The sequence below is a fragment of the Protopterus annectens genome, chromosome 1.part2 (assembly GCF_019279795.1).
Source record: "Protopterus annectens isolate FY-2018-M chromosome 1.part2, PAN1.0, whole genome shotgun sequence".
Taxonomy (NCBI): domain Eukaryota; kingdom Metazoa; phylum Chordata; order Ceratodontiformes; family Protopteridae; genus Protopterus; species Protopterus annectens.
In genome coordinates, this window is record NC_056727.1 from 977,387,680 (window position 1) to 977,459,768 (window position 72,089).

Consider the following 72,089-nt stretch of genomic DNA (forward strand, 5'->3'; position numbering starts at 1 on the left):
AAGGAATGATGTGAAACATGCAATGTATGCGCAGTTCACAAAGGCCTTTTGGAATGCAAACACTCTGAAGAGGGCTATAGTATCACAACTTGTATTGTATTGTCAATTTAAGTACATAATTACTAGTAGAACAAAACAGTAGGTAGCAGACATGGATTTGTTGAAGAAATTAAACTAAATATGTATGTGTGCCCTATCATAATCATATCTCTCAACTGTCCAAATTTTCAAAGAATATCCAGATTTTTGTTTTGTATTTTGATCTGTTGGGCATAAAATTTGTGGCTTTCTGTCAAATCAGTGAGAACTGAAGTCACTGAATAATGACATACATTTGAATTTCAGACTTCATATCCTTCAGTAAAATGAATGCCAACACACTTTATCTAGTTCTAGCAACTCTTTTAAGTTTATAAGAGCAATATTTAAAAGCTGTTCATATTTTTGGACCTTTGCCCCCCCCCCATTACTTTACATTTTGTCCAGATGTCTTGTGCTAAGAGGTTGAGAGGTATGATCACAATTATTTAGTTTAATACTTCGAAAGATAACTGCTGCAGACTTTTTTTTTGGACAGGTAAGAAAATTTGAAAAGAACATGATTCATTTCAGACTTAAGATGAAGTACAGACAAGGATAAAAAGTGTTGTAAAAGCCATGATAAACAGTTCATCAGGACAAAACAACTGTATCATGGAAGTCATCATGTAAAGAGATTATTATGCAAATTTTTAGGAGAAATGATGCAATTAAAATAATAACATCAGCAGACAACAGAGAAAAGAGCTTAGTCATCGGTTATATGATGCTTAGTTGGCCTAATTACACTTAAATTAATCTTTCCTGTAACATAAACCAGGTTATCAGAACTGTTACACTAAGATATTTCCATTTAGAGATAATCACTGTGGTAACAGGCACAATCATAATGCTGCCCAGTGTGTATCCTACATTCATCCAGCTGTCAGAATGTGGCCAGCTCACAACAGCAACCAGCAAGAGGATGGAAAAAAGCAAATATGCATTTTAAATGATTAAACTGCATGTAATCAAAACTATTGAGTTCAGATCTTAAAAGTTCAGATATATGTGCTCATACTGTGTGAACATCAGTACTAAGAAACATACCACAGCTGTTTATGCTTGTGAACAATGCTGGGAAGTACACATTTTCAGAAAAAAGTCACTATTGCAGGAGGAAAGCTGCCCTGAAACCCATATGTGTATGGCAAGGCCCTAACATCCCTCAAGCTTTATTATTCTCATTTTGAGGTAATTTGATAGGTTCATAGGTTCGTAGGTAGGTACTAGGCTTTCTGCCTGAGGGCATTTATAAGCCTAGCCAGAGTGTGTCAGCTTTCGCCGCCCCATTGATTAATTAACTGAGCCTCTGTCAAGCAGAGCCAATGAAGTGATCCCAGGGGTGTACTTTCTGTTACTCATCCACTCGTCAAGGCTTTTCTTGAAGAGTGTTAGTGAGGGACTCTGCCTAATGTAGTTAGGAATTTTGTTCCAAAGCATGGGAGGTCTCTATGACAGCAATCTATCCCTCCAGCATGTTCTATTTATTGTTGTGGCGAGGTTTAGCTCACTAGAGCACGTGGCTCGCAGTGACTTGGATTTCTTTAGGTGGAGCATGTCCATCAATTCTGAGTTGGACATGGCTTTGTAACTCAGGCAGAGATCACCTCTGAGTAAGCGATATGCCACTGAGTACAGCCGGAGTTTTTTCAGTCGGGCTGCATAGGACATATGTTTGAGGCCAGTAATCCTCTTGGTGAGGTGCTTTTGTGGTCTTTCAAGCTGTTGGAAGTGTCTTGTGAGGTATATCCCAAATGTGGCATTGTACTCTATGATGGGTCTGATGAGTGACGAGTAGAGGAGCACTATAACCTCTTTATTTCTAGATGCAAACCTCTTAGTAATTAGATGGGCCACATAGAAGGATTTCCTAACTACTTTGGCAATATGATTGTCAAAGGAGAGATTACTATCTGCCTGGGTCCCCAGATCTCTTATTACCTCTTCTGTATTAAGGGGGCTGCCGCCTATGTGGTAATTCATGGGTGGTTTGTTTTTCACAAACGGGATGACTATGCATTTTTTGGCATTTAGCTTGAAGTCATGACTTTGACACCAGGTGTCTGTCTCCGTAAGGCCTTTTTGGAGGATGTCCATGTCAGCTGCAGAGTCAATTATGGCTCCCAGTTTGCAGTCATCGGCGAACTTGGTTAGCCATAGTCCTCCTGTGTTTGCCTGTACCTCTGAGAAATATATGCCGAACAGTAGGGTCCCAGAACTGAGCCTTGCGGGACACCACTTGTGACTGGTTTAGAGTCAGACCTGGAGCCCACTATTCTTACCGTGTGAGTTCTGTCTGTAAGCCAGTTGGCAACCCATCTTGTGACGTAGGGGTTTATGTTCAGGCTGGTGAGTTTTTCTATAATACCCGAGTGAGGAATGGTGTTGAATGCCTTGGCGAGATCAAGGTAGGCTGTGTGAACCACCTTTCCCTCATCTATGGCCTTGGTAACTGTCTCGAAGAAGTCAACCAGGTTTAGTAGGCATGATGTGCGCTTAACAAAGCCGAACTGGGTCGGGTCAAGTGTTTGGAGGTTCCCAATGTCTTTGTTAATGAGTTCCATGGTGATGCGCTCCATAGCCTTACAGACCAGGCTAGTCAGGCTTATGGGGCGATAGTTACCAGGGTCAGTTGTGGCTCCTCCTTTGTGGAGCGGAATAACCATTGTGGAGAGGATGAGGTTGAACAGCGTGTTTAGGTGGGGGGTTAGTTCGTTCTGTAGTTCATGCAAGATGCAGCCTGGGACACCATCTGGCCCCACTGATGTTGTGTTTTTGGCTTTTGAAAGGGCTGTTTTCACCTGTGCTTCTGTGATTTCTGGGACACTACACTTTTCCGGTACTGTTGTGGGCCCTTTTGAAGGTGAGAGGGAGGTGAAGTTTGCACTGAATCTATCTGCCAGTATGTTGGCAATATCAGTAGGTTCAGTATATTTTGTGCTATTTTGCACTATCTCAGAGCATATCTGCGAGTTGCCACTTAGAATTTTGACATAGCTAAAGAAGGCTTTGTGGTTATCTTTCGAGTCCTTGGCTATTTTTCTTTCGAAGTTAGCCTTGGATGATTTTATGCGGGACTGTAGTTTCTTACTGATACTGATCAGGGATGTCTTTCCTTCTTGGGGTTTGCTTTTTTTTTCTGAACTAGTTTCCTCCTTTTGATGTATAACCTGTTTATGGCAGGGGTCCACCAGACTGGTTTCCTTCTCTTAGGGGAGTGAGTCTTGCTTTTGCTAGGGATGGCATGATCCATGCATCCTTGTAGGTGCTCATAGAGTGCAATTGTAAAGGATTCTGCATCTTGGGCAGTGTTATCCTTTAGCGTGAGGGCTGTGAAACTTACCACCTCTGACTTAAGTAAGGTGAAGTTTGCTTTAGAAAAGTTTTTCACTGTGGTTTCCTTGGTTGGGGGGGTGGTGGAGTGTGGACATCCGGGGTGATTAGTTTATGATCTGATCTAACCAGTGGTGGGTTGACCTCCGGTACGAAGCACCTGTCGCCCATGTTGGTGATGACCAGGTCTGATATGTTGTGGTCTCTGGTAGGGGAGTTTACCAGCTGATCCAGGGCATTTGAGATGATAAATTCCAGGAAGCGCTGAGCCTGGGAGTTTGTACTCAAGTAGTTTTCCCAGTTAATGGTAGGGTAATTGAAATCTCCCAAGATCAGGGTGTTCGGTAGGACCTTCATGTTTTCCATTGTCTCCAGAAAGGCGGAGAGGTGGTCCTGGGTCATGGAGGGTGATCTGTAGCAGGCCACAATTTGCGTTGCAGATTTGCCCATGTTAGTTGCACATGGATGATCTCAGAGGTATCATGCTGCGCCACTAACCTGGAGGTGTGGGTATCCTTGATGAATATGGATACACCCCCTCCTTTTGTGTTTCGGTCCGTGTTCTGTGGCAGAAATGTGTGGTATGAGTTGTAGCCCAGTAGTGCTGGAATGCTCTATGGAGCCTTGAACCAGGTTTCAGTTACTGCACAGATGTCGACGTTCTCCATACTTAGGAGTGCTTCGAGCACATGCATTGATCTTAGAGTAAAAATGATTGCATTGTAGGACAGTGAAACACCTGCATCATCCTTTCTATAGAAGGCTGTAAAATCAGGCAACCTATTGACAAGTTTGGTTTATGGGTCTGGATATGAAAATCTTATGATGGGTCTATGTTGTAAGTCAAAAAGTAGAAGTACATTTGGTAGAAAGATTTTTGTGGCTGTGAAAAAAGAGAGAATGCACAAATGAGTGAATACTTATTTGAGTGAATCATATATGGTTGAATTTACTTTCACATGGTGTAGGTAAACAGAAGTGTGCTGGAAAATTATTTGAATGAAAAAGTGGTGGTTGTGAAGATGTGCAAGGTTGTATTACATCAGTTGTGAATATACAAGTGTTCATGGGTTAGGGTTAAAGTGAGTTGATATTGTTGTGCGTGTTTTGTGTTACCTGTGTTATGTGCCCTTCAACAGACCTGCCTATAATGTCCCTAAACATCAGAAGCATATGCAATAAAATCCAAAAACTACACGCCAGCATAAGCATATATTCCCCAGATATTCTCTTCCTAACTGAAACCTGGCTCAAACCTCATATCAAAAGTGAGGAAATACTTCCACCTGAATACAACATCCTTTGCATAGACAGGTTGTCCAAAAAAGGAGGTGGTGTAGCATTGATATTTAAACACCATCTCAATATTCAACTCCTGAACTCATCTGCCCCTCACCACAACAATGAAGAAATCCTTTATGCCAATGTCAAACTAAACCCATACAAAACAATCAATATCATAGGATGCTATTTCCCACCAGGGCAAAATATTACACCCCTAGAAAATCTCCTGAGCTGGGCTACTCTATCTCTACCCCAGGAAACCATCATTCTCGGTGACTTTAACATCAACTGGCTATCCTGTAATAACAATCTCCCAACCATTCATCTTAATCTCCATGGGTTCACTCAACTCATTCAATCCCCTACCGGAATCAACAAAAACCCTAAGAATCATACTTTACTTGACTGGATCCTAGTCAACAAAGCCCCTCACTCTTACCTAGCAGGCTGCTTACCCGACAGTCTTAGTGACCACTCCCCCACTTTCCTAATTTGGCACCACACAAGCAGTCTGAAGCCCATTATCCACAGGCAAATACAGAACAAGTCCAACTTCAACCCCAACTCCTTCATCTCCTCCCTGCAAAAAATTAACTGGTCACCACTAAAATACCTCAACCTAGATGAGGCTGTCCACTTCTTCAACAGTACATTCCTCTCCATCCTAAACAGCCATGCTCCTGTAAGAAATGCCAAAGTCAGATCCAGGTGTGCCCCATGGTTACAAAAGATGACTAGAACCCTAAGGAAATCCAGAGATAAGGCCTGGGACCACTGATGACTAACAAAAAATAACTCAGATAGGCAATTATTCCTTGAACTGCGCAATAAAGCCAAAAAACATATAAAATTAGACAAATCCTTCTACTATAAATCCACCCTAAACTCTACCAACCACAACCCTAAGCAATTCTGGTCCAAAACTCCTTCATCTTCATCTCTTAAAACCTGGTTGCCTCATGGTTTTGGCATCTTTTCAGGCTTGTTGGCTGTTGGTGAAGCACCCACCAAGAGGAGAAAATGCTGAGAGAAGAAAGGAGCCACTTTTGAGACTTTAAGTATTTTTCCTCTGTTTATTTGCTAAGTTTTTCTGCATAGCCACCTATTTTGAACATTTTCTGGCTTGTTAAATTTGATTTCTGCATTAGTAACTGTATTTAGAGCACAACCTAGAGCTGTTTACTGAATTTCCTGTTTGCACTTATTTTTAAAATCGTTTTTTTCTCAAAACTTGCATTTTATCTGTCTTTGGCCTAGCACTCTTGTGTGGGGTCATTTACTGCACTGTTATAACTTGTTGATACTTGTGAACCTCTGCTATCTCTGAAAAAACAAAAAAAACCCCCAAAAAATCTTGCTTTTTTCCCACTTTTCCGAGATTTAAAAAAGTTCAGTTACAGGCTTGCTGTTCTTGAACTGCTTGTAAGCTTCTGTGAGGCCATTTTTTGCTTGGGCTAAAGGGAAGTCTCTCTGTTGATCAGTGGCAGTGAAAAACATTGAGCAGCCTGCCTGCCCCTGTGGGACTGACTTGAAACTGTAGTTTTATTGGCCATTTTGGGTCAGTTCCAAAACTCCTTCATCTTCCTCTCTTAAAACCCTCTTTTGCGTGGATTTGCGCGGTTTTGAGCATAGCGCAACAGCGGGCAGCGCCGCCTAATTGGGTTTAAACTATTCCTGGCTCCACAAAGTCTGCTCTTCACTTTTTCCCTTAGAACTGCTCTATCTCTCAATTTAAACACCATATTCTCATTCTAAGGCCCTTCACTGGTCCAATTAAGTAATCCTACAAGTTAGCACTATTAAACCATAAGCACTACTTACTCTTATACTCTCTCCGATTACCCTGTCCTCTATTGGTCCGTCTTAAATTCAGTTTCCCTGTTACTCTAGCATGTCCAAAGGTCAGTCAATGTTTTCCTCTCCAGGCCAGCTGGTGAATCTGGGAATTTTGAGGCAATGTTACAACTGTCTCATGTACACGGACAAACCTCTCCTCCAAACAGGTTCAAATATATGTGAGAGATGCAACTATTTAGCCAAACTGGAGGCTGAGCTCTCTCATCTCAAAACTGGTGTAACCAGTCAGGAGGAGAAGGTAACCTCACACAACACAATTCCAATATCACATAGTCCCACCACATCAGCGAACCAAACACACAAATACACAAAAACATACTCGGAGGCTCTAAATAAAAATCTACCTAAGCAACAGAGACCTCCAAAGCAGACATCCAAGCAAACGCTGCCTCAAAACAAAACACACACAACACATAACCCACAAAGTCAGTGTGCCAGGCAGCCACAGCCCTTAAGGCTGAATAACACACCTGATACTCTTGTTATAGGTGACTCTATTGTCAGACACACTGACGTCCTGCTCACCAGGCTGAATAAAGAGAAGGTCACGGTGAGCTGCCTATCGGGTGCTAGGATCCGACACATAACGCAAGCACTCAGGTCACTCCAAAGCAAATACAAATATGACTCAGTCATTGTACATGCTGGTGTGAATGACCTTAGATGTATCTCCCTGGACTACATGAAAAGAGACATAGAGGAGCTCTCTGATCATGTAGCCCAGGCTGGTATGGCCCTGACCTTGAGCAGCATCTTACCCTCACCTAGAATGATGCCACAGTACAAAGACAAAATGATCGATTTTAACAATTGGCTAAAATTTTGGTGTCATTCAAAGGGGATCCCGTGTCTGTCAGCCTGGGATGACATGCTTGACAAGCCACGTTGCTTCACTAGGGACGGCTTGCACCTGTCACCACTGGGCTTTCAGATATTGGCAAAGGCTCTTGCCACCCCCATAGTGCCTTTTTTAGGCAAGGCTCAAAAGTCAAACCCACCCCCATAGTCAGCACAAGGAACAAGAAACTAAGGGTACGCTGCTAAACGCCAGAAGTCTTAACCTCAAGATGCACGCACTCGAAGCTCTCCTCGGTATGGAGAACATCGATATCTGTGCAGTGACAGAAACCTGGTTCAAGGCTCCAGAGAGCACCCCAGCACTACCAGGCTATACCTCATATCATGCTTTTCGGCCCCACAACCCGGACTGAACCACAAAAGGAGGGGGAGTTTCCATATTTATCAAGGATATCCACACCTCCAGGTTAGTGGCATTGCATGAAGTATCGGAGACCATCCATGTGCAACTAACAGTGGGCAAGACTGCTTTTCAGTTTATAGCATCCTACAGACCACCCTCTCAAAGTCAGGAATCCCATTTGGCCTTCCTGAAAACATTGGAGAACATGAAGATCTCTCCGAACACCATTATATTGGCTGACTTCAACTACCCAAACATTGACTGGGAGCACTACTCAAGCCCCGGCACCTTAGCCCAAAGATTCCTGTAAATTATAAACTCAAATGCTATGGAACAACTAGTCACCACTCCCACAAGAGGGGACAACATACTAGACCTGATCATTACCAACATGGGGACTCTATGCTCCACACCAGAAGTATATCCCTCATTGGTAAGATCAGACCATAAATTAATTTCACTGGATGTCCACATCCCGACCCCACCCCCAGCCCAGAAAACCACAGTGAAAAACTTCTCAAAAGTGAACTTCTCACTTCTCAAAACTGTAGTGGAATCCTTCAAGGCCCCAGGGCTAGTGGAAACTACAGCCCAAACTGCAGAATCCTATATAAATGCATTCTACGGACATCTCCAGGAATGCATGGATCATGCTATCCCAAACAAAACCAAGACCCAATCATCCAAAGGCAGGCGTCCAGTCTGGTGGACCCCTGCCATAAATAAACTGTACAACAGAAGGAGGAAGCTACTACATGATAGAGCAAAATACCTAATAGGGAAGGCATCTCTGATCAGTACTAGCAAAAAATTACGATCCCTCATAAAATCCTCCAAGGCCAGCTTCGAGAGAAAAATTGCACAGGACACCAAAGACAATCATAAGGCTTTTTTCAGTTATGTTAGAAACCTGGGATGCAACTCCCAGACTTGTTCTGAGTTGATTCTAAATGACAAAAAATACACTGAACCCACAGACATCGCCAATATCCTGGCAGACAGGTTCAGTGCAAACTTCTCCACCCCCAAAAGAGCAAGTATCTATCCCGGCAGAGGGCTGCCTCCCAAACATCTCAGATGCTCAGGTGAAGGCTGCCCTCTCCAAAGCAAAAACACTGCTTCCATGGGACCAGATGGCATCCCAGGTTGCGTCCTACATGAACTACAAGAGGAACTAATCCCTCAAATAAAACAGCTATACAATCTCAGCCTCACTACAGGATATGTGCCCACAGAATGGCGACAGCAACAGTGGTCCCACTCCACAAAGGTGGAGCCTCTACGGACCCTGGAAACTATCGCCCCATAAGCCTGACTAGCTTAGTCAGCAAGGCTATGGAGAGGATCATCATGGAGCTCATAAACAAAGACATTGGGGACCTACAGACACTAGATCCTACCCAGTTCGGCTTTGTCAAGGGCAGATCCTGCCTTTTGATCCTGGTTGACTTCTTTGAAACAGTCACCAAAGCCATAGATGAAGGGAAGGTAGTCCACACAGCCTATCTGGACCTTGCAAAGGCATTTGATACAATACCCCACTTGGGCATCATAGATAAGCTATCCAGCTTAAATATAAACCTCTATGTCACAAGATGGGTCGCAAACTGGCTCAAAGACAGAACCCACAGAGTGAGAGTTGCTGGAGCCATGTCAGACTCGAAACCGGTCACAAGTGGCATCCCACAGGGTTCTGTCCTGGGACCACTCTTGTTCGGTATATACTTTTCCGAGGTACAGGCAAACATGGGAGGACTATGGCTCACCAAGTTCGCAGATGACTGCAAACTGGGCGCCATAATCAACTCTCCAGCTGACACAAACATCCTTCAAAAAGGTCTCACAGAGACAGATAACTGGTGCCAGCGCCATGGTTTAAAGCTAAATGCCAAAAAATGTATAGTCATACCCTATGGCAATAACAATGTGCCCACAAATTACCACATAGGTGGAAACCCATTAAGTGCAGAGAAAGTTATTAGGGACCTGGGGACCCCAATTGATAGCAATCTCTCCTTTGAAAACCACATTGCCAAAGTGGTTAGAAAGACCTTCTACATAGCCCACCTCATCACGAAGGGTTTCACATCTAGATCAAGAGAGGTAATCATGCCCCTTTATTCATCCCTCATCAGGCCCATCATAGAATACAATGCCCCTTTTGGGATGTACCTTACCCGACAGCTGCAGCAATTAGAAAGACCCCAAAAGTATCTCACCAAGAGGATCAAGGGTCTCAAACAGATACCATATGCTGCTCGGTTAAAAAGACTCCAGCTCTACTCAGTTGCATACCGCCTACTTCGAGGCGATCTATGCCTGACATACAAAGCTATGTCAAATCCAGAATTAATGGACATGCTCCACCTCAGTAAATCTAAATCCCTTAGAGCCACACGCTCGAGGGACTTGAACCTCAGCACAGAAATAAATAGAACTTGCTGGAGGGACAGGTTCATAACCCAGAGGCTTCCTTCGCTCTGGAATAGAATTCCAGTTCATGTGAGGCAGAGCACCTCACTGAATCTCTTCAAGAAGAATCTCGATAAGTGGATGGGGGATCGTAGGTTTGTCCCAGGGATTACTCCCGTGTCACTATTAGACAGAGGCACAGTAAACTAAACCTTAAAAAGGGCACAGTATACTCAAATCAAGGGGTGGCGTAAGCCATACAGAATCGAGCTAGGCTTATAATTGCCCCAGGGCAGATAGCCTAGTATGAACCTATGAACCTATGAACTATTAACACTATCCTCCACCCAGGGAAGGTTGATATCTCCCAGCCATCCAATCCCCCCTCCTTCAGCAGTATTGATGAATCCTTCAACAAACACTACACTGAAACTATAACATCTCTAAACAAACAACACTTCTCTACAACAGTCCCCCCAACTCCTAACCCTAAACCCCCCCACTCCTCTTTTCTTCTTCACCTCAGTACCTACCTCCTACATAAAAAGACTATTGTCAAAACTTAAACCCACCAAACTCGCAACTGACAACCTCCCCTCTGAATACCTGAAAATTGCAGCTGATACACTAGCCCTCCCAATTTCATTTCTAATCAACCATTCCATAACAGAAGACTATGTCCCCTCGATATGGAAAATATCCCACATCATTCCCCTCCACAAAGGCACCCCCTCCACCGACCTCTCCAATTACCGCCCATTGCTATCCTCTCCCCTCTCTGCAAGATACTTGAAAAATGTATCAACACCCAGGTCTCCAACTACCTCCTAGCTAATAATCTCCTCTCCAAAACCCAACATGGTTTCAGGGCATATCACAGCACTACCTCCGCTCTGCTCTCTTTCACCAACACTATACTTCATCACAAAAACAATGGCCTCTTCTCTACTGCCATATTTCTAGATCTCTCAAAGGCCTTTGACATGGTATCTCATGAGCTACTACTCTCTACTCTCCCCAACTTCTCCTTCTCACAAACAGCCTGCAACTGGTTCCACAGCTATCTACATGGATGCCAGCAATCTGTAATCTGGGATGATAACATATCACCTCACCTCCCAGTTACTTTCAGAGTTCCCCAAGAGTCTATCCTTGGCCATCTGCTATTCTCACTTTTCACTAACAGCCTACATACTGCCACCACACAAGCATCTGTTATACAGTACGCAGATGACTCTATGCTCATCTGCCCTGCCCCCACTCTACCAGAACTACAACAAATCACACAGGAATCATTCTCTTCTGTAGCAAGCTGGCTATCCAATGCTCAGCTCCTACTCAACCCAAGTAAGACAAAACTTCTACTGTTCCAACCTTCTAAAGCCACCCAAAACACCCCCCCCACTTCAACATTCTTGCCAAAGACAATACCATCATCTTTCCATCAGAACACACAAAATTACTGTGTGGAAATAGACAACAAACTTAGATTTGACACCCACATATCTCTCACAATAAAAAAAAGTTCACAAGAAACTTGGTGCATTATATCAAAGCCGCCAATTCCTAACCAAGGTGGCTAGAATCTCCATAGCCAATTCCCAGCTAATCTCTATCCTACTCTATGCATCCCCCATACTTAACAACCTTAGACAGACAGACCTACCCAAGTTGGATGCTTGTTACAACAAAATTGCTAAATTTGCCACTGGAACCTCCTACTGCAGCCATCATTGTATCTCCCTTAAAGAACTAAACTGGCTAGAAGTCCCACAACTCCTTCACTTTAATCAGCTCACCCTCACTCATAAACTTATTGACCACCCCCTTAACATCCCTTCTCTTCAAACCCTTCTCCAACTCTATCACCCCACTAGGGCCCTAAGATCAAGCAACAAAAATCAACTCACTGTTATCAAACCCAAAAACTCAGCAGGAGAAGCCATATTTTCATGTACCATATCTAAACTTTGGAACAATCTTCCACTCTCTATAACTACTCTACCTTCCAGCAGCCTTTTCAAGACTGTGCTCAAATTCCACTTAAATTTGCACTGGCTTTGTCCCTGTTCTAATCCAGACTAACACCACCACCCTTACCCCCCCTCCTAGACTCTTAACCCAACTATACTATTGCCACTACTTATCACAGTCAGAAATAGCTAGTTGTCTCTACATACTTTAACATCTTGTCTGACAACTTTGTTACTAATATTACAACTGACAAGAAACTATCTTAACTTGCAACATTTACTGTATATACTGTTGATAATCAATATCTTGTTATTGTATTAAAGCCAACAACCTGTAATGTTGTTTACTATTGCTGCAACTTTGTATCTCTATTTATCATGCACATGATGTGGAGCTTTTCTCCCCAGGCATCCGCTGAAAAAGGACCTGCGTCCAGTCTGACTTTCCTGGTAAACAAATGTAAATAAATAAATAAATAAATAAAATTTTGTCTTGTGTAGTGGCACTGTTAAGGGAAAGGGATTTTTAGTAACATTTATTTATTTTATTTATTTAACATTTGTTTACTGAGAAAGTCCGACTGGACACAGGTCCTTTTTCAGCGGAGGCCCAGGGAGAAAAGCTTCACTTATAGCTAGTAAGAATTACATAATAAAGAAACACATATTTGTTTATACAATTAGAGTAAAAATATAAAAAGAAAAGCACATTTTATACATAGTTGTCAATTGTACTACAGCAAATAGATAGTCAAGATATGTAGGTAATATATACATGATGAGATACATAGTAAAACGATTTTGTGGTTAGAGCAAGTAAACATGTTTTGAGACATTCACAATACATATGTAGAGAGTTAAATGCTGGGATCATACTGATGTGTACAGGTGGGTAATTCTGACTCAAGCCTGATTCCGTACAGTTCAGAGAGATGACTTGTGCGTAGATGGCACTGAGTTAGTAGAGTTTGGGCAGATAAGCTGAAAGGTAGTCAAAGTTTAGTAATGCTAACAGTGGAGTTAGCCAGGTTGGTTACAAGGGCAAAGCCATTGTGTCATATAAATGTTGTTTTAGTAGAGTTTTAAACTGTGTCAGAGAGTTACTATTAGTTATAGTAGATGGAAGGTTGTTTCATGTTTTGAAGTATAACAGGAGAAAAGAGATTCACCTGCTGAGTTGTTGGCTTTTGTAACATCTAGGAGGAGTTTGCTGTTTGAGCGAAGGAATCTAGTGGAGGTATATTGTCTAATAAGATTTTGGAGAGTTGGGGTGTGATCTGGTTTGTGTAGAAGCTTAGAGGCAAATGTTAGTTGGTTGAAATGGAGTAGATGAGGAAGTTCTAGCCAATTTAGTTTAAGTGATATACAGTGGTGAGTTTTGTAAGGGGCATCAGTTGCAAATTTGGCTATTTTATTGTAACATGAGTTTAATTTGGAGAGGTAGGCTTTGCAGAGGTTGGTTAGTATAGGGGAGGCATATAGGAGGGTTGAGAGGAGGTGAGTATGGGCAATAGTAGCTTTAGTGCTGGCAGTTAAAATATATGTCTAAACATAATGTCTAAGGTTAGGGTTAGGGGCAGGAATAGGGTTAAGGTTATGGTTAGGGTTAGTACGCTTGAGTGAGATACAGCAAGGCATAAAGTAAATGGAAATCCTGCAGTTTTAGCAACTTTCTGAGTTTAAATCTGCCCATCATTTTGGTTCTTTGTCCCCTCATTATTTCTGGGTGTATCCAGATTTCTTGTGCTAAAAGTTTGAGATGTGTGATGCCTCTGAGTAAACAAAAAGCATTGTTATCTGAAATAATTTGCATGAAATGTTTTAAGAAGGGGCACATAACAAAGTATTATACAGCTTAGTACAACACCATCTTAGCTGTAAACTCTACTAAGACTCGTCAGTCAGGTATTTTGCAACTTGTATCTAAATGTGAGCCAGTGGACTTTGTCCAGAGTGAGTGCTTAGTTCTAGAAGTTTACAGTAAGCCTTTTGCTGCTGTACTGTTATTAAACATGTCAAATGTACTATTTTTATAGAGGGACAGAATTACAAGGATTATTAGATTCAGGAAGCATGATTAGTTAGAACAAAATATGTGTGTAAGCATAATACTATTAGCAACTAGATAATTTAAGTAAAGAGTATCCTCTAACCCAAGCAAAATAAATAAATAAATAAATAAATAAATAAATAAATTATTCTAGGTGTCACAACCAGTGGCTTTTGAGCTTACTCTAACACATGATGTAGGTAATTTGACAAAACTTTCCCATTTTTAAAGAGTTCTGGGGAAAGTGGGGGTTGAACAAAACCAGGTATATTAGCAGAGATACACAGGCCTAATAAACAAAGCTGTGGAACTGAAATCTTCAATAGGAAGGAAGGTTTGGGTATGGGTGGGCTATAAATCTTACCTGTCTATTTCAGGGACCTAAATCTTCAACAGATAAATAAAACTGTGTGTGTGTGGGAGGGGGGGGGCTTATAACTCAGTCACTGCATCCCAAACCTCTGGAATAAACTTCCCTTGCATGTTAAGCAGTGCCAGTCACTATCTTCCTTTAAATATAAGCTAGATGACTGGATGGGTATCCACTAATGCACTCAGAGATAAACTGATATGGCCCTTCCAAACATAGGAGTTACTACCTGAGGGATAGTAGTGGCAAGGCAAAAATGGTCATGGGACTTAGTGTCCTTGGAATATCTATGAATCTACGAAACTGAGTCTGACCCCAAGACTCTGGTGGGTGATACTATGGAAGGAGTTAGAACATAGTTAGTCAAGGTAGGGCCGACTGTTAGGGATACCCTGCATAAATAGCAAAAGTTAAAGTACCGAGAGATACCAGTTCAAAGACTAATGAGGAAGGGTCCATATTTATGAGAGGGGAAAACAAATATAGAAACTCAGAACGAGGCATATGAGCCCTATGATGAGCAAACAAGAAGGTAGCCAGAAAGAGCCTTAAACAGAAAACCATATGATTATATGTATTTATTTATTTTACATTTGTTAACCGGGTTAGTATGGCTGAGCTTTTGGCTCATTTTCAGCAGAGACCCGGGGAGAAAAGCTCCTCAGGACTAGTAAACAATTTATTAAATTTTAGTAACATAGTAGTAATAATCAGCTATAGGATCTTCCAAGCAGAGACCTGGAGAGAAAAGAAACCTCCTCAGGCAATTCAATTATACAGAGTATTAACAATTGGCAGCAAGTATGTGAGTTGTTACAAACAAGGTTTTAAACAATTAGCAGAAGAAAATGTGACTAGTTACAATATTATTTAAGCTGCTTAGAGCAAAATGAGTTAATAGTTAGGCAGATGCTTATTTAAAGTGGGTAGGATCTAGTTGTATAGGAGTTTGGAAACAAGAAAGGAAAGTAAGACTGGCTAGTAGGAGATGTAGGGGAGGTAGAGTATAGGAGACAGACTAGACAGGTAGGTTGTTTTGAGACTGTAAGAATTAAGAGTGGTTGGAGATAGAGGAAGGGAAGAGGTAGAAGAGGCAGGGAAATACTGTTAGAGATACATTAAGAGTGAGGTGGTGAAATAGGTGAAAGGATGGTGGTTTCAGGGTGGTTGGCTACAGTGGCAAGACCACTTTGTTTTTGGGTATTTCCTTGTGGCTAATTTGAAACTTTTGCTATGTTGAAGAGATTTTATTTTCAAGGGGAGTTGGTTCCAAGACATAGCTGGGTTATAGTTATAGAGAAATCAGCCTATTTTGGTTTTGGGTTTGTAAATGTCTGATAATTCTTGATTTGAGCTGCATAGCGTCCTAGCAGGGGAATATTTGGATATGATAGTGGAGATGCTGGGGCAGAAGGAGGGTAGATAGAAGATAGAGTGGATGATTTGTAGTTGGTATAGTTGGAGCAGCTGAGGGAATTCTAGCCAGTCTAGTTGCTGTAGTGCTAAACAGTGGTGTGACTTGTAGGTTTGGTTAGCTGCAAATCTTGTGATCTTGTTATACGTAGTTTCAAGCTTGGAAATAAGTGTAGAATTTAGGTTTGTGAATATGTGGCAGCTGTACAAGAGTGTTGGGAGTAATAAAGCCTGGGAGAGAGTTATTCAGGCAGTGTTAGTTAAGTATTTCTTGCTACGGAAAAGGTGTCCAAGTTTCTGATGAGTTCTTTTTACCAAGTTAGTAATATGGAGATCAAACTTAAGCTGATCATCTATTGTAACACCTAGCAATTTAGTACTAGATTCAGCTGAGATGATAGTGTTGTTGCAGGATAATATAATCACATCTCTAGAGCAAGAATAAGTAGAAGTAGGAATAAGATGGAGACAGAAAAGCTACCAGCACCACAGACTGATGAGAATCACTCTCACGAGTTGCTTTTTCAAGAGGAGGAGTGGGGTGAAGAAGAGAAATCAGCACCTGTCTTTGTAGGGAGATGATGCGCCACTTTCCACCTCATGTGAGACTAGGGATGAAACCATTGTTGACCTGACTGCTCTCCACATAAAACATGTAAATTAAAAAAAAAGTTCAATGGGAAGACAACACTCTAAGTAGGGCTTGGGAAAGCATAAAAAGAACTTACTAATTTAATGATCATCTTTCTAATAAAACCTTTGTTACCTGCTTTGACAATGCTAAGTGTGATGATAACAATACAGGTAATATTTCTGGTCGCACACTGGGCACATATGAAATGTTGTTCATACAGTTAGGACTAAATGTGTTTCTACAATTCTGACATAACTACATGAAAAGAGAATTAAACTTGCTCATAGGAAACGTTCAGCTGTATTGCTTTGGAAATAAAAATGACACTTTTTACTTCTAATACTACAAATGAGGTTTCATTTGGCAGCAGTGCTGGTGCTGAATGTTTTGTTTTATGTAATTATGAATTTGATTTGGAAGCTGATGCATCTGCTCTGAAATATTGATTGTGTACATTGTCCGAATGATTTTATTCCCTGTTTGAAAATGAATGTATTAAATGTTTCTCTGGTTTACTACACTTTGTATTGGCTGATATTTATTTGGACGATATGAAAACTAAAACTCATATATCTTACAGCGTAGTAGGCATTAATGTGAAAAATGATAATAGTTTAAAAAACAAACAGGAAGGTAAAGTAAAAATCTTATCCTTATGAAAGACTTCAAATATATGGACGTGCTGTGCTCATTTACAAGATGTTTCTATGCACATCAAAATGAATGCTCAAACTTATTAAGATGGTCTTACTGATTTTAAAGATCTTAAAAAAGTGATACATCTGGTTTATTTCACATTAGAATGTGGAGAACAGAAATAGTCAAAATTCATACATACCAATATTTTACCATCTTCCAAATATTCATAAGCATTCAGTTTATCCTCCTGGAAAGTCCATTGTGTTGGGATGTACTATTTTTTGGAAAACATAGATGCATTGAATATACAACAGTTTATGCTGAAATTACATGACATATCAAAGGTTTTACTTATTTTATAAGGGATATGGTGGATATACATTGGTACATACATGCATACATACATACATACATACATACATACATACATACAAATATTTCAAGCACGGGCATTAATGCCCTTCTAGCTTGCCAATATAACAAAACACTTGTTCTTATAATAAATGTCCAGGCTGTTCTTAAAAATATCTAAACTAGTACTTGCTTTAATGTAATTTGGTAGTCTGTTCCATGTATCAACTCCTCTGTCAGAGAACCAATTAGTACACTTCTCATTCCTACAGAATCTCCTACACAGGTTGTCTGATGATTCTCTACTACTTTTTGTTAACCCCAAATATTCCTAGCGGTAGGTGTCACTAAATGCCTTATATACCTGAATATGATCTCCTCTTAAATATCTGTAAGAGACACTGTACAAGTTCAGATATTTTAGTCTTTCATAATAACTTAAATTTTCACATCCATGAATGGTAATGATGCTTATTAGTTTACAATAGCTATCTCTACCTCATATACCACCATCTTTCATGTCCATAGTGTTGAGGTTTTCAGCTTTTTGGCAAATTTTCCTATATCTAAATATAGGATCATAGGATCATAGGAAGTTACTAGGCTATTGGCCCTTACAAGCCTAGCCAAGAATTTAGCTCATGTTCCAACAAGTCAGCATGCTATGCCACTGTCCAGCAGGGACACAGGTGGAATCCCATGGGTGTATTTTCTGTTCCCCATCCAGTTATCCAGGTTGCACTTAAAAAGGTTTAATGAGGTACTCTGCCTTATGTGGAGAGGGAGTCTATTCCACAAAAGGGGGAGTCTCTAGGACAAAAATCTGTCCCGCCACCAAGTTCTATTGATGTCACAGGCCAGGTAGAGGTCGTGCGTGCGGGTTACTCGAATGGAGCTTGAGTTGTGGCTATACACTATGCAGCAGTCCCAAAAGGGTGGAGTCTGAGATTGCTTTGTATGCCAGACATAGGTCACCTCTGAGGAGTCTGTAGGAGACTGAATAGAGGGACAGGGCTTTTAGCCTATCTGTGTAGGGTAGATGCTTGAGGCCCTGGATTCTCTGTGTGAGGAACCTCTGTGGTCTCTCCAACTGCTGTATGTGCTTTATGAGGTACATGCCGAAAGGGGCATTGTACTCAATAATGGGTCATATAAGAGAAAAATACAGGGATGTTATGACTACCTTGTCCCTGGTGAGATACCCTTACTAATGAGGTGGGCCATGTAGAAAGCTTTCCATACAACAGAGGCAATATAGTGGTCAAAAGTCAGATTGCTATCAGCCTGGGTACCCAAGTTCCTCACGACTGATTGCTTTGCTTAGTATCTTATTACCAACATGATAATTTGTGGGGACATCACTCTCCCCAAAAGGGATAATGATACATTTTTTGGCATTCAGATTGAGGCCATGTTTCTGGCACCAGTCATTTGTTTGGGTGAGACCCTCTTGGAGGATGTCCACATCACTAGGGGAATTGATGACAGCACCCAGCTTGCAGTCATCTGCAAACTTGGTCAGCCATAGCGCACTAGATTTGGCCTGCATCTCCAAGAAGTATATCCCAAACAGCAGAGGCCCCAAGACTGATCCCTAGGATATACCGCTTGTTACGGGTCTACTACTTAAGTTGGCTTCCCCTGTTTTGACTAGGTGGTTTCTATCAGTTTGCCAGTTTGCTATCCATTTGGTAACATATGGATTGATGCTCAGTTGAGAGAGTTTACCTATGATACCTGAGTGGGGAATAGTTTTGATGGCTTTGGCCATGTCAAGGTTGGCAGTGTGCACCGTCTTCCCCTTGTCTATGGTCTTGGTGACTGTCTCAAAGAAGTCAACCAAATTTAACAGGCATGACCTCCCCTTGACAAAACCAAACTGTGTAGGATCAAGTGTCTGGAGGTTGCTAATGTCCATGTTAATGAGGTCCATGATAATCCACCCCATGGCCTTGCAGATCAGGCTAGTTAAGCTGATGGTTCTATAATTTCCTGGATCGGTGGACGATCCACCTTTGTGCAAAGGGATGACAGTAGCTGTCCTCCACTTGCCTGGGATGAAGTTGGTACTCAAGCTTTGGTTGAATAGGGTGCCTAATGGTGCTACAAATTCCTACCTAAGTTCATGTAGGATGCAGCCTGGAATGTTATCGGGTCCCATGGAGGTTGTATTTTTTGCCTTTGAGAAGGCAGTGATGACTTGCCCCCTATAGATAAGGGAGAGGGGCAGGTACTGGGGACAGAGGAGTGAAGTTTTCACTGAACCTGTCTGCCAACAGGCTGGCTATATCTGCAGTGTATGTGTATGTGGTGTCCTTGACCACCAGTTCTGAGCAGATCTGGGTGCTTCTCTTGAGACTGCGGACAGATGTGAAGAAGGCCTTACGATTGTCTTTAGTTGATGTGGCCAATTTGGCTTGAAGCTGGATTTGGAGAATTTCACTAGTTCTCTTATTTGCTTGTTCAGGGTAAGGAGACATTGTTTCCAATAAGGCACCTGCTCCTTCTTGGTCCTGCACAGCATTTTTTTTCTTTTATTATAGAGTTTATTTATTGTCAATGTCCACCAGACAGGTTTACTCTTCCTTGTGGAGGATGATTTCATCCTGTCTTGCACTGTATGTGCTATAAATGATTGTATTCTGTCTAAAATAATTTTTGTTTGTTCAAGTACAGCATAAAATCAAAAACAGCTGCATGTGTGCTATATTTGAACCATCTAATTCAAAACCTGGTAGTGTTTTTTTTTTCTCAGTTGCAATATAGATGTGCAAATTATTATTTTTATTTTAAATATGCAGTTTTATGCTACAGAAATACAGATGATTTGATAGTCATACGAAGTGGGTACACTCCTAGGGTTAAGCACCTCAGTCTTGACTTTGTTCTTCTTTTGTTTTCACATTCAAATAGCCCTTTCCTTTGTTTTAAAGTGAGCAACCTAGTCAAACCATCTTGTTCCATAAGGCCACTTTAGGTAATTATTTCTTAATATGGCAGTTACTCCCATCTTTCCCACCTTATTTCCTCCTTACCTTCTAAGGAATCACTTTGGGCCTGACATACCTAAAGTATGAGGGAGGATTCTCTGAAAGAAGCTTCTTGTACTATGAACATACTTCTTTACCAGTTATGACAAAGACACTATCTTGCATACATATTCTAAAGCAAATCATGCATCTAGAAAGGAATTTTTGATAGCAATTTTTGTATTTTTCATTTGGTGCATAAGAAATGTAACAATATTAATAGTAAACCTTCAGTATACATCTGTAAATATAATGATCTTTCTGACAAGAAGGTCATCATCATTAAAACAGATTTCTATCACAAGATGATTTTTTAAACATGCCACCTGTCCCATAGACCTTGTTTTTCAGTAAAGTAAAAAGCATTTGTATTATTTTATACCCAGATTTTGTGAGACAAATTTTAAAAGTTGGAAACAGTGTTCCCAAGAGGAATACTTAACCCTGTGGCGATTGCAATATTTACCAGTTTGATTGTCCAACGTTTGATAACATTAAAGGCAAAATGTATTTCAGGTAGCCATTATTTGCTTAGCAGTAAAAGCATTATTTATGGTCTGATGTGCCCCTGTGGACTCTTTTCTATTAAGAAAATCACTAGTAGATGTAAACTGAGATGACCAGAGCACATTAGGAATATTTTCAAGAAGAGGGTGGAAAGTCCTTAGCTGTACATTTTCTTGAAAATCATAGTGGAAACTCTGACTGGCTAAAAGCCAGTACATTAGAAGAAGTGAATGTTGCGGAAAAAGATGGGAATACATTAAAGATGCAGTACAATGGATATACAACATGAAATATAGGACACACTGAGACCTTTTGGTCTCCACACTGATTTTAACAGGAAGCTTTTGACATATGGTACCTAATTGGTTGCCGATTGTACTTAATTGGTTGCTGATTGTTCCTTTTGGGTACTTAATTGGCTGCTGATTGCTCCTTTTTCCTAACTGATGAGACTTTGTAGCGGTTTGTGTTTATTGTGCTGCTTTGCACTTCACTTCTTTTAATACTCCTGGGAGAAGCTGTGCAGAACTGCTTGAGCTTTCGGAATAATGATATATGAATTTTAATAAAGATCTTTCTACTAGTCATTGACTTTCAGTCATTCCTACAATATTCATTTATTATATTCTGCTATTGTTCAGCTCTTTCTTACTGAGAATCTTATCACTATATATGTTTCTGCTTGGATGCCACATTCTGATAAACTGTGTGGATACAGTCTGTTATTAGTACACGATTACATATCAAAATATAAATCTGTATAACTGTACAACAGCAGAAAGCATAAGTGGTGGGATTAAGCAGAGATATGTGAAGATGTCTGCAATTAATTTAACTGTTTAAAGAATTGCAAACTTGCTGGTAAGGGGGTGATTTATTCTGAATCAAGAAACTGAAAAAGAAAAAGGAGTCACCAAACAAGTCTGGAATATGCATTATTGCATGTTTTCTGCTGAGTAGTGTACACACAATTGCCATAACATTAAGGACTGAATCACCCAGGTCTGTTGCTGCTGAAAAAGATGTATGGGACAAGACTATTTCATAGTTACCTGTGATATAGGTTAATAGAAGGATGAATAAAACTCATAACTATGCTTCGACATGTGCATATTTTGAAAGGCACTATCTGCTTCCATCAGAATAAATTATTGTGTACTCTTTTTATCTGCGGATGCAGAAGAAAGCATAAACAGAACCATAGGCTGCGCCTACTGATGGCGAATTCTTGTTCATGATCTCACTCACCGAACACCATAACTATTAGCTGATATTTGAGAATTAGAGATGAGTGACTTGAGCTGCATCCTGTTTGCTTCACACAGATACAAAGTCTTGTGTAAAAGAATACTAAGAAAAGCACTGAAATTTAAGGAAACAATAACTGCAAAATGCAACATAGGTAGGCACTCTAGTTTAAATGTACTTATGTGTCAAAAATGATAATAAAACTATAATTAAACTATAAATAATGTATTATTGCTTTTTAATTATTTGGAATTTAATTTTTTTTTGCCAAAATAAAATATAGCGTGCATTTCTCCTGAAAAGGTACTGTATGGACTACAAGATCACAGATTACTAAATAGATGGTGGTTTATTGGGGGGATGTGTTTGATAGCTGTTATTATAAATTTAACATATTTGGGGTATTCGGAAAGAAGCATGATACAACCACAATGGAGTAAATAGTGAGGTGAAGATAGCATGATGCAGCTTACCCGGGATTAGATCTGTATAAGTGCCAACACAATAACAGTATGCCAGAGCTAGCGCTGCACAATAAACCCTCAATGTCCTGAAAACACCAGTCACCACACAGCTGAGTGAACTGCTTTATGGATGATCATTTGACCTGGGGACACTGGCATGCAGGTAGCATGGCTGTCGCTATGCAGGTGCACCCATATGCATCACAGCAGCTCAATTCTGCTACAAAGGCACAGCTGGATACACATAAAAGTCTACAGCACAAAGTGGCCACTGATTTTGCCATTTGAATCCAAAGGAAATGGGTTGATAGGTAGTCAGAAAGGGAGAAGAGCAAGCAAAGGCACTCACAGAGAGACACTTGTAAGAGATGAGTGTTATGGGGGTGAAGGAAGATGGGTGTACATCTTTTTTGTCAGAGTATGGACAGCCGATGATGGGGAGGACTGAACTGTAAAGAGGAGATAGGGAATGAAACACAAAGAAGAAGAAGAAGGAGAAGAAGAAGAGCACTATGATGGGGAAAAGGTGGGGGTGAGGATGACCTGTCAAGACAGCCCATAGAGAAACTTACCCAGAAGTCAGTCACCTCTATGGCTGATGTAATGGATGGGCTTGCTGTCTCGTGGCCTGATCTTGGAATCCAGTTGGGTGCGCAACTGTAGTATCCATATAAGGAGGTACCACATTTTTGCCAGTGTGGGAATCAAGCTACCTTTCTCCTCAAAAGGCACCAATTCTTACATTGGGTGACCCAAGAGGGCCCCTCCGCACCACTATTCAGGGAAGACCCTTAGCTATTCATCATAGAAGCAGCAATGGAGATCAACAGTGAGCCTTCAAGGTCTCCTTTCAGAGGATGACATTTGTAATTCTACAGACGGGGTAATCTTGGATGCCCAATGTTAGGCATGGTGGTTGGTGCAAAGTGTGGTTTCTCATGATTCACCTCTGCCTAGTCTACAACAGACCCAGCAGAAAGTGAACATAAAGAATAAAAAACAAAATAACATAGCAACATAATAATAAACAATGAAAAATGAAAAAAAAATATTGCAGAGATTATTAGAGTAAGACCTGAAAGGGGAAAAATTAGCAAAGCAGCATAAAACTATGGCAATAGAACACACTGAATACACAACAGAGGATAATACAGGTGCACCACTGCACATGCAAGTGGTACAGTCTAGTACAGTAGTACAATAACTGGAGGAAGAAACATGTAAAAAAACAATAAACAAATAAGCAATGGTAAGCCATAAATGAAAAACAAACAAGATACAACTGTCCATCACTGTGACATGCAGCTTTATTACAGTAGTAGAGTAATGCCAGTACTGACTTTCTCAATCACCCGATCCACAAGAAAACATAAAACAAACAGTAATGAGCACAGGATACCCTGTCAGCAGAAGGCATTTACAGCTATAGGTGCTAGGCCTACTGTATTGTAACATTGTAAAAACAGACTGCTTACTATAATACTGAGGTCTTCACAACCTCTTATTTCCATTGGAGAGAAGGTCTAGCTGACTCTGCCTCAGGTCACTATACTTATGCTGGCACAAGTCAAGTCCATGTAAGGCATCCACTTTACAGCCAGCAAGCTCTCCCTGTAGTGCGTGCACAGCAGGTATGAAATTATTTTGTACTCCTTACTGCACCACACAGGATCCCTGCCAGACTGAATCCTGCTGAAGCCATGTCCCTTCATCAGGCCAAGTCTTGGAGCTAAAGTGGTAGCCAGGATCCATGACCACGTGTCATAATCATCATGTGATGTGCACTGATGGGAAACATAGTACCACAATTCACATCAATAGCAGCATGCTGCATTTGCTCAGTAGCACAATGAAGGGTGACATCAGTGTGCCCAGCATCTCTGCATGGTTTATTCAGACAAACACATCTGTATTTATGTCAACCAGAGACATCAGGGCAGCAAAAGAGACAACCTACACCTCAAGGTAATATGTATCCAAAGGTTTTATATAGTATTGTCAGGAAGCAGTCTACTTGCTGCAGGACGTTGGGCAGGCATTAACCCAGGTATGTTATCTGTATGCATTTACAGGTTCCACTCGGCTAGAATTCAGTACTGCAGGTCAGCCCATACCTGGTGTCACTTTGGAGGCTGATAATGATAGCACCATCCACCTGCCACAGCCTAAGGTCACAGCAATCAGCAATGCTAATGGTGGATGGCACACTCCCATCAACCACAGCATAAAACATTGCCTACAGCAATTAATATGTAATTTGTCCTGAACTCTTCTTTAGCAGGATTAAAAATGCATCAGGAATTTTTGTCTGTAAGGAAGATACAAATAAATGGATATGGACCAAAGGTCATGTCAGTAACACAGATACAGGCCATTAATTTCATCCTGCTGTTATCAGATAATGCGATGAGATAAATGATTCATTTTGACTTGGAAGACACTGTGTTAGTCGAAATCCAGAATTAGTTAAGCAACAGACTGTTTACTAGTAAAGAGAACATATTAAAGTTAATGAAATATATGGATGAAGGCTAATTATAAACATTTAGTTAAGAATATGGCTTGATGGAGTTGCTTTTGGACAGAAGCAGTAATATACAAAAGCAATATGAGTGAAGAGCAAACTGGACTAGAATGAAACTGTGAAATTGTGCTGGTGATAGGAGCATAGATTATGTTGGTAAATTATTAGTGTGCATTTTGTTGTTTAAACAGTTAGTGACAATGGGTGCTGAAGTTAGTTCAAATGGTGCTACTAAAGGTTTGAAAAGAAGGTTAGAAGACTTTTAGAACTGTAAGGGGGTAAATGAGAATGGTATGTATAGAAATAAGTGTAAACAGAAGTCTGTAGCTTTGCTTATATGTCCATATGGTTTTTGGGATATGGTGAGGTGTGGACACAAAATTAACAAAAAAGACAAAGTAATTTTGACAGACAGTGGGAATTCGGGCCTGCCATTGATGCAAAATTTAAATTGAATATATGATGTAAGGATGAATGAAGGAAAAAAGTGAATAGAAGGTAAGAAATCTAATTTTTATGGAATGTTAATAGTTTACCATCTGAAGTACAGAAGAAGAAAAAGCAGACAGAAATTAAATTAGCTGATCTTGATTTTTTAACTACCTACAAAAGACCTGGATAGGCCAAACAGAGCTCAGATATTAGATAAAGTATGGCGATAGAGCAACACTTGCTTTGATGTCTAATAAAATGGGTGTATTCGTTTTGGGGAAAGGGTGAATCCTAAAGGTTATACAACAAGTGACTTTTGCAGTGGTGCTAGCATTAAGTACTGTGCTCTCTAGCTTGTGTATCTGGATAGATCGGGGATCTAATCTCACAGCAGTCAACTTGTGGGTGTGTGTGTAGTCAGATGAGTATGAGTCGAGGTCCTGCTGCCCTCATTCAAAAATACTTTCGTTAGGGGTTGGTAAAGGTTAAGGTTGTTGACTCATAGACACAAGGTACAGTGTTTGATTCTTACCTTTGGGATGGAAATAGGCTAGGCTTAGAATGGCCCATTAAGGCAGCTAGCCTAGTAATTAGCTATGAATTTTGAACTATGAGCGATGAGGAGGGCAGATGTGCACTAACAGGGGCAAGTACAGTAGGAGACTAATGGCATGTGTCAGTATAGGTTAATCTGGTGGCTAAGAGTGGGACTAGTAAATATGATCACTAGTAAATGGTTCAACCTAGGGTCTCTGTGATCATGGGTAAAAGACTTTAACTTGACATGGAATCCAAAGTTGGATATCTCAGGAATTTGTAATGCTAGGCAACCACTGTCTGGAATGAAACTGATAACATCGATATGGACATTCTGTGCATGTTTTTCAGCTCCCTGTACTACAATGTGACTTATAAAGTAGAGGTGGTATTAATGGTCACTTGCGAGCAATACTTTATCATTTACTGATTTAAAAGGGGACAACTTGGTCGGTGTTGAGATAGGGAAGGGGTGAGGGGATACCAGCAACAACAACAATGCAACAACAAAATACCAACAGAAAAGGAGGTGGTGATGGAAACAACACAATCTGATTCTACAGGTACTGTTAAAATAAAATGTTTCAAACAATTAAAAATGTATAATTTTACAGAATTGCCTATAGAACCTATCCATCATCAATTGTTCCTAAAAGGCTTCAATTCTGTGCCGTCCAATAGAGCAAGTATTGAACACACCCTGGTTGACCTCAAAATGTTTACCAGGCAGTTGAATTTAAATATATTATATGGTGGGAATGTAACAGGAGCCCACCCAGCTGAGTTTAAACGTAGAAGCACTGCTAATCCACCCCTGCACCCAATAGTTCAGACTTTTGAATGAGTGTGTGAATGGGACATTAGAGAGAAATTACAAAGTAAAAACAACAGGCAATTTTTTATATTTGTCCTTGCAGAAGAAATCCGTATTAACAGCTATTACCATGGACACAGACATTAGGTGCATGCATCCAGACAAAGGGGTGGATTCATTTTTATGTATAACTTGGACTATCATGGTAGGATGTTGAAATTACTTAATGACACTAATGTTTACAGCAGTGTATCCTTAAACGAAATAAACATTGTGTATAGAGGCATTCGGGTTGTGCTTGATGAACTTTTGTTGTTTGACCATATTTTGATGGATTTGCACAACTTTTTAATGGTGAAAAGAACCTACCATCCCAAGGACCTTTGGAATACCTAAATTACACTATTTTTAAATAAACTACGTAGTTTTAATAGCACTGACTGTATTTTAATAACATATGATATCAAGAATTTGTCTTCAGTTATACCTCATGAGCAAGGATTAACCTGGTTTGATGATATAATAAAGTGACACAGTGGTTTATCTGAGAATGACGCTATGCTGATTCATGAATTCATGGACATTGTTTTAACCAATAACTTTTTATGTTTTTGCAATGAATTTTACAAACAACGTTCTGGGATTGCGATGGGCGCAAACTGCGCACTGACTTTTGCAAATGGAGTGCTTCTTAAATGGGAGTTGGATGTTGTCTTTTTGTTACCACTGTTTAAGCTATGTAAGGCATATTTCAGATACTTGGACAATTTGTTTATTTTATGGCATGGTAATCTTGATGAATTCTATGTATTTCTTGGGCAGATGGAAGCTAGTACAGATTTCTTACAGTTCACTCACCGAATTGAGCAGACCAATATTGATTACTTGGATATTACAGTTACAAGACTCGATGAGGGGGGTTTTGAGACCAGGATTTATAGAAAACCTACACACTGTAACACCTATCTATTTTTTTCAAGCTGCCACCCCTATTATCAAAAGAGGGGAATAATAAAAAGCCAATATATCTTAGCATCAAGATTAACATCTGATGATGCAAAGTGTGCAGATGAATTTGCCCTGATTAAGGGCATGTTCTTAGAACGTGATTATCCTAGTGAGTTGCTGGACAATACAGCGAGATCTGTGTTAAGTGAGCAATCCACTATTTACAGACCCGTTATTAAATTTGGGTTCACTAAAGTATTAAACAATGCCCAAGACACGCAACCCATTTTTTCTATGGCTACAAATATGGTGGTACACTACACACTGGATGTTAAAAATATTGAACACATTATTTTCAAAAATTGGCACATATTAAATTGTGATGACAACACCACAAAACTAGGTAGTAGGACCCCACATTTACATATAAAAAGATAAGTAATCTTAAAACCATTCTAGAAAGAAACCCAGTGCAACATGATAGAGTGTTTCCTACAACTAGAAAGTGTGGTAGATGTAATCAATGTTGTTATATTAATTCTGATTACCAGGGGTATCTCAAAGACAGAATAGTTAGATATGTAAAAGATGGCACATACAACTGCACTTCAGAAAGAATTATCTATTTTGCAGTATGCTCATCTTGTCAGGCTTTTTATATTGGAAAAACCAACAATGCACTGAACAAGAGAGTTTATCAGCACTTATATAGTATATCAAAAGGAGACAACAAAAGTGCACTTGCAAGGCACTCAATGTCCTGCAGCAATTTTACTAAATTTACATTTTGTGTTGTTGATCAAATATCACTACAAGTGTTTCCAGGCGATTGGAAAAACAAACTGCTGCACCAAGAGATGTTGTGGCAGCTTAGATTTGATGCAACAACCTTGCCAGGACTAAATGAAAACATCTCCATAGTTAGCGAATTAAAATTAAGATCGAATAAAATATAAAAAAAATATAAAATGATTTAAATAGCATAAAGGTACACATTGGGCTGTGCTTTAAAGAATATATATTAATGTAAGGAAATTGTGTTTTTTAATATAAAAGTTTGGTGTAATGTGTCTTTAAGGTTCTAAGTTGTGGGGTCACATGACTGATCCTGAGAGATGTGTGAGTGAGGGTGTGTCTTTTTTACTTTGATTTGTAACAGTATTTGAACTCACACTGCTTTTTTAAAGTCAGGTTCTGAAGATGTCTTTTTTACAAGACAAAAGTGCTTAGCCTGTGGTTTATCAATAAACGTTTGTGGATTACTGGTTATTCTGGCTTTCTGTGGCTTCCAGTTTTTACTTCATACATACATACCTTGATATACCAGACATAACATTGTTTTGTGCAGTCTGGCATTTAGTTAATGTTGACAATATTGATACATATATAGTACACAATGTACTATCCAGCCAGTTTTGCTGCGTAATGCTATCTAGCATGGCATGTATACGTCACATTGCTTGTGGCAGCCACTTTGCTGTAACATTTTTTTACCCTGAATTTTGTTTCTCTGTCTTTCCCTGATCTTGCTTTGTAAGGGGTGACCTGTCTTGGGGTGATTGTTTCACTGCATATATCATGTTGTATCACTCACTTTGTGCAAGAGGTTGAAGTAACTTCTTAAACTTTTTTCGTACTTGTTTTGGCATAGTGCTACTGCACACCTGTCTACTGCCTGGCCTTCACTTGCTGACTACTGCCCCCTTTGATTACTTTGTACTATAGAAGCATCCTTACTGTACTGTTTATTGGCTTTAAGTTATTTTTTTGCATGATGTTTTCATTGTACAAGATGGCTCAATGCCACTAATTGTATCATACATCTTTGTACATCTTCATGGCCTCCCTGCTCTGTTCTTAAACTTTGGGGAAGTTTTGTGCACGTAAGATATATTTTATAAATAACTAACTGCACTAAATGAGATTTATAACAAGTAGCAAATAATGAGTTACTAAATAAGTATTTAGCAACATAATGTTTAAAAAGTGCCCTTCCTTAAAATATCTACATATACTTGAGTTCACACACTTTGTAATTTTGCTTCTGTTCTGTTTCCCTTGTATTCATTTCTAATTACATTGTCAATCAGAATGTCTCTAAGGTTACTCCCTCTCTTGTTTTCAAACCTTGTTTTGACAAAAGTGTAGAGTGTCAGTCTATTCTCTGCATGCATCCACAGGTTGTTAGAAAGGTTAAAGATGGCAAGTAGTACATTTTCTCACCAGACAAAAGAATGACTCCCTGCATTTCTGACAACTGAAGATTTTAAAAGAGTGAATGATTCTAGAAGCATGTTGGTTGATGCAATTAGTGCTAATACAAGAAAAATGGAATAAAAGCAAAACTTTTAAATATGATACTTGTGCTATGTGCAGATATTTTTGGAATGACACTTTTAACATCCAAGTACTGAGTAATTAATGCTTTAATATATATATATATATATATATATATATATATATATATATATATATATATATATATATCTCACTTCTATTCTCAGTTGCATTCAACTATTAATACAACTGTTGAGTGCTTTTATTTGCATAACACTTCTAAGAGGCTTCAGACAGAGAATGGGGTGGATTCTAAAATGGCCACTGAAGATTAAACCACTGCAGAGTTCCCCACCCAGTATTACTTTACTAACTTTTCTGTCAAGAAGCAAAAACAAAATAATCCAGCTGATTTCTTCAGGAATTGCAATAACTACCTCCCTTCTACTTCACAGCTTAAAACACGTCAGAATTCTTCACAAAATCTGGAAGGTTTCTTACAAAAAAAATAAACATAGATCTAAAGTCTCAAAAGAAAAAAAAACTGTAAGAGGTTTCAGCAGGGTATAATATAACATAATATAACACGTCATCAGCGACAACAATCCTTCTTCAAAAATTATGGAAATAAATAGAAAAAGACTTCTATGATACAAGCAGATATGGAGCTGACTAAACAGATACAGAAGTACAAAATATTTGCAGCTTCAACATATCAAGATATCAAATGTCTGGTTATCTCACCATCCAAACAAACTCTTCGATACTGAAACACCTCAAACAGATTTAGACTTTGTGTATATATTGTGTGTGTGTGTATATATACTTATATATATATATATATATATATATATATATATATATATATATATGTATAATTTTCTCGGAACGAGATTGTTGTCTGTTTTCTTTAGATAGGTATTTGTATTGTTTATTTGTGTTTTTGAGTTACCGTATTGTTGTTATTTGAAAAAAGAAAATTGAAATAAAGAGATTTTGGAAAAAAAAAAAAAAAAAAAAAAAAAGAGTACAGATAGCTGAAATTTGGTATAATTTCCTCATAAAGCAAAACCAGTACCTGTGACAGAAAACTGTTGGCCAGGAAAATAAATCTCAGTGGAGCATTTGAGTACACAGAGGGGGGGAATTTAATAAAGCTTACATGGCATTATTTTCCATGTAGGCATTGTAGCATGCTGCTTACACGAAAGTAAGCAGGTTTGCGATCCAGTAAACAGAGCTGGCAGCACACATGCATGCACCAACACAGAAGTATCCGTGGCATGCAGATCACCTCATAAGTAGGTGAATTTCATGCAAATGAGGGAGATGCAGTGATCCAGCAAGCAGAGAAGCAGTACTGCAGACCCTGTGTTGGTGTCTGTAGTGTACATGGAAAGATTCTGTGTACAGGATTTTAAAGAGACAACAGGGGCTGTAGAAGTGTAGTTAGAGGGACAGAACTAGCATAGCAGACACATGTAAAACTATCCACTAGGTGTCCAAATATGTAAGGGAAATAAGTTAAAATAATTGTATTTTATTTTTTTTAATGATTTGGTTATGTTTGCACAGTGCAACATAATGTGCAAACATACAGTTATGAAAAAATAAAAAAAAAATAGTGGAAAAAACAGATTTCATAGTATGTGCCAGAAATGAAATTTCGGACCCTGCATGGAGTATCCACAATGGTGGAATCATGCTGTTGCTAACGAGGTAGGGCCTGGAACTCTGTAGTTTCCAGGTTGTGTGCACGGAACCCTATGCAAATGAGTTGGGGTTACTGAATAGAAGCCAAAAAGAACAGACCAACCACCTTGTAAACCACGATTTGTTCCAATATGTTGAGCGCTTTCTTCCCCACTAAAGGGACTTCCTCAGAACAATGTAAAACAAACACCCAGCTCTTTTTATACTCCACCCTAATTAAACAATTAAGTCAGTAATTGTTAAAACCATCGAAAAATGCATGAAGTAATACATTTAAAAGTACATTTAAAACAGACAAAACACATTCACAAATTGTGATTAAAAACTTTGACATGAAAACTTCATTGTTTTTATATATAACTAATATATAAAAATATATATAATTTTGGGTTACTATTTCTACTATTGGGTTACTAGTTATAGTATTTTAAAGTTGCGTAATATTTTGGGGTAAATGAGGGATATATAAATTATGTTGGTAACCCAACATTGTATATTGTGTGTGGTGTTACATTATGTATTCCAGTCACATATTAAGTACAGCAGACAGCTGGGGAATGCTGTGGACAGTTTCAAAGAAGTGCTGTATTGCAGAAACAGGTGCAGATGCCAATGTCTGTATCACACAAAATCCCAGACTGCATTACAGGTAGCTCTGGCCTGGAGTCACCTTGTAAGTACTGACAGTCCCACTGGGCATACTCCTACACTTAGCTAACTTGAGCACAATTCTTTTGCCTTTCCATCACAAAGAACTGCTATGTGGCTATACGTATATTCATACAGACAGCTACATATACATTCTGTCTGTCCCTATCCCCCAGTCACATGAGTAGTGTATCTAGAAGTATGCACCCCAAATACATATAGTACTGATATATATATATATATATATATATATATATATATATATATATATATATATATATATATACATTACAGTGATACATAGGCTCTCTACATATATCTATATAAGACATATACATAACGTACACACACAGTGACATTTATAGAGACATCCCTGTTATACACATTTAAATATATATTTATATATATATATATATATATATATATATATATATATATATATATGTGTGTGTGTGTGTGTGTGTGTGTGTGTGTGTGTGTGTGTGTACGTGAGTGTGTGTGTATGTGGGGTGTGGGGATGTATGAACTCTCCACATACCCTACAAAAGCTGTGGTTATCTGCACTCCCACATCAATGAAGTTGCCCAGAGGAACCAAACCAAGGCTGCAACAGTACATATTCCACTCACCCTCAGACCCCTGTGCCTGCAGAATGTCACCATGTAGACAGACACAGGTGAGCAGGTGGAGTAATGTATAATGGTTCCAACACATGCCTCCAACAGGGAAATGTGTCCCTGGCCACATGTTTTCTTATATAACTGTGACCAGCCACATATGGCCATACTGGTGACTGCACACACATAACAGGGTTATTAACAGGTACCCTACTCCTAGGATAATAGATACAATAACAGTACCAAGCAATATCACTCTGCTGGCCAAACATGCTGTCCAACACAAGCCTACTTTGCACACTCCACAAGTACAGTGCCTGCAATCACATATTCAACATGTGTAATCTGTGGCACATGTGATAAGCACTGTGAGCTATAGTGTGTAACAATAGATTGGTAGGGGTTCTCATATGACAGCAGCCAACTCATTGTGTGCATGTGTGCATGTGTGTGTGTGTGTGTGTGTGTGTGTGTGTGTGTGTGTGTGTGTGTGTGTGTGTGTGTGTAACTATAACCCCTGCAGCACAATGGACATGACCTCATGGGCTATCCCTGTGCAATGGTTATGCACTTTTTGGCCCTTTATCTAGCTGCTGCCCTCTAAATTGCCCTCCTCTACATGGCCTGCTGATGTCACCCACCTTAAGGGAGCTGGCTAATAGTCTAATATTAGATAAACTCTGTGGCACATGCGATATGTACTGTGAGCTATAGTGTGTAACAGTTTATAGGTAGGGGTTCTAATCTCACAGCAGCCAACTCAGTGTGTGTGTGTGTGTGTGTGTGTGTGTGTGTGTGTGTGTGTCAATATATCCCCTTGCAGCACAATGGACATGCCCTCATAGGCTATCTCTGTGCAATGGTTATGCAGTTTTTGGCCCTGTAACTAGCTGCTGCCCTCTAAATTGCCCTCCTCTACCCGACCTGCTGATGTCATCCAACTTAAGAGCACTGGCTGATAGTTTAACATCATATAAACTCCTTAGTACATGTGATAAGTACTACGAGCTATAGTGTGTAACAGTAGGTAGGTAGGGGTTCTAATCTCACAGCAGCCAACTCAGTAAGTGTGTATATCCATACTGCATACATGTGATAACCTTTGTAAGGTACACATTGGTAGGGTTTTGCATTATTTTACTGGCTGTGGGTGATGTGTGCTCCCAAATGAATGACCACAATATGGCCTGCTTATATCAACAAGCATTATATGTCCTACATGGATAGTAATATCAGACATGAAGTGTGGTGTTTGCTTCCACAACATAGGTAAGTTTTCCACTGTACATGCAGCCAACATGCACTATGTGTGTGCCATGGCATGTCCTGTATACAGTGAGTGGAAGTGCTGCTAGCCTGAATGTGGCCATGTATGTGTGTCAAGCTGTAACAGCATTGTACATCATGTTACACAGCAATAGGAGATGTACGCATCACTAGCATGATGGCCATACAGCCATCACAATTGGAGACATCGCTACCGATTGGCACAGGATCAGCACATATTGCCCAAGTTCATGGGAGATGCAACCCCACCCCCAGTGTTGAGATGACATCTGCCCAGCCAATAATACAGATGGCATGTGTGGAAGTGCACTGATGTGCTCTCTGTACTGCATCAGTATGCAGGGTCTATGTTAAGGGTGCGTTACATCTGCTACACAAATGTTACCACCAAACATGTAATACTAATGACACATAGTGGCTTAATGTCCTTAGGGTGACTAATCCATTTACTATGCTTCCCAGAGATAGGCAACATATACAATCAAGTGGAGTCACACCTTGTCTTGTATGCATGGCATGGATCACCTATGAGTATGTTGAATGGCCCGGGCGGCAGTGATATGTATTGCAGATAAACAGTAAAGAAAACATACTGATGATGTGCTAGGACCCTGTGAGGGGCCATGCTGTCATTTGCATGTGTCAAAACAGTTTGGAAAGTACATCAACACATGGCTGTTGCAGTCAGATAGTGACATGCTGAGAGAGGAGAATATGGAGGGTATTGGCATATCACTTACTGGTGACTGTGACCACAACTATGCCATATAAATTCTACCACATCACCATACAGACATGTTGATGTGTGGCACATGAGCTGTACACTGGTGTAGCTGGGTCTGTGTGGCTTCCTGTCACCCCTGTGTATGTATATCACATGCAGGGACTACCATGCTACTAACCGGGGACATAGGTATCCCCAATGAAAAGGATAGTACATATATATTTGATTGGGGTTTATGGCCATTACTATGTCACCAGGCATGTTCATAGGTTCATAGGTTCATAGGTAGGTACTAGGCTATCAGTCCAAGGACCTACATAAGCCTAGCCAACAAGGTTCCCTGGCTTACACCACCCAGAAAGGTTATTTTCCTGTGCCACTGTCGAGCAGAGACACAGAAGTGATCCCCGGGGTGTATTTCCTATTTCACATCCACTCATCAAACTTTTTCTTAAAGAGTGCTAATGAAGAACTTTGCTTGACATAGATGGGTAGCCTGTTCCAGAGTATGGGAAGTCTCTGGGACAGGAATCTATCCCTCCAGCATGTCCTGTTTATTGTGGTGACAAGGTTTAGGTCCCTAGACCATGTAGCGCAGAGGTATTTGGATTTCTTTAGGTGTAGCATGTCCAAAAACTCTGGTTTTGACATAGCTTTATATGTTAGGCAGAGATCACCTTGGAGTAGGTGATATGCTACGGAGTAAAGCTGGAGTTTTTTGAAGTGGTAGGGCATTTGCTTGAGGCTAGTAATCTTCTTTGTGAGGTTCTTCTGTGGCCTTTCCAGCTGCTGCAGATGTCTTGTGAGGTACATTCTAAAAGGGGCGTTATACTCTATAATGGGTCTAATGAGTGTCGATTAGAGGGGAACAATGATCTCTTTTTTCCTAGATGAGAACCCTTTTATGATGCGGTGTGCCACGTAGAAGGACTTCCTGACTACTGTGGCGATGTGACTATCAAAGGAGAGACTACTGTCCACCTGGGTCACAAGGTCTCTTATCACACATTCGGTGTTAAGTAGATTGCTGCCTATGTGGTAGTTCATGGGTACAGAGTTTTTACCAAAGGGGATGACACTGCACTTTTTGGCATTGAGCTTGAGGCCATGGATCTGACACCAGGCATCTGTCTCAGCGAGGCCCTTCTGTAGGATGTCCACATAATTTGGGGACTTGACTATGGCTCCTAGTTTGCAGTCATCTGTGAACTTCATTAGCCAGAGGCCTTCTCTGTTAGCCTGTACTTCAGAGAAGTAGATACCAAACAGGAGAGGTCCCAGGATGGAACCCTGTGGTACTCCACTTGTCACTGCTTTAAGGTCAGATTTGGAGCCTGCAACTTTTACAGTGTGGTTTCTGTCAGTGAGCCAGTTGGCAACCCATCTTGTGACGTAGGGGTTTAGCTATAATTCCAGAATGGGGGATGGTGTCGAAAGCCTTAGCGAGGTCAAGATAGGCTGTGTGAACCACCTTACCCTCATCTACGGCTTTGGTGACTGCCTCAAAGAAGTCAATCAGGTTCAGGAGGCATGATCTGCCTTTCACAAACCCAAACTGGATGGGATCCAGAGTTTGGAGGTTACCAATGTCTTTGTTTATGAGTTCCATGATGATACTTTCCATGGCCTTGCAGACCAGGCTCGTCATGCTAATAGGTCCATAGTTCCCGGGATCAGTGGTGGCTCCCCCTTTGTGGAGTGGGATAACTGTTGCTGTGTGCCATTCAGTGGGCACAAAGCCTGATGCGAGGCTATTATTGAACACGGTGCTTAAGTGGGGAGCCAGTTCGTTCTAAAGTTTGTGTAAAATGCAGCCTGGGATGTTGTCTGGTCCCATGGATGCTGTGTTTTTGGCTTGAGAGAGTGCTGCTTTTACCTGCATAGTTGTGATTACAGGGACTCATGTATTTGTAATACTGTCATGCAAGACACTAACATAATATAGTGACTGTATGAGTGCTAACAAGTAGCAGGCAGCAACCAACATTGTTAGCCACAGTCAGTCAGTACCCATGTGTACTGTGGAGACATGCAGTCCAAGCAGTAGAGGAGCCATGACTGTGCCCTGTTGAGAACTGCTGCTTACAGAACAGCTATTGGAGTCGGATGTCTCTATGTTTCATATGTCTGCCATCAGTGGGCCATGTAGTGACCCCTACATTGACAGTATCATGGATGCCTAAGTGGGTGCTTTGTACATGCTGACTGAATGGGCAGTACAGTGAGATGGCGTGCCTCAGTCTGGGTGTTGTATGTCCTGATGAACCCCCACCTATGTCTCTGCTGACTTGCATGACAAGTTTTATGGCAATAGTAGGGCAGCAAAGCATGCTGCCAAATGTGTATGCCATGTACAGACTGGTATGTCAGCTGGTGTATACACAAGTGTCTGAATGTTAAACCCTGGGAACATAACATCCAGACATAGGATATTTGTAGATGTGTCAACTCCATCACCACACCTTGTAGACATAAGTTCAGAGAGCCCAGGTGACACGTATCAAGGGTAGCAGACCTTATCACAAAAGATGAATGCATTATTACGTGGACTGACTCCATTGTACCTGTTAGACTGTTATTGACATATGCACCTAGGGAGCCATGGATGTATACTGCCATACCTTGCTGACATCATATTTCTGCTCTGCTGTGATGCCATCCTGTGCCGCTGTATTCCTGCCATGTGTCCATAGTTTATTCCCTAGGACTCCTGGAGTAGAAACATACACAGGTCCATGAGACACATGTCATACTGTAACACTACAACCAGTACAACATCATACAACATAAGGTATGCAAAGTTTGGTATGTAGTCATGACACATGCCAGCATACAGTATCTGTTGTGTACCACAAGTGGCATGACAAAACAATACTGCATTACACACGTACATGTCAAGCAATATAGTCACCCTGTGCATCAGACACATAGCTTCATTTCCCTGTATCAATGGCAAGGATGACAAGGATGTGCCACAGGTATCATCACAGGCACAGGGTGTGGTGTGGCAGTGCTGGAGGGCTAGGCTGTGCCAAACAGTTGACTGCATATGTGTGAGTCAGAAAGGGGTGGGAGTTAGATGGGCCATGGAGAGGTGCTGTGTGTGTGTCTGTAGGTGACATGCATGTGACAGTAGTGTGTGCATGTACACAGTCAAGCCCAGTGCTAGCCCTAAACATATGTATGTCATACAGCTGTTAACCGTACATGGTAGAATGGACAGTTCACCATCTCCAGCCATGAACACGAGAACTGGCTCTGCCAGGAGTAACAGTGGCATCGCCATACCCAAGGTCAGATGTGGTGCCAGTACCTGATGGTGACTGCTATCTTCTGGGTCTGCATCCCCAGCAGGACCACCCAGGACCATGTGCCTATAGCCTGCATGGTCATGGTGTGGACAGCACACTTCCCTCTGTAGTTCTGGAAGTATTGTCACTACGGGAGCATAACTGTGCACAGCCACATGGACATTCAGCAGTTGGTTTTGCTGGCCTATGTCCACGGGTCCACTGCCCAACTCCAGCCAGATGTTCCAGCACAGACGATGTGTGGCCCAAGGCAGACACTGTCTCAGCCCACTGTCTGTACAATGCATCAGCGAACAAATCCGGGGTGGCCCTAATGCGGTGGAGGCAGTCATGGATGTCAGACTGTTCTGCATCTATAACTCTAAGCATATGTCTCATGTTCCATTCAGAACATGCCTGTGACTCCATGATGGTCCAAAACATTCGCTGAGTGACTCAAGATGTGACACCAGCAAAAGGTGGTGGATGGACAGCAGGACTCCTACAAGCACCCCTGTCAATCTGCCTGTGTGGGACATCACTAGCTCTCTGGCTATGGCCAGTGTCTACACTCACTGAACCCATAGTTGCCACACTTCTCTGTTCAATGTGTCCACCCTCTGACTGTCCAATATCTGTGGCCTCTGGGGACTTGGTATGTGTGGGCATACTGACTGTGTGCAGAGACAATAGGAGCAGAAGAAGGATGTCAACCTCTGGGAGAGATTCAGCCACTGACAACCTCACCTGTGACTCACTGTGGCCACCATCATCATCATCAGAGTCCGATGAGACACTGACATCAGGTTGTGAGGGGGCAGACTCCACCCCCCCCCCCCCGGTCACCTATGAAAACCAAGACAAAAGCAGTACATCACTACCCGAACTTTTATGTATGGTAATCCACACAGACTCATATAAATGAGGATCCACAACTGATTTACCAGTCTCACATCTTCTCATCTCTACTCCCATGCACAACAGACAACCTCACAACAACATACATATACAAGTCAAAGCTGTTATAACAGGATAAAGGATGTCAACCTCTGGGAGAGATTCAGCCACTGACAACCTCACCTGTGACTCACTGTGGCCACCATCATCATCATCAGAGTCCGATGAGACACTGACATCAGGTTGTGAGGGGGGCAGACTCCACCTGTGTCACCTATGAAAACCAAGACAAAAGCAGTACATCACTACCCGAACTTTTATGTATGGTAATCCACACAGACTCATATAAATGAGGATCCACAACTGATTTACCAGTCTCACATCTTCTCATCTCTACTCCCATGCACAACAGACAACCTCACAACAACATACATATACAAGTCAAAGCTGTTATAACGTGCACATCAGCTACATTCAGTTAATGTTGCCAGTACAATTTACCTGTAAGGTATGCAATATGACACTATACGTGATAGAACTGCACATTAAACCCAGTGCACCTGTCTTGAGAATGATATGCCAGTACTAGTGTCACTGCCTCAGATATGTAACATCTACCTTTCGTGTTTGAACAAGCATCTTGGATTACTTGCCTCATGTATACCAGGCTGCGTAGTCACTCATAACTATAAGTGCAAATGTGTTAATGTTCGTTCAAATACATGTCTGTGATTACCCAGTCTATGAACTGTAGTCAACTGTTCCAGAATGGTACATATAAATATTGTAATCTGGCTAAACAAAACATTTATACATAGTGCAATATGGCAGCCCTTAACTTTCATGGGGTATATATGATCCATAAAACAACAGTATCATGTTTTCCAGGTAAAGGCACATGGGCTCGGGCAACTCCTGATGGACCTATGAAAGGGTGAGGGAGAGGTATTGTCAGCACCACCATATGTTCCAGCACTACAGGGAAATATGTGCATATACCCACTTGTACAGTAGCCACTGTTACTGGCTGTATTGCTGAGATTCAGAATATGTGTGTGCACAACTGAGCTTAAATCCCAACCCCCCCCCCATGCAGATAGACCTGACACCCATGTACAGGGTAGGTACAGCCTGCCATAATGACTGATAAAGTATTAAAATGGTGGAAACAGTAAGCTTACCTGGATGCTCCTCTGCTGGGGACACTGTGGCACCCACCTCCACGATGTATGGTGTGATGGATGCCTGGAAGCTGTCGTGTGTTGCTAGGTTTTCCAGGAATTCCTCTGTGGCCGAGAGTGGCTGTACCTCTGCAAGCCCTCCACCAATGGTGGCATGATCCCTGGCAACATCAGCTGCCCTTCATCGTGCAGCATTCACCATATCTGTGGCTCAATGTCAGACCTGCTCATAGGGCCTGTCCTACTGGCCAATTCGATTGATATCCTGCACAAGGTCTGACCACAATGCTGCCCATTGTTCACGATTATGCCTCCCCCTGGACAACACCATCTGATGATGCTGCCTTAGTACTTCCACTATTACCTCATTCTCTGCATCGGAGAAGGGGGCATGTCATCTGCGATACATGGTTCCTGAAAGACAACAAAAGGGGAACACATTACAGGACCAGAAACATGGACTTCCACTAGGTACAGATTCAGCATGCCCATAATGGCCTGCACTACCCACCGCTCCCTCACACATCATACCCCACCGTCTGGCAGATTCTGCTGTATGTTCCTATACCCAGCACTGCAGTGTACTGTGGTGTGTCCCCTACGGGAAACCTCACACTACTGTCATATGGCTACTGCCAGACAAATAGCAGTGTGTTATTACAACCACTATATGGGGACAGTTCAGCAACACCAGTGTGTTACAATGACAGAAAACAATGCAAGCCTGCTGTAGAATATGATCCCTGTAGGCATCATATCTCTCAACTATACAGATGTTTGCAGAATGTCAAAATGTTTGCATCATACTTTTGGTCATTTTCACACAACATTGTGGAGTTCTGACAAAAGGTTGGCCAATCATTGATGGTTGATGCCAGAAAAGAAAGCCAGACATCTGAGTTTAAGATGTCATACCCTTCAGAACACAGTTATGCTTCTGCAAAATCTGTTATTCTATTCACTTTCTTACTTTGTACGAGCAATAGTTACAGTATCACTAATTTTGGGCCTTTGTCCCTCCATAAATTATGGATTTGCTCAGATTTCTTGTTGTAACAGGTTGTCAGCTATGTTAAGCATAGGTCTCAACTAGAAAGGGACAAATTTCAGCAGAATCATGGACTTAGCCAGAGTACATCAGGGACTATCAGGGACACTTTTAAAATGTTAGAACTATTTATGTGAGACATTGACAGAATAAGAGGAGATGAATTAGTGTACATCATCTGATGTTACAGGAGTATACACCCTTACTTATTGTCACTATGTATTACATGTAATTCACTAGCTTTCCTACAACAGTCAACCATTGTAGGAGGGATTGAGGGACATTTGTGAGTGGAAATCGGGGACATTTGACAGGCATGCCTGTAGGTGTAGGACAGCTGAGTATCAATGAGATGTCATTACCATAGATCTAAGACAAGCTTACTGCTGTAATCCCTATTCCCCATACCTCCATCCTCCCATCTGTATCCTGTTATTGGAGAAATCAATTACATACCTGCTTTTTTTAATGTTGCTGCTGGTAATCTTTGAAAATATGCTCTATCTGTGAGGTAAGTCTCATACAAAGTTGTTCCCCATAACCAGCTGCTTGCCTTTCTAAGGTACTGCTCATTAGCAGGTACTTGCCTCTGCACCAGTCTGTGGCTCTAATATGGTAATTGCAGCCAAAATACCTGAATTGCACTATCATTAGCCAATGACGTGCCAACACAGTGCAATATATAAGGCCTTCATGTAGACATGGGCCCCTTTCTTAGCTGTTAAGATGGACATTACTGAAGTGTGGAGACTACAGCATCACAGAGAGTAGGCACCATAACTGTCAACTGTAGAGATTTTAAGCACTATGTCTACAGTTTTGCCTCATATGTGTGGTCAGTGTGACGTGGCAAACCTTTTGGGTTGAGGTCAGTAATGGAAGACACATATTTCAGTGTCAGACTTCATACCCCCTCAGAATATGCATGCTAATGCAATAGCTGTTATTCTATCAACTTGCTATCTATGTAAAATGTTTCCATCTCTGAGCCTTTGTCCCCACCATTAAATATGGTTGTGTCCAGATTCCTTGCGATAGGGGGTTGGGAGGTATGGTAAGTCTGTAGTAGCTACCTTTACATATGAGTGTGTGTGCTAGAACAAATGTGGAGGAGTGTGAACACTTTGGAGGACAACAAGCTGTACATGTAACTGTGGCAGCTGTGTCAGCTCTGTTGTTACAGCAGAGCCAAGGTAAGGTTACCCTTTACAGTCCAATTGAGGCATATGACTAGTAGGTGACATATAGTTATGCTATACAGATATGTGCAGTGTGTCCCTACCTGCAGGCCTTTGTCTTGCAAAACCGGATAGTAGTTTATTAATTAGCAGTAACCTGTGTGGATAACAATTGCATGACTCAGTCATTAATTGCTGCCTTCACAATAATGTAATTAAACTGCAATACAAGACTAGATTTGAACCCAGGACTGGGTGTGGCAAAATGTACTGCATACAGGCATTTAACAGACTGAGCTACTGAGTCACCCCTAAAGAAGGTGTATTTGCAAGGTATATATGCAGACATACAGGCTGTGACACACATTGTTTGCATCCATCAGTATGTGCATGGCTTTCTATGGCTGTATTTCTGCAACAGGGTCCATGTTGAACATGTCCTTTGCCATTGATCCCTTAGCAGGTATCTTTCTACATGGTACTGATACAAGGGCACATTTATCTGCTATCACAGGCCTCACTTACATCCATTTTTAGGTATTTGGATGTTTAGTGGTGTATTATTCCACCAGAGTCCAAGGTACACTGCCATTTTTCCCGTTAATTTTTAATACCAGTTTCCGCGGTGTGGTGCGGTGCGCAGTTCCACTGAGACATGCCTAATGATTGTAAGTGGCAATCACTATGTTTTGATGAAAACACCTGTTTTAATTAAGATCTGCATATTGTGGTGGGTTAATGCAGTGTGCTGTGGGTGTGATGGTCTCGGGTTTGAAACATGGCAGAGGTGCCTATTTTTTACATGTGTCTAACAATGTTAGAAATAGATTTATTCATTAAAGCTTTATTTAGCAGAGGTTAGTGAAGCTGCTCGGCGAGGTGTGCCATGCAGCTCCTCTCTAAAAAAATATAAAGAAAAGAAAAAAGAGGAGATAGGAAAGTGGTGAAATGGGGGCAAGCAGGGGAAAAATATAGTGAAAGGCAGGTAGGGATGTGCAGGAATGGTGTAGGAAGAACTATAGCTATCCATTTCTTGTACAGCAACAGCTGTGCTTTTTGATAGATTTTGTAAATGAATTTGGGCTCTCAAACCCCAGAGAGAGAGGGGTGTGGACAACATAACTGCATTGTCAAGCCAATGGGACCAAATTACTTGTGTCCAGAGGACACATGTACGAAATGGAGAGATATGTATGGGGAGATTTTTTTGGGGGGGCAGGTGCTCATTTCTTTTTTATTAAGGTGAGACTGAAATGTTGGGGAAGGGACATAGGTATGTGTGGGGAGGTAAGTTGGGTATGAGAGGATGCATTTGCAGACAGATAAGACAGACAAGACAGCAGAGAGGGGTGATGTGTGACACATGAGGTGGGTGAACACCTTGGATGGGAGGGTATTGTGGAATCCAAGTCACACTTGCCTCCAGATGGCAGCAGTGTGACTCACATCCCACCAATGGGACTGTCAACACTACTCCTTCACTGCCCTGAGGGTGGCTGTGCTGGTGGCTGGGCACCAGGGCAAGGCTACCCCACCAGGTCAGTCAGAGTGCTCTCAATCTGGTGCAGGCAGCATTCATATTTGTGATGAACAGTCCTGTGCACCATGACCCGCAGTTGATCCTGGGTGACAATGGCCCCTCTGCCACCACTCCCAGGGGAATGCCAGGCCCCTGTCCCCTGAGGCAGTCCTACCCGATTCTGCAGGTGGTGCAGGGGCAGTGGAGGGGGCACCAATGGTCTGGGTACCAGATGTGCCAGGACCCGGTGCCATGGCCAGTTGAAACAAGGTACTTGGATCAACCGAAACCAGCCTATCCTGACGTGCTGTGGTAATGGAGTTATAGCAATAAGTATAGGTTAGTTGTGAACAAATCATTGTTAGTAATAACAGCATGGCAGAACACTGGAAATAACCCAATTACATATCAATGCATATTATGTGAAACACAACAATAAATAACAGAACGGTCAATATGTTAACAGTGTGCCAATAACCGTTACAGTATAATGCCAACAAAATAGGTAATTTAACAAGATATGTTAATATGCAACCATTGTACTACATTACAATAATAAAGCACATGTCCCAAAATATAGTTAATGTAACAACATATATTAATAGTAAATCATAACCGATGAATAACAATAAGAAAGAAATGAAGATAAGGGGTGATAAACAGTTCATTAGTAAGACTGCAGGTTATTTCCTTGACAACAGTACTGCTATCTACTCTACAGATCTGTATTTTCTTTATGTGTACAGTGACTACAAGTCTCCTATAGCTGATGTAGCACATACATACTGCTCAAGCTGTTTGCATGGGACACTATGGGCCAAACAGTAACAACTGTGGGTACACAACTACACAGAACACTTGCATATCAGATGGACCTATATAACTACCAAAATGTTCTTTGGGTTGATTTGGTGATACTTTGCAATCTAGGTAATCATTTCCATGGTAATCCAGACAGATTATGCACTATTAATTATATAACTTGAAATCATGACACTTGAGAGACATGTATGTGTACAGTACAGACCCTAAACAGCTGTCATCCCTTGGTTGGCAGGCATGGGAATGGAACCCAATAGCAGTGACTGCAGGGGTCATCTATACAGAATGCATTAACTGACTGCAGCAACTTTTAACAGACACTCCAGTCATACAGCCATACTGGGATTACACATTTTATTTCTGACTGATCATTGCTGATGAACACATTCTTGCTAACGATCTTAACAGTCTGTGTCATCTAAACACACAATTATCTACTCATAATATAGGGTACCTCACCCATTTACATGTAGTTCCTGTAGAGAGAGAAACAATGAGCATTACATGACTGCTACTGTAATATTTACTGCTACATACCACTGGATTCGAACCCTGGACTGTGTGTGGTACAAAGTACTATATACAGAGCATTTAACACACTGAGCTATTGAGTCACTGCTGATTACTGACTGACTGATATTTGCCTACAGCTCATCTGGAACCAAAATATGACCTGGTAGTACTACTACAGTGTTATACTAGACTGCAGTGACAGTAGAAAGCACATACATGAAATACAAGTGTAACACAGATAGTAGGTAAGCTATATTTCAGTATCATATATGTAAAGTCAACAAACAATATCAGCTCATGGAGTGGGCTACCTCACCCATATACCTTTATTACCTGATGTGTGTGGATGACAGAACATTATGTAATCAATACTGGCCTAGAGACAGCCTTGAACAGTACTTATAAGAGTTAACCAATACAATTTGCAGTCATTAGATTTGCATTATGCAGCTATTACAGTGTTATACTTGACTGCAGCTCCTTACCTTACAGCCTCATTGCATACAGCTCTACTGCAATGGTAATGACAATACAGCCCTGATGTAAACCATTTTCTTTGATGGTATTGGCATTGTTTCATGTTTTTATTGCACCACAGCTGGCATTATTCATTTATTGCAATACAGCTCTAATTCCACATTTATTGCACTACAAACTTTATTGTATATACTTTAATGCAGTTATTGGTATTGTTTCATGTTTTTATTGCAGTACAGTTGGCATTATTCATTTATTGCACTACAGCTCTAAGTCCACATGTATTGCACTACAAACTTTACTGTATATACTTTATTGCAGTTAATACTTTTCTCTTTCTTGCTTATTTTACTACAGGTTGCATAATACATCCATACTCACCACACTTATGGTGCAACCTGCCCAAGCACCTGGCATGCGACTCGACATTGTGAGCCCTCTCAGCTGCAGCTGTTGGGAGAGAAGTACACCATTATGCAGACATTCAGATTTACATATTGGTAAAACAGAGGTAAAATTACTTACATAATTGTGGGGCATTCCCTGCCCTCACTTCTTGGACCCAGGTGTCCAAGGTTCTCCTCTTTCACCTTTTCAGGTCATCATGGTGGTGACAACATTGCTCACCTGTGCAAGGGATACCAGTAACACTGGTGAGTTCTCTAGCCAGCTGGTACCAGTGCTCCAACTTACACTCCAAGCCCTGGAAACCACCCCGCAGCAACCTGTCATCATGGATTTTCACAAGGAGCCCAACCATGACCCTGGAGTCCAGAATGCCCTGACACTGCGCCAGAAAACACAAACCTTCACCAACACCACCAGCCATATTATACATTCTGTTGACAGAACTCCAATGGATTCTGCTATAGTCTCATCTATTGGGATTAATATAAGCTATTTTCCTACCCTTACATGTCATTGGGCAACATTCAAAAAAGTGTTGCATCACTTAGCAGCATTGCAAACCAGTGCAGCTGAACTGAGTTAAAAAATGTGTAAACTCACAGAACCACAGTCTTAGCAGAGCTTAGCAGTGCGCAGACCAACCAAGCAAAGCTGAGCAGAGCACACACATTGGCAGCCGTTCCCATGTTTATGCGGTGCTTAGCAGGTCTAAACACAGCTGAGCAGAGCTTAGCAGAGCACAGTGGGGCCATATTTTAAAATTGTCTGCATAACATTTATATCGAATTAAATAGCTATTTTCCCTTCCATGTATTCAAACCCTGGACCTACTGCACATGAAGCATTAACTCTACCCACTTAGCTATGTGGATATTAAGAAATGCAGTATACCTTGACATATACTACTGAGCTACCTATAAGCAGTCCTGAGCACTGCGCCACACCACGGAAACACGCTTAGACATGTTTAAACACACCTTCAAATAAATAATTAATTACATCCGGTTTCTATTTTTAGATGTCAACAGGTGTCTGCTATCTTATATGTGAGCCCAGCTTGACATTGCTGTGCTCCAGGCCATGCCACGCAAACATGCTTTTTTTTTAAATAAAATAAAAATAAAACAAAAAGATATTGCAGGGAATGTCATACTCATCTGCAACCATGTTTAGCACTACAGCTCTCCCTACACTGATTCACTAACTGTGTTCCTCATCTCTCCTTCCACAAGGTGCCATCATTAATATGAATAGCGTCTTGCCAAGGGGGAACTGTGACCATGAAGATGGATACATTCCATGCAGGCTCTACATCCTGGGGACAGTCTTTAAATGAAAGGAATAAAATGATGTGGCTATTTTATCTAAGTGGAAAAGTTTTTCCCTACTGAGTTGAGATGGCACATTGCTGTTTGCATCTTCCTGCAACATTTAACCAAAACTCTAGGTCTAACACAGCTCTCATCTTCATGTGATAAGTAACTGATGTTGAAGGTCACTTGGCTCAGATTCTATTATGTGGGAGGGTAAAACAATTTGTTGGACAGTAAAGTTTTCTTTAGAGGTCATAGAAAAGTGAATGCTGACCAATAATAAAACTACTTAAAAGTAAAAATATTAAAGCATAGCTCTTGTCTTCTAGCTAAAATAAATAAAAAAAAAAAAAAAAAATATATATATATATATATATATATATATATATATATATATATTACAAATGATTCATATAGTTTTGGCATATTACACAAAGCAGTTCAACAACTATAGAAAAGTATAATTTAACCAATCTGATATCATGGTGAGCTACTAAAAAACAAAATACTGCACCATTCTGACATGTAGCAAAATAGTCTAAATTTAAAAACAAAAGGAAACAAGACAGGGCCAAATCTTTAATAAATCTTTCTGTACCTCTGGCTTCATGACAGACCCAGAGGCTAAGCAGTAAACAGTTACACATTGAAACAGACTCACAAAGTCTGTGAAACTCATTGAACAACTTGAAATAGTATCCCCTAAAACAAAGACATCTGCTTAGGATTGTCTCTTTGCTGACCTCCCTGCGACAGTCTTGATTGTTTTGCGTCTACCTGTAGCTATTAGTTTTTATTTTTCCTTTTTTAAAATAACCAGTTATACCAAATAAGTTCAGAGCAAGTGTTTAATTTTTATGTAACTTATTGAAAGTAAATGTAGTCAGGATATGGTGCCCCTTTCTTGGTTGGGAAGCTATTTGGTTGATTGAAGAGAATTGAAACTCATTTTGTAACTCAGCTGAAGAATCTTTGCAGTTATTCCTTCCTTTATTCAATCTCTTGGATCCATCTACAGTCAAAATGCAGAAATTTAGAGCATGCTTGCTAAGTACAATCATAAAAATGACATAATGAGGTTTAAATACAGTACGTAAAATATGACTGCTTGAGGTGACACGGGGAAAAATTTAGAGGAGCTTGTTTCAAATTGTGTTACACAGTCTTATTTACTTTAAGTAAGCAAAATCACTGGGTAATTTGGAAAGTGTGGCACAGATTCTGTCTGCTGCTTTTTTGTTGTATGAATATATGAATGAGAAAGAAAGGCATATTAAAAAAACAGGGTCATGAAACGAATGTAGGAGGAATGAATAGTGATCTTTTTCTCTCATAACGTTTTTATCCAAAAGAGGGTGGTACGAAGTAATTATTAAGTGATTATTGTCTGTTTTGGTTCTCTACTTAAAACAGTTATCTGAATGGCAAGTCTTGACATTTGCAGGCTCTTTTCAATGACTGGATTGTCACTAAGTAGTGAGAGTCATCATTCCTCACATTAACTTCCTCCAGGAGAACTCGCTGTGCCTTGTTTCCCTTTACTCACCTTCCACTCAGATTATGGAATGCGGTAGTTGCTTCAGCTCTTTTATCTCCATTTGTACTGTATTTGACAGATGGTAGTGATGAGTGCTGAGATTAAACCCCAGTGAACAGCTATAACTTGTCATGCCCTCTGTAGCTACAGATCCTGGAAACAGACAGGCTATTTAGTTACTTTCAATGAGGCACTCACACTGGAAGAAAAGAAGAATTTAGCATTGATTCTTGTGGTTACTTCCAGCTGTACTAGGGGGAGATAGTGCATGTGTAAAGGCTGCAAGGTGAATGCTGGTGGATAAAAAACAGCTAGTATCATTCCTTTTCCTTTTCTGTTGACTTTCTCCTTGTGGCCTGCTTCATGTAAATGACTTTGTATATTTTAGCTTCCTTAGGGAGAAGTAGCACATTTATTTTATGTTGCAGCATTTGCAGTATATTTGGTTCCACAGGAAGCCTGTGTGATATGTGGGGAGTACACCTTTGTGCAAATTGCCACAAGCAAACTCCAGTGCTTTGCTCTCCCTCCCCTGCTGTTGTTCGTGTTCCTACTTGTGTCTGGAGGGGACCCAGTGTGTTGCCTACATTTTAGTTTGTCAATAAGATATGATAGATGTCTGTCAGGACTAAAGGTGATTGGGCGGCTTCTGTCTTCTACACAGCTGGGCATTGTAGTGTGAAATAAGAAAAGGAGAAAGAGAGAGAACAAGAGAAACCTGTTTTGTCATGCAGTGAATGCTAACAGTGCCACTAACAATGGACCTTAGAGTGCATAGAATGCTGGGCACTGTAGATGATGATGATGATGATGATGGTGGTGGTGGCCGGTTGTTAGGAATGGAACAGTGGCAGAGAGAGATGCAGTGGTGGTGACAATAGCACTGTCATTACTGAACCATTGCTACATAAAGCAGACATAGAAAGACAATAACCATGTTATAGCCAGATGTTGTTTTGTGTCCATGCAGTGAGCTGTTGCTTTTCCTATGATCCTAACATCTGTTTAAAGAGATCAACTCAGGATACAGGTGATTTTAAATAATTTCCACCCCTTCTCAAAACTCTGATTTATCAGTAAGGTTACTAAAAATGCTAACTATTTAAACTTGATTCCATCTTAAAGGTGTTTTGAGTTTATTCCAGTCAGGATTGAGCACTATACTTATTACTGAGGCAGCCTTTACAAAAGTACTGATACTAAATGATTTTCTAATGACAAAGAAATAACATTACTGTTCCATTTTGGGCCAGACTGAGCTCTGTTCAACTTTCATTATGGTATATTACTACATCTGTTTTGCGTATTTTTACATTTCATGTTGTCCTTTGGTATTGTTATGAACTGGTTGATTTCCTATTTTTCATGATGTACACAAACGGTAGCATCGGAAAACAATGCTTCCCGTCACCCGCTAACTTTTCACAAAGGTTCCATTTTGGGTCCATTGTTGTTCCTGTATTTTTGATTCTTTTCGAGAAAACTCATTCAAGAGAAAAGTCTTCAGTATGATTGCTATGCAGATGGCACATAACGTTTTGCTTTTTTTCCTCAGGAGCAAAATGTACAGCAGATTCCCCTGGTGACAAGTATAAAAGAATTCAAAACTGGGTGAGCAGTAATAATCACATGGGGACAAGAATCAGAGATGAACAGTAATAGTGGATGAAAAAGTATTATTGATGAGCATTTATTACAAATGAACAGTAATCAAAGATGCACAATAACCATAGATCAACATAATTGTGGATGAATGATAGTCACAGATAAAAAGTAATCATCAGTGAGTTGTAAACATGGATGATTAATAATCTTGAATGAATAGTAATCATGTACAAATCATAATCATGGATGATTAATAGTCATGTACAAATCATAATCATGGATGATTAATAATCATGTATGAATAGTAACCATGTACAAATCATAATCATAGATGATTAATAATCATGCATGAATAGTAATCATGTAAAATCATAATCATGGATGATTAATAATCATGTATGTATAGTAATCATGAACAAATCATAATCATGGATGAAAAATAATCCCAGAAGAACAATAGCATCTGCTGCCCAACATTTCTAAGATCGTGAGCATAGCAGTTCTAACTATCCAGTACTTAAATCAGCTATTAATTATGGTGGTAATAATCTGAAGTTGGTGTGCAAGGTGAGAAATCTTGGCATATTCCTGAACAAAACTCATATAGCTAGAGACCAGCTAGGGCCAGATGACAGATATGGATACAGCATCATGTTTCCATATAAGTAACAGAGGTAGAGATAAGAACCTTCTTCTCTCTCTCTCTGGACACCTCAGTGGTTGTACTTGCTGTACTCTTCTCCTGATTTGAGTTCTGCAACTTCCTGTGCCCAGGGCTTCCTAACTCGGAACTTGACTGACCAGAGGTAGTGCAAACCTGACTGACTCTAGGTAGTATACAACTATAACACTGGTCATTTACAGGTACTCCAACTGACCTCCTTCTTCCAGTTCTGTGGAATCTTCACTGGCTGCTGATTTTTTACAGTCTAACCTTTAATGTACTGGTGATAACATACTAACCATGGATTATCTGGCCGTCCTTAACTCAAGGAACTCCTGGACCCTGGACTTACTTACTTTAGTTGTTTTAAATGAAGTAACACTTCTAGGCTGTTCCTTATAACACATTTTATTTTTTAAAGTATTACTTCTTTTATACCCAAAAATCAGTCTGTCACCTATACACTTCCTTAGTTCAGGGTCAGCTGCCATAATAGGCCAATATTTATTAATGATGGATTTTGCTGCTTTAGTATTTTGATTAAATGTGAGCATACATCTTTTAAAACTATATTTACTAGTGATTTGCTATCAAAGTTATCCAAGGTGCAATGGGAAAAATAGGCTTGGTCTCAAAATCAATGTAATATCTAAAAAATCTATTTTGTGTAAAGCCATTTCTTTTTTAAAACATAAATGTCTTTACACAAATTGGATTTTTAGATATTACACTAATTAAGATAGACTGAGGCACTTTGGATACCTAGTTATTCAAAAAGCTGGAAAAAAGGAATATGTACCTACACTATACAAGTATGCACCTCCTTTCATGTTTAATAATGTACTGATGGCAATGATATGATATTCTTTTTTTTTTCAAAAAACTTTATTTAATTATTCATTAATAAACAACTTGATAACATATAAAAACAGAAATAGTACAATCAAAGCCTGCTATTAAAAAATGCAAGGATAACACTGTACACATCTGTACAAAATGATATGATATTCTAATTAAACAGTACTGCTGATGAGTTTCTTTATAGGGGTTATAATAAACACCCATACCTCTCAACCTCTTAGAGCAAGAAATCTGGACAAAGCCATAAATAAAAGTGGACAGAGGCCCAAAAATAGGGACAGTTTTTAAATATCACTCCTACAAACTTAGAAAGTTGATAGAATAACAGGTTTTGCATTAGCATGCATATTGTGAAGGGTATGAAGTCTGAAGTTCAAATATCTGTCATTATTTTCTAACTTCATTCTTTAATGATTTGCCCTAATTTGCCAGAAAACCACAATTTTATGAAAAATGGAGCAAAAATATGAGTCAAAAATCTGGACATTCTGCGAAAATCTGTACAATGAGAAGTGTGTAAACATGATATTATTAACATCAAAAATAACGTTATTCAGATGTGGGATTTTAACTCATTACATCTGAGTGACACCTCCAGGTGCATCTGCAGTTAACTCCTACTGACGCCTTTAGGCTTCAAATATTGCTTGTTCATATTTGCACTAATAATTCCAAAACCATGCTATGTACAAGGTTTTAAAAGATTTCATCTTAAAGCTTACACAATGGCAAACTCAACTGCAGTAATATTTGACCTCTGTCTAGTGCAGGTACATTGATATTAACTGTTGTTTTTATAATATTAATTTATATAGATACACTTTTCACATATTTCTAAATATCTCAACAACCAAGTAACACAGACGGAACTCCTTAGCCTCATATGAAAGCTCTCAGCTCTCGGCTAGATGAATAAAATGCTGTTGACAGTATGTGTGTAACTTGAATGGTTGCTGAGATATTTTAAGATGTTTACAAAATATTGCAAATGTAATAGTTACTGTGTTTACTGTGACTTAAAAATTTCAATTTAAGACCTGGAACCTAAAGAATACTACTACTATAAAAATAGTCTGTGCTGAAGAGTTTGCCATTTATACTTCTTTTATAACCCCTATGGTTCCAGAGATATGAGCATTTGTTTGAAATGTGAGGACATAATTTGATTCTGTCAAAAATGCTTAGGCTCTGCCCATTGGAAGTTATAGTGCAAACTTCCTGAAGTCCATTTGAGTGAATGAGTTAAAACAATTGAAGTAGGGACATACACATGCAATAAATGTGTCCATTGTGTCAATGTAAATACTGAAAAGAAATGTATCCATCCTGTTACACGAAAAGTTTCTTATGTGCATGTTTTTGGTAATTGTGATTCTAGGAATGATGTATATTTGGCCACGTGCCAATCTTGCAATGCATATTATATTGGAAAGACCAGCAGAAGATTTAAACATCATATAAGCAGTCACTTATCAGAAAATAATAGAAAATTAACCACTAATGCACTTTATAAACATATTTATGACAATAACCCCACACATTATTTTAAATTTATGAGTTTATCTAAATTAAATGAGTCCTTACATGGAGGAGATTTGATACAACAGACTGAATCGGGAGAGTTTAAATGGATTCTGAGACTTATAATTATAGAACATATTTCACCAGGCTTAAATGAAGCTATGTCTTTAAAACCTCTGTTGAGACAGTTACAACAGAAGGTTTATCATGTGATTAATGTTACCCTTGTTTTATTATGTGATTTTTTTTAGTCTATTTAAATTGTATTACATTTGTTTCTTTTGATGGGCCTAAGGAAGCTTTTAAGTGAAACTGTGAAGTTGCACAATAAAGTTTTAGATTCATTGCCAGTGTGGTTCCAGCTGATTTTCTTCTTTTTATACTTTTTTTATACTGGCTGGATTTATTTTCACTGGATTTACCAACGGATTACTTCTTGCTTATTGAAAATTAGTCTGATCAGTACCTCAATGCATACATTCAAAAAAAACTAATCAGAAATCAGAATAAATACAATAACGATGACTTAGATCATGACTTTATAAGATAGCTCTAGGTTATAGGAGGCTTGTCTTCATCTTTTCAGTCTATTTCTTATATGTTCATAGGTAAATAATTGGCTATCAGTCTGAAGACTATTGCAAGCCTAGCCAATAACCAGAGGTGAGAATCAAGCCCTGTTAGCCAGATTCCAAAAGAGTTGCTCTCAGTGTAACTCTGTCCTGATTCCAAAAGACTTGCTGTCAGTGTAACTGTCTTACGTCAGTGTAAAGTCTAACCATAAACAGGCTTAAACCGGGAGCCAGATTCCAAAACACCTAGTATAAGTGCTCACTTGCACTGAGAGCAAGTCTTTTGGAATCGAGGCCTAAATTTTCTAACTCTGCAGTGAACACCTCAACCATTATACCAACTCCTTAAATAGAAATGCATTTCTGTGTGTGCGTGTGCGTGTGTGTGTGTGTGTGTGTGTGTGTGTTTTTTAACTGACGGTAAAATTGTTCTTGAGACTAAGGTGTTGTGGTTAAAGTCATTCATAAACTATCAAAGATCTAATTGCTACCACTAACTGAATATACTTTTAGGACTTTTTGAGTGTGATTTTGCAAGTTATGCCTGTGGAAAACTGTTTTTAAATCTTAAATCTTTAAATATGGGTGTACCGACTAGAAAACCTCACTCAACTCCTTGGCAATACCTGATAAAAATAACATATTGAAAAGATCTAAAACTAATGACAGCTTCTGCTGAAAAGGAAGAATAATGTAAGACTTCAAGGCATACATCTATCTCTTCTTTTACTAATAAGGGCTCACAATAAATACTTTTATAATTTGTTGAAATAAAATCTAATGTTACTGATTTTATGAAAAAATTGTTTAAAAATAATCCACAATTTCTATACTGAATGATTGTCATGGTAAACATCTATGAATGTGAATCTTCTGTTGGAAAAACATACATTTTGAGGAAAGCAGTAGAAGAAATAACATTCCTCTTTACTGAGTCCAGACTCTTGTGGATATAATGCTCTGTTGAAGACAGTTTGGGAGACTTTTACCTAATTATTAAATAACTAAAATAACTGGAAACTGAAAAAGAAATACTAGTGCCAAAACCCTACTAAAATCATAATGCTGCTGTTTCTTCACAACTGGTTTGCTTGATCTACAGAAAATCATTAAAATTTCTGGAATGAATTTTCTGATTGTCAGATATTTGAGTGTGGCCAACTTATAAGTGAAGAAGAAGAAGAAAAAGCACCACACCTAGAAATGATTAAGGATAAATGTAGCCCAGGAGCTGCCCTTGGGAATTAAGCTGTAAAGGTAGACACTGTTAAAAGCTGACCATATATTAATTAAAAGAAACATCTGTTACAAATGCACTCTTTGTTATTATTAATAGTTAATGCTATGCATTCAATAGACTTTGCAAGCGGGTTTATAAAACTATTTTATAAACTATTCTGTGAAAATGCTACATGAGTCTGTAAACTGAGTATGTACTATTTTATTTTGTGGGTTTATTAACCTCTAGTAATATTTGTATTAAAATCATAAATCTAATATTAATAATGTTTATTTGATCAAAATATTATTATTTACCTGTAAAAATATTAACTCTGTATTAAATATTACTTACAAAATGTTAATGTCATTTAAAATGTGGAAGGAATTGTGCAGTACAACTTTAAAGTTGCCTGCTATTTTTAATTAGTAATACAGGTACATAAAGCAACAAGAAATTACTTCTAAACAAGTGTAAGAACTAGTTGTGTATACTATTTTAGGCAGAGGCGGCTGGTGACTTCAAATCAAAGTGGGGCTGCAGGAGACAGCTGAATGGGCGGGGCCAATGAGATGGGGTGTGGCCATCTAGAAAAGGGTGGAGCTATGCTGAAAACTGCAAAAACTGGGGCTTTAATTAAATACGCCACCCTGGGTGCCAAACCATCATTATGAGAGTCCAATCAAGACAAAATGAAGTGTAGAAGAAAACAAGTATTTCAATGCATCAGCTACATGACAGCTTACTTAATATCTAGATTGAAACAAAAAGGTTGTGAGGCTTGAAAAAATAAATTACTTTTTAAATACATTACTGGAATGCCAGTCAAAATCAAGTATAAAAAAACAAGCAGCACTCAACTCAAACCACTTCTCCTTGCACTGCAGTTCTAATTATAATTTATATTCAATTTTACAAAAGTACCAAGTAACATGCTGAAAGTAGCAATCGCTGTGATACCCCCACTTGTAAAAATGTTTCTTATCCAAAAAAGACCTGCTGCTTAACAACAACTACCTACTTGTTTTGTGGGGAAAATCAAAGTAAAAAATGAACAGCAAACAAGAAACAAACTCAAGATAAATTGCTTAAAGGATTACTGCACAGGTTATAGACCACACATGATAGGTTGCATTTTGTTTAGTTTATGTGGACGTGTAAAGCCTGCAAAGATGACTGCAAGTTTCCAACAATTGTAATGAGGTTCTGAAAATACTGTAATCCTGTTCTTTATTACAAATACTATCATATGCATTTCAATACCAAAGGCTTATACACTATCTAGTTATGTAAATATTCTCTGCATGGCAACAACAAAAAGGCTTTCAATGTTGGTAATTTTTTTAACAGTATGCTTATTAAAGCTTACTTGCATCTTACAATCTCAGACAAGCTTACCTGATGGTTATTAAAGCATTGCTAGTTAAACACAGACCAACAGGTACTGCAACAACATGCATTTTCTGAATAAGAAGCATAAATCAACAGTATAAAAATATGACAGAAAACCAGAACATTATGTAAAGTCAAGGACGGATGAAAAGCCACTGTAGTACTTGTGCCTATCTTGGATGGGGGGATACTTGCACACTTACACTGCATAACTGCTCCTTGTCTTGCTTGGACACATCCATAGTCACTACATGGGGGAGTGGGGTACAACAAGTATGTCACAATCTGAAATGTCTCTGGCTGACGGTGATGGCCCTGACATATTTGTCATATCTCTCAACCTCAGAGCATGAAATCTGGACAAAACCATAAATAGAAGTGGGACAAAGGTCCAAAAATAAGGACAATTTTAAATATTGCTCTTATAAACTTAGAAAGATAATTTAAAAAGATAATAGAATAGTAGATATTGCATTAGTATGAATTTTCTGAAGGGTATGAAATCTGAAACTCAAACGTCTGTCATTATTTATCATCTAACTTCAAGCTTTAATGATTTGCCACTAATTTGCCAGAAAACCACAATTTTATGAAAAACGGATGAAAAATGTGATGCAAAAATATAAAATAGCCACACAATACAGCTGGGAACCTGTCAAAGAAGGGACACTTTTTAATATTAGTACTGACATGGTGTAATACAGGGCTCTGTACTGAGACTTCTCCTGTTCAGAACATACTTCTGTGAAGTCAAGGCTAATGTAGTTGGCCTTTGGCTGACTAAGTTTGCTGATGTCTGCAAGTTGGAGGCAATCATTGAATCCCCCAATGAACAGAGCAAATCTAAGCAATAAAAGAGTAATGCATGGCCTCTGAGCAGTACTTTTCCACTCCCCATACTGTGATGCAAGATATTTACATTTTTTTTTTTGATAGAGTGTATGCAGAACTGTATGCATGCAGCTATTAGCTGAAATAAAAATATTTAATTTGTATTTATCTTTAATATCCCTCTAGTTTCTGGGAGTTACAGCTTTGCAATATCATGTTTGCAATGTGAAAAAAAAACATGAAAGAAACAATTTTAAAAAACTAGAAAACTGGAAATGGCTATAACTGTAGGCATAGTGACTCCAGTTAAACGAACCCCCAAATCAAAAGCTAGAATCAAAGACCTCTGTGAAGTAACTGTTTCAGCTTTTACTGTGACTTTTATGACAGTGCTTGGATTCATTTTAAACTTAGAACACCAAAGCAGTTACCTGCATGTAGTTACAGAGATCAGTAATCATAATGTAATAATCCCTGGCACATCAAAGTGAATGGGCTATGCAATAAATTGTTCATTCATGAATCTTATACCCTTTCCGGGTAGAGAATATTTCACTGAATATGAGGTGTACTACTGTGTACACAATTATGATCCAAATTCTACAGTGAGAAAAATGGCTATATTCATTACTAAACAGTCTGAAAATTAAAAGAACATTTGCAAATGGACACTGTAACAGCATTTCAGATATTTAGCAGGTGTACCATTTACTCTTTGACTGAAACACGGATAAAATGATAAATGACTTTGTCAAAGCAACTCTAGTAAAATATCATATAGGAGGCAATAGATAAAATGAAATGCATTGTAAAAAAATGGAAATGTGGGTAAACAGTTATAAAGGCATTTAGTTTCCTTTTAAGCTCATCAACAGAATGACTTTCAACAGTATAACAAGACCATGTGGAATGCATTTAAAACTATTGATGTAAAACGATTTCTGAATGTTGGTCTAGAATCTTGTATGTTAATTTCAAAGCTTGTTTTGCCATTTCATTTACTGTTTTATTCAATACATAAAAAGCAATTATTTATATATTTTGTATGATAAAGTGAAATATAATGAATCAGTGTGGCAAGATTAGCATTTGAACAATATCAACATAATACACTAGCTTATGTGGCTACTTTTTATGCAGTGTCATAAAAGGTAAAACTAAATAAATGTAGAAGGAACTTTTATTTAAGAAAACTTTCCAAAAACTACTATAGTCTGTTTTCTTTTATAGTGTCATAGAGTATGAAAGGCATGGGCCTTAAAACTTTTTCCCCCATAATGTAACTTATTTGGTGATAAGTGCAGCCTCCACTGTGATTAAATATAACTTACCTGTACACTGACCATTCTGTTTTAATACAGCATTTTAAAAGAGGCATTATATCATTGTATAGTTGTGCTCATAAAATAATTGGTCTCTGTAGGGACCCATCACTGAAGATGTCTGCACGATGCAGTGCATAAGTGTATGCCCATGAAAATGGTGATGTAGACCTATGACATTCTTTTACGGTGTACTTTACACCACTGGCAATATGGCCAAAGCACTTTGCATCAGTGGTCAATTTTGTGGCTTTAAGGTATCAGTGGGAGAAGTACATTTCTTTTGGTGGGTGTGCCATTCTGGAGTATACTGAGTACAGGTACAGATATTTTTCGTTTCTTAATTTTCTTTGCAAGCTTGCAGCCAGTATCCAATTGGAGGCAAGCACAAATATATTAATTATGGTTTAGAATGGTGTTTTTCTTAGGTAATTAAGTTATACATTCTTCTTGTAATTCTGATTTCCACTTTTTATATATTAGTAACATGCCATAGACAAAGTGTAATTTCCAAGAAAGTCCATTGTGCTATAAGAGGTAAAATCTGTTTTCTCTCATCAATGAGTTCAGTATCTGCTCTGAAATGTAGATCAGTGTAACTACAGGTAATGAAACTGAAATCCCCCTAGTTCTACTGCTGCAATTCATTTGAAAAGCCAGCTGCCTGCAAATTAAATTAATTAACAATTAGCTGCACCCACAGGTAGCTTCTTGTAATCCTGAAATGTGCCTTGTTGATGCACTCAAATACTGCTGAACACATTCCACATCTCTTCTGGCCCACATTGGCACCAAGTGCACTTTCACAGTGTATTTCTAATACAACTTTAAGTTCACGTACATGCATGTGTCAAGTACTTTGCAAACCCCACCCATGGAGTTGCTGTACTGCACTAAGATGGATTATAAATGAGCTCTGCTTATGCAGTGGTATTATTTTAAAATGATAAGACATTTCTTTTCAAAATAATGTCATTGTGTAATCACAACACACTATGGTAGAGACATGAGCAGTTCATACTTTTATTCACAGTGGCGGGATCTAGCTTAATCACTCATGCTACACCCATATGATCAAACACCACTCTGTACTGTAGGCAAAATATAAAAATATATGAATTATGCAATAAAATTATGTTAACATTCAAAAATAGGCTGACTGGACAAACCAATCAATGTGTTCATTGTAAATTTAGCATTCCCCAGAGGAAGAAATTCTGTTTTTGGCATTGCTATCAAAGAATTAAAAAAAACGTCTACCAAATTAATACAATATATTAAAAATGAAAAAAAAAGAAACTCACAATTTTGATGCTGGAAGTGTTTCTACAGGAAGCTCACAGACATACCTCTTACTGCCAAAACCACACCTCTTTCATTATTTATTGACTTAATTCCTCAATAATATGCAACTTTGACAAGAACAGACCAAAACTATGAAGAAAATATCTTCAACAAAAATCTAGGCACACATATTGTACATGACTCTCTACAAAACATCCCATAGCCAAGTCATTAAAAAAGTGGAAGCAACAGCAATGTACTGTGTAGTCATAGAGCATGCCCAGTACATATCTTGGATGCCCCAGACTATCAGAAACCAGTGGAAGACCACTAAAATCCTTTTGTACAGTGACATTATTAATAAAGGTTACAACTTCTTTTCCTTAAATAATATCATTGCATAATACCAATATTCTACATCTGGGTGTGGGTAATGCAGGATTTATTCATAATTCTGTTTATTTAATCAATCAGGCTTCACATTTGTGATCAAACAGCTTCAGCTGTGGGTAAAACCTGACTTGCCCACACCTGCTTGTGGATTATTTCTAAATTATCCATCTTGTGCAGTGGAGTGTTGCTTAATTAGTTCCTTTTAGCTCTTTACATTTAAGACAATTCAGCTACATTTTGAATCAACCTTTTAGTTTATTTCATGGCTTTAATGCATTTTTCTAAACTAATATGCCTGTACTTTCTGCATCCTTTCTATACTATGTATTTAAGATAATGTATCTTCGTTTTAAATCAACCTTTTACTTTGATCTATGTTTTAATAATGCATTTTTTTAAATTTTTGTTAATATGCTCTGTACTTCTGTGTCCTATCCGCATGATTGTATAAAGAGATCAAAGAGGTCATACCAGTTTATCTCAGAAAGAGAAAAATCTTTCCACTTTTTTGAAACTCTTAATTCTTAAATATTCAATTTACAAAACATTGACTATAAAAAAATGCATTGATATAAACCTTAAACTTGAGACAATTTTAGCAACACATTTAACTTTACCCCCTTCACTAATGTTAGATAATAAATTGGTTCATTAAGTAGTATGTATGTTAATTAGTTTTCCTGAAGACGTAACTTTGTTTGTTTTAGGGAATGAAGTGAGTATGCAAGTTTTCAATCCAGACTTGTAAACTCATCATCTTATTTTGGAGCAGTAGCCTGTTCAGAGGGAGTTACTTAACTGTGGACAGCTCTAGTTTAAAACAGTAGTGTGAAAAGGCAAGATCTGTTGCAACAAATTAAGATTTTGTTCTGAGCATCTCTCAGACAGAGTGTAGTTTTCAGATGGCCAGATGTTTCTGGTAACATTATAGCAAACAGGTAGATGAATGCCCACTTGTTTTTTAGATTAGACTCTACTCCTCCATACTTCGACAATACTGTAAAAAAAAAATTACATTGACAAGACAAGTCCAGCACCTACCTCAGTTTAATAAGTTCCTCGTAAGCAAGGCAGACCCAAGCCAAAAAAAAAAAACAAAGATAAGGAACCAATTTCAAGACAAGTTGTGAAACTTTCACCAATGATAGTCGAGTGACGAGTGCATAGCAGAAGTAATCCAAGTAAGTAGTGTGCTACAGCTACAGGCAACTGATTGTTTCTCGCTCTCTTTTTTGAGAAGAGAGCAAGAACCAATCAGTAGCAATCCAGCCATCCATGTCATGTACGTGACTGCAGACATGGCAGTCCGAACCCCCTTCTACTTACTGTGCAGTTAAACCCACATATACTTTTGGGCATCACACTGATGCCTTCTTTCATATCCGGACTGCTTGTAAAGCAGTCAGAAATGTTGGTTTGCTAATTAAAATAAATAAATAAATTTAAAGAACGGAACTCGATGAGCATGGGCAGTCTGTCAGACTTGCGTACAGCACAATACATCAAGTTGTAAAAAAAAAAAATAATATATGTGTGTTGTTTTTTTATTCACATGTAAATGTCCAAAACTTGAATCTTTTTGCTGGGAGGGCTGCAGTCCTACAGTCCGATGGCACGAGCTGCCACTGATTTTAGGCAACTCTTTCTCTATACTCTGTGTGATGATGTGATGTATTGCCAGCTATACATAAAATAAAAAAATGAACAGAATCACCATGGCTAAAGGAGAAACTTTAAAACTTTAATATAAGAACAGAGCAAGCACTTTCATGACCCTAACAGATGCTTCTTCAGACTCAAGTAACAGCAGCATTCTTTTCCCTATTTAACAGCAGTCAATTAGTCAACTTAATTAATAACGCCATCCTCTTAAAGACACACAGACCAATAACACACTATCAGCACTAAGTAAAAATTTTACAAAGGAAATGCAGCAACTTACCACGCATCTCAAGAATTTTTCATACATAAAAAAAAATATATATATATATATATATATATATATATATATAATATATATATATATATATATATATATATATATACACACACACACACACATATACATATATATATATATATATATATATATATATATATATATATATATATATATATATAAAAAACATCAATGGGGAGTGCCCGTGTACGCAACAATGGTTTGATAGATACCATATCATTTATTCCTGGTGTCTTTACTGCATTAAAAATTTAATCCACCGTAATTCAGCCAGCTCAGTCTTATTCCTAATATCACCCCTCTAATGTTATCTCTCACAATTTTCAACACAAAAACTTAAAACAGTGCTGGGGCCCACTAACTCTGACATGACATGCTAAAGCACTGCTCTCTTTAATGTTCCTGATGTCTCCAACATGTTCACGGATACGTTCCCTCAAAGATTCATTAATCTTACCCATATAGAACACAAAACAGACCTCAATAAAACTAAAATAAATCACATTCCTAGTTTTGCAGTCTGCATAAAACTTACAATCAGCCATTACTCCTGTCTGTGGATGTCTAAAACTCATACCTGTATAAATATATTCACAGGCAGTGCAATTTATGCAAGGGTACGTACCATGTCTTTGTGAGACAGGGAATGTCCTAGTCAGTCCTGACCTATATTGCCAGCTATGTTAGGAGAAGTAGGTCAATGGATGGTAACATATGCTGTGAAGATAGGTGAAGGCTGCCAGCCTAGCTAAATAGAATTTAGTAGACAATTCTGTCATTTGTGAATATTAATGTAAGCCACAGGCTTGTTCTCTTAAATGTGAAAAGACTGTATTGGATGTTGAACTGAAAATAAAATGTAACAGTGCACTCTGTTGTAAGAAAGCTGATAAGTCAAGCATTGTGAAATTTTTTGATCTAAACTCTGAGCCGAGATGTCTAGAGGAAGGCATTCTGCCTATTGTTTTGAGGCCAGGGTTAATGGCTAGAATTTACATGTATAATTTCTTTTATTGCTCTGGCTTCCTGACCAGCTGCAAGATCAAAAGGGCTATTAACCTCTGAGCTTCTGTTAGCCTGGGAACCAGAAGGAAATGATGTAATCTGAAATGAATCAGTGGTACTGTGTTATAAATTTAAGGGCAGAAAGAATGAAGGCATTTGAGCATTTGTCTTGAGAACATCCAATTCACTGGCACTCTGCCTGTGGTCTATGTGTAAGTTTATTTTAGAACTGTGTTTTCTCTTAGATATAGCTAGAAACTAGGAGGATTAGATTAGTTGTTTTCCTGTATTGCTGTCAGAACTTTTCTACTGTATTATTTTAAGCATTTCTCTGGGATCTCTGAACTCTTGACTAGCACTGTGTAGTAAGAAGTATTGTCTTGTGTTTTTATTATTTATTATTAAATATTTTTAAACCGTTCAGCTGTGGCTGTTTTGTGTAGAGATAATTTAAGCTCTAAGAGTACACTGCATGTATTTAGTGATACTGGCCAAGCTACTCCAATAAGCCTTGACTGTTCAGTTGTACTTACCATTTGGATAATAATATTGCACAGTAATAATTGGACACCCTTTGTTAAGGGCCCTTTTAGTAGCTGATAAATATTAGTGGGTGGAGGCAAGTGGTACTACCGTATAGTCTGGATAAAAGGGGCACAGCTGGAGAACCTGTGCCAGCCTTCCCCAGGAGTGCCTGCCTGGTTGTATATAACTCTTATCTCAAAGTGTGTGTGTGTGTCAGCTACTTGGGCAGGGACACGAAGCACTGGTTAGACAGAGGGGGTGCTGGAGGATTTAGCTTGCCCACTAGGCTGAGATTTGGGCCCTATAGCTGTGCCAGTGGGGAGTCTTATTGGGGACATGGAGAAAAAGGGATAAACCAGCCCCAAACTGTTTGTGATCTCTGTGTGCTCTTAAGGGAAATTGTACTTTACTGTGTGTGTATTTATTATTCTTTCCCTATATGGACACCCTTCACTGGTGATAGTGGTGAGGATTGAGGCTCCTTGATTGCTGGGCGAGTGCATGGACATCACATATTAATTGTTTGGCAGTGATGGGATATCCACACCACATATTAATTGGTTGGCAAATACTAATTGGCTTGTAGTGGTGTGGGTAGTGTGAATTCCTGTAGCTGGTGTACAGTGATCACTGAAAGTGTTTTGTACTCTAAATCAGCCATGCAGTGAAGACTCAGAGTTCAGATCACAATTCTTTTATTTCTTTTGTTAGTTTACTTAGTCAGGGAGAGCAGGCAAGCATGTCAGCAGGGGAGTATGGAAAGCTGACAAGGAGTCAGGTGGCTGAGATGTGCCAGGCTAGGGGACTGGTGCATGGAAACCTGACTAAGGCAGACATGATTGCAGCTTTGGTCACAGCTGCATCAGAAAACTACAAGCAGGAGAATGATCAGACTGGCGGTGGAGATGTACCACACTCAGAGAATGGATAGCTCAACCTTTCTGCAGAGGACTTAAAAATCCATTTGGAGCTAAAGACACTTGAGTTGGAGGCCAGGCATTTGGAAATAGAAGCAGCTGGCAGACTGAGGCATCTAGAGAGTGAGGGCAATGAGAAACTGTGACGTTTGCAGGCTGAGGAGAATAAGAAACTGCTATGCCTGGAAGCTGAGGTAAAGAAAGGGCAGAGGCAGCATGAAAAGGAGATGCTGACTCTTTGCCAGAGTCATGAAGGCAATGGGGGAGGGAGTAACTGGACCCCAGAAGCACAAAAGGTCAGTAAATTTCTGCTGCAGTTTACAGAGGGGGATAATTTTGATAGTTTCAGTCATATGTTTGAGAGGGTATGTAAACAGTATGATGCTGACCAGAGGCTCTGGGTACTGTTCCTGACCCCCTTACTTCATGGTAAAGCTGTAACTGTGTTGTCTAAAATGTCTGACATTGACTGTTGTAATTATACTACTGCTACAAACTGTTTGTTAGAATGTTTTAAGCTAACACCTGAAACTTATAGGAAAACGTTTCGTGAACATAGATACAAGGCAGATGAAAGTGAGTGGGAATATGTTGCTGAACTGAGCACTTATTTTCATAGGTGGGTGAGTGGATGTCAGGTCACCACTTTTGAAGGGCTGGCAGACCTTTTGGTGAGGAAACAAGCCCTTAGCACTTTACCTGAGGACATGAAGATCATGTTAGCTGATAGACAATGTGCTACTTCAGGGGAGTTGGGGAAGAAGGGAGACCTATACCTAGCAAGCAGAGCAGCCCTGCACAGGAAAGGGACCCCCAGTACTGCTCATAGGTCTAAAGGAACCCATGGTGGGCAGCACAGACTACCCCAACAGAATCTGCCAGTAGCAGGGGAAGCCACTAGTCCAGGTACATGTCCAGGACCTAGGGTTAAATGTTTTGAATGCAACCAGTGGGACCATCTGGCATACAGATGTCCACAGAGGCAAAGTAGGGAACAAAAGGTGAGAGGGCCAGTAAGTGAGAAAGACAGAATGCCAATAGTAGGTTGTCTTGAGACAACAAGAGTACCAAACTACCATCCTGAAGATGTCCTGATAGGGAAGGATTTGGATGAGGCAGTACCATGTGCTTATGCAGTTACATACAGTCAGGCTAGGAGACATGCATGTGGGACTGGTAGCCTTGGGGAGAGCCAGACAGACTGCATACATGCAGCCAGTACTGGTGAGGTGGTTACTTCAGGGAGGGAGATACTCTGTAGCAGTGAGACTGAATGTGAGCCACAGCTGCTTGTGGGTACTGATGTTCCCTTGGACAGAGTGACTGTAATGGTAGAGTTGAGTAGTAGCACCCAGGCTGACAGTGAGGCACCACTGTCAGAGGATGACAGACTTGCTGTGGAAGGGGAGCTGGGAAGGGTTACAAACAGAGAGTTGAGACAGGTTCAGCTCTCAGACCCTACATTGCAAGGCCTGAAGCAGGTAGATAGTGAGGCACCTGATTCTCAAGAGAAGGGGGAATCTGTATACTGGGACAAAGGGTTACTGTATAGAGAGTGGACACCTGAGAGAGGGCTAGAAGGTGAGAGGGTACAGCATTTGATAGTGCCTAGAGCCTACCATCTGGCACTTCTAGCCATAGTCCATGATATTCCCTTTGCAGGTCATATGGGCATAAAACGTACAAAGAGACATATTATGCAGAACTTCTATTGGCCTGAAATTTCCAGAGATGTAACCAGGTACTGCAGGACCTGTGAGCAGTGGTAAAAGCTAGGCAAGGCAGGAGACAAGGTGACAGCTCCTTAGATGCCTCTATGGATATTGTGGGACCGCAGAGTACCCCAAGTTCCACAGGGAAAGGTATATCCTAGTGGTAGTGGACTATGCTACACAATACCCTTAGGCAGTGGCTCTGTCCTCCATTGAGGCAGAAAAGGTGGCAAATGCTTTGTTAGAGATTTTCAGCAGGGTAGGTTTCCCAAAAGAAATACTGACTGACAGAGGTGCCAATTTCATGTCAGATATGCTGGCTTGTCTGTGGAAGTATTGTGGGGTGAAGCACCTGAAGACTACCCCTACCATCCCCAGACTAATGGTCTTGCTGAGAGGTTAAACTCTACAATCAAGTCCATTCTATGGGCATTTGCCGACAAGTTTAAGAGGGAGTGGGACAAATATTTGCCCCATCTTTTGTTTGTTTACAGAGAGGTTCCCCAGCAATCCACAGGTTTTTCACCTTTGAGTTGCTGTATGGGCATAGGGTGAGGGGACCTCTAGATTTAATTTGAAATGAGTGGGAAGGTGAGTGTGAATCTCATAAGGCATATGTTGTGGCATATGTCCTAAACCTCAGGACAAGGCTCAGGGATCTCATGGGCTTGACCCAGGAGAACCTGGCAGAAGCCCAACAACAGAAAAAGGCTTGGTATGACAGGAATGCTTGAGCTAGAGAGTATACTGTCGGGCTGCAGGTAATGGAACTCGTTCCTGTCAGACACAACAAGCTGCAAGCACAAGGTGGTAAGAAAGGTAAGTGATGTTAACTACATGGTGGAACTGCTAGGCAGGAGGCAGGGGCACAAATTGTACAATGTTAACATGATGAAACCTTACCATGATAGGGAGGCCCTTGTGCTCAGCATTTGCAGTGGATTGCAGGAGGAGTCTGAGGAAGATCTGGTGACTGAGCTCCTCAGTGAGACTCGGACTGGCACCTCAATGGAAGGGGTAGCAATGTCCCAGCAGCTATCTCCTACCCAGTTTTGAAAAACCCTATCAGTGTTACAGGAGTTTGGGGATATGTTCACTGGCAAACCAGGGTGCACCCACCTGGTGTAGCACCAGGTGGATACAGGACCCCAAAGGCCTATTAGGCAGGCCCCTTATAGGGTGCCTGAGAAAGTCAAACAGATTCTGAGGGAGGATATACAGGAAATGTTGGAACTAGGGGTAATTCAAGAGTCCAACAGTCCCTGGGCCTCCCCAGTGGTGCCAGTGCCAAAGGAGGATGGCAGCACCAGGTTCTGTGTGGACTACAGGAAATTAAATAACCACACAGAGTCAGATGCATACCCCATACCTAGGACAGATGAGGCCCTAGAGCAGCTGGGTGGGGCTAAGTATCTTACAACCATTGATCTTATCAAGGGTTACTGGCAGGTGCCCCTGACTCCCAGTGCTAGAGAGAGGTCAATTTTGTGACTCCTTTTGGCTTGTATGAGTTCACAAAGATGGCCTTTGGGATGAAAAATGCCACGGCAACTTTCCAGAGGTTGGTTGATCATATCCTAGCAGGAGCAGGAGGGTTTGTCCTTGCTTACCTAGATGATATTGCCATCTACAGCCATTCCTGGAAAGACCACCTTCAACATGTCAGGGAGGTGCTGGGTAGACTACAGAGGGCAGGGTTGACCATTAAACCCAGCAAACGGCAGGTGGATATGGCAGAGGTCTCCTACCTGGGACATAGAGTGAGGAGTGGTAAGATCAGGCCAGAACCTGCCAAAGTGGAAGCCATTCAGGCATGGCCTGCACCTGTTACCAAAAAGCAGGTGAGGGCATTCTTAGGGACAGCAGGGTACTACAGAAAATTTGTCTCCAGTTATAGTACCATAGCTGCTTCCTCACAGACCTGACAAGGAAAAACAGGCCAGATAAGGTAGTGTGGAACCTGGTATGTGAGCAGGCATTCCAGGAGCTTAAAGAAGCTTTGGGAGAACCCCCTCTGTTAGCCGATCCAGATTACAGCAAAGAATTTGTTGTGTAGGTAGATGCTTTGAACCATGGGGTGGGGGCTAAGAGCACCCAGTGGTTTATCTCAGTAACAGGCTTCAACCCAGGGAGGAATGCTATGCAGTGCAGAAAAGGAATGTATAGCCATATTGTGGGCACTGTAGAAATGTCAGCCTTACCTATATGGAAGAAAATTCACTGTAGTTACAGATCACAATAACCTAACATGGTTAAACAGAGCCAGCCAGCAAAATGCCAAGTTGCCAAGATGGAGCCTAGGGTTGCAAGCATATGATATGTCAGTGCAGCACCGCAGTGGGATTAGCAATGCCAATGCAGATGGGATCTCAAGACAGGGAATGGGGTAAGGTATACTCAGATAGATCTAACCCTCTCAAGCAACGTTTCTCAAGGGTCACTTGAAAAACTAGCTTGAGTTCTCCGGGGGGAGGGGGGGTCATGAAGATAGGTGAAGGCTGCCAGCCTAGCTAGATAGAATTTTGTAGCTAATTCTGTCATTTGTGAATATTAATGCAAGTCACAGGCTTGTTCGCTTAAATGTGAAAAGACTGTATTAGATGTTGAACTGAAAAAAATGTAACAGTGCGCTCTGCTGTAAGAAAACTGATAAATCAAGCATTGTGAAATTCTTTGATCTAAAACTTGGAGCCGAGATGTCTAGAGGGAGGCATTCTGCCTATTGTTTTGAGGCCAGAATTAATGACTAGAATTTACATATATAATTTATTTTATTGCTCTGGCTTCCTGACCATCTGCAAGATCAAAAGGGCTATTAACCTCTGAGTTTCTGTTAGCCTGGGAACCAGAAAGAAATTATGTAATCTGAAATTAATCAGTGGTACTGTGTTATTAGTTTAAGGACCAAAAGAATGAGGGCATTGAGCATTTATCTTGAGAACATCCAACTCACCAGCACTCTGCCTGTGTTCTATATGTAAGTTTATTTTATAACTGTGTTTTCTCTTAGATATAGCTAGGAACTAGGAAGATTAGATTAGTTTTTTTTCTGTATTGATGTCAGAACTTTTCTACTGTATTATTTTAAGTATTTCTCTGGGATCTCTGAACTCTTGACTAGCACTGTGTAGTAAGAAGTATTGTCTTGTGTTTTTATTATTTATTATTAAATATTTTTAAATCTTTCAATCGTGATTGTTTTGTGTAGAGATAATTTAAGCTCTAAGAGTAAACTGTATGTATTTAGTGATACTGACCAAGCCACTCCAATAAGCCTTGACTGTTCAGTTGCACTTACCATTTGGATAGTAATATTGCACAGTATAGTTGAACACCCTTTCATAAGGGCTTTTTAGTAGCTGATAAATATTAGTGGGTGGTGGCAAGTAGTACTACTGTATAGTTTGGGTAAATGGGCACAACTGGAGAACCTGTGTCGGCCTTCCCCAGGAGTGTCTGTGTAGTTGTATATAACTCTTATCTCAAAATGTGTGTGTGTCAGCTACTTGGGCAGGGACACAAAGCACTGGTTGGACAGAGAGGGTGCTGGAGGTTTTAGCTTGCCCATTAAGCTGAGATCTGCACCCTATAGCTGTGCCATTGTGGAGTCTTATTGGGGACCTGGAGAGAAAGGGAGAAACCAGCCCCAGACTGATTGTGATCTCTGTGTGCTCTTAAGGGAAATTGTACTTTACTGTGTGTGTATTTATTATCCTTTTCCTATATGGATGCACCTCACTAGTGTTAGTGGTGAGGACTGAGGCTCCTTGATTGCTGGGCCATTGCACGGGCATCACATATGCCAGCATAGCTAGCTGGAGTTTTATAAAGAATTTTATGTTATCTGTATATCAAACTGATTTGTACAATTGTGTTGTAAAATGTATTTGCAAAGCCACTTGTGTTAAAAATGTACCAACAGTGGGTCCTGATGGACAGAAAAGAAACACACCTGTTTGTCAGACTTAGTTGTAACTGTTGAAATGAATATAATGTAACAGAGGATATGGGAAGAGAAGAGGTTAATCTCGGTCCACTTAACTTTGAAAAATAATTTGAAATTAAATTACCTGGTTTAGGCCATAAAGATTGTATCTTACAGTTCTGGCTGCAGCCAGAGACAAAATGTTTGTGAAAACCAGGACTAGAAATCCTAGTGTATTGTCCTTAGGGATGAACTAATTGTTACCATGGAAGGGTGGAAGTTTTGAAATGGTTTTATAGCTTCCAGATGCTGTAACACATCTCAGCAAAGCTCTGTGTGTATGGTAACACATATGTGCTAAAATCTGGTTCAGCTTCTAGTAAAGGGGATAGTGTGGGAACTAGAGTCAGATAACCAGATATATGTGATGTCATTCTGTAGTCCAGCACTAAAATTATGTTTTAATACTAGATCAGACAGAAGTCTCAGCACAGTCTGTTTTTGATACCTGACAAAAAAGGATTACTCACCCACTTCATCTTGCCTTGCTTTAGTAAGTAACCAGGGAATAGTAATTCTCAGATCAGTTAGGAAAATATAGTGAGATTAGTTAAGTAGTTTTTTTCTGTATGTGTGTGAATATATCCATCTATGTTATTTTTAAAATTTCCTGTGATTGAAACTCTCGTGTATCAGCACAAACACCCTGGACCAGATAGTGCACTCACCAACCAGAGGATCAAACATATTAGTCCTTCTACTCACCAACATAGGAGACCATTGCACACTAACCTCCTACACAGATTGCTTTAAGGTCCTGTCTTTGTACTC